This window comes from Buteo buteo, chromosome 8 (assembly GCF_964188355.1).
Source record: "Buteo buteo chromosome 8, bButBut1.hap1.1, whole genome shotgun sequence".
NCBI lineage: Eukaryota > Metazoa > Chordata > Aves > Accipitriformes > Accipitridae > Buteo > Buteo buteo.
In genome coordinates, this window is record NC_134178.1 from 19,121,887 (window position 1) to 19,193,975 (window position 72,089).

The window sequence follows — 72,089 nt, forward strand, 5'->3', positions numbered from 1 at the left end:
TCAAAGGCTGCATAACTTCTTCCAAATGCCGGTATATCTAGTCCTTTCCAGAATGTTAACCAAAAATATTCACCATTAAGAGTTCTTTGCAAAATTACTTATAATGAGTATTTTATTTAATAATGAGCACTTTAGAATTAAATGTCTCAGTGGTTTTAATGCATCACCATAGGAAAGCTTTAAAACCAATAGACTTGAACATTATAGTCATAAAATTGTATTGTTAAAATTGCTGACAAGACCAATAAACTACAGTGGATTTGAAAGGCAGCAAAGTATCACTGATAGATTTCTGGGGAATAAAGATTCAAACAGCCTCCTGTTGCAGGCAAACTTGATCTTGTTGATAAGCATATTAAAAATGTTCCATAATGTTAACAGAGGCTTTCAATTCTCAGGAGGGACAAACCTGTCCCATGTTAAGAAGTGTGTTGCTACATGTAGATTCTTGGATAGGAACTTACCCAAACCTAAGTCCAGTTCCCAGCTATAGGCCTGTGTTGATCACAAGACTATCAAATGTTGTTTGGCTGATATTACTTTAGAACATGTTGAGCAGGCAATTTTCTTGGGTTTGACTGGATCTTCCTATAATTTTATAGAAAAAACTAGTATCTCCCATAGTAATTGCTGTCTCTCCTGTGCAATTACATAGAAATGTCAGACAGTCCTAACACCAGAAAAATAAAAGCTGAACAGAATATTTTTTAATTTCCAAGGAGGATGAGTTAATTTAATGGTGAAAAGACAGGCACTGTTGTGTAGGACATCTATGCTAGGCCTTGACTACTATCAGGGGGCTGTAGGCAGACACAGGACTCATTTGTTGACACCTTGGATTCAAGGTTTTCTACCCCTAGTAATGTGACTGAGAACTGAAAAAGAGGTGATGTAAAACAGGACCCTTCTATAAGACAGTTTGAAGGACACGTGGATAAAATGATTAGCAACTTCGTCGGTATCTCTGTGTCTCTCAAGCTATTCCTTCATATGAGTGTTTATAATGCTTAGAGCAATATTTCTTATGTGGCTAAAATACTATTTAATCAGGAATCCCCAGCTACCGAGGCTGTTACTTGAAGGATCCTAAACGGTTTCAAGGACAAACCCAGGGGGTGAAACACAACCTTAACGAAAGGAGCTTGCAGTCCGCAGAGACTCAAGAGGATTGTGTCTTTTTACATCAGGGCTGAATTTGGTCCTAAGTGTTGCGCCTTAAAGCTAATTGAGGATTTGTGGCTCTCTACCTCTCAGCTGGGAAAGGTCAACTCTGAGATTTCCAGGTCATAACTGTTTGACAAGGATTTAGTGTCATCTACAACTTGGGACATGCTAACAGGCGTTCTTGTTTAAAGGCAATGCTGTTAACTGTAAAAAGAGGCTAAGAGGGCAAAACTGGGAGGAAAAAGATGATTTGTTTAAGTCATTTATCCTTACACTTCAAGACTCTCAGACTAGAAGAGGGTTCCTCTTGTTGCGTGAGGCATGACTTACCTATCTTTCCATTACCACACTGCTGAGCTATTACAGTTTTGATATTTCCTATTTACAACAGGAAAGGCTTCATAATCTATGGGTAATCTGCACGGGCTAATTTGTACCTTCCTGGAAAGCCTAGATCCTTGCTCAGTAAAACAGGGCATTGTGGAAGCTTAGCCAACTTTTCCTGTCATTTGGGAAATCAAAGACAAGACAAGAGACAAGCAGTGAGATGCACCACATAATTACCACTAACCTTTCTAAGCACTCCAGTTTTTCCTAGGCTATATGGCCGGACAGTTGGAATTATATTGTAGCATGGGAGAACATTACACTGGCCTCTTGTGCACCATATGCCTTTTCATTGACTAACACTTTTTTAATGAGACTTTCTGAGGTTGTTATCCAAACTACATTCCTTATCCCAGATCTCATCTTTAGCACCTCTCCCAGCCGTATCTGGGAGTTTGGACCCAGATATATATGCAAATCCAGGGCTTGATCAGGTCACAGTGAAGTCAATAAAAATATTGTTGGTGCTGAACAGACATCTACTAGGCTCAAATGAAAAGTAAAAGCCATCCCAGAAAAAGTGGGAGACAAATTACAGGTTCTTTTTTTAATCAAAATATGCCTTCTTCTTGCCTCTCCCTCCCTTTAAAATTTTGACTGTCTTTTTGACTTTGTAACTAGTTTAAAATAACTGAGAAAGTGTTTAAATTTGAAAATGTTGACTAGTCCTGGACCAATGCCCAAAAAATGTCATGTGACCTTCCTGATACAGAACTCTTAATTTTGGAACTTACTGACTCCAGTCAAGAATTTTTGGTGATGATAACATACCGAAATGTAGAAAAAGAAATACCAGGAGTTTGAGAAATGAACTTTTGTTTGCAGGTATCACCATTTCCGGAAAAATGGAAAAAGAACACCCGCAAAACTTTGGTGCATAAGCATAACCTCAGGGTTATTTACGTTAATGTAATCGTTTACATGGGCATATTAATTTTTGAAACGTTTGTTGCGCTAGTTAACCTGTTCTTTGCAGAAGTGTTAGACTCCGGAAGCAGCTCTGGAAGCTACAGAGGCGGGTGCTGGTGTGCTGTGCTTTGCGCATCCCACCACCACGGTCCCGGTTCTGCCAAGTATTACAGATGTGCACGTCGTTCCCCCGCAGACAGAGCGGTCGGGCTGCGATGCTGTTTGCAGGCTGGGACGGGACCGGGGAGCTGCATCCCCTTTGGAGTCGTGCAGCTAGAGAGCACCTGTTCCCGGCACCCGTCTGGGGACGCGGAGAGGAGACACGAGATCACCAGCAATTTTGTCACCCGTGCGCCCGCGCCCGACCCGACGCGAGGCAGCGCACCCCGCGACGCCGGGTCCGTACCGCAGCAGGGGGGAAGCCGGCGGGGTCGGACTCCTCCGGGGTCCCGCTCCTCTCGCCTTCCCGGACCCCAGGCTGCCTTCCAGCCCTCCACCTCGGCAGAGAGCGAGCTGTTTGCCCATCTCCCCTCACCCTCCGGGCAGTGCTAAGGTGGAAAGGACAGATGAGAAGTCAGCGCAGACATCTGCCCTTTGTGGCGTCCCCGGCGAGGCGCGACGCGGGGGAAGGCAGGCGAGGGGAGAGCGCGAGTGGACGTGCGTGTCAGTCAGCGGGGGGATGATCTAAGTATCTGAAGTCATTCGAAAGGTCAAAGCGAGCATTAACTCTTCCCCGCCCTCCCTCCTCCTCGGGGGCTCGGGGGAAATCGCAGTCCGCCCAAACTGGATGACAGCTTGCCGGCCCTTAATGACAGGCTGGGTGCAGGCGAGTCGCGGCCGCCCAGACAAAGGGAGGAAGTTTGGTGCTGCCGCCGGCCCGAGTCTAGAGGGGCAGGGGCAGGGGACGAGCCGGGACGCGGCGGGGGCGCGCCCCCCCGCCCGGCGCAGCCCCCCCGCCCGCCCCACAGGCGCTGCGCAGCACCGGCGCTCTCGGAAAAGCCCCGGCCGCTTCCCTCCCCTCGGAGAGCCCGGCGTAAACCTGCCTCCCCCGCCGAACGGGGCGAAATGAGCGGCGGCGGCAGGCGGCAGAGAGGGGGAAGCGGGCAGGACGTGAGGTAAGCGCAGCTTCGCCGTCCCCGGCCAGCGGTGACATCTCCAACCCCGGGCGACTCTGTGTCTTTAAGCGATGCGAGGGAAATCTTGCGTTTTTCACACACAAACATTGTTTCTCCCGGCCTCTCTCCCCTCCCCGGCTTCCTCCCGCTCTTCCCCTCTCCTGCCTTCCTCTCTCCCGCTCCCTCTCCCTCCTTTTCTCCTCCCCCCGCAGCCGCCCCCCCCCCTTTCCCCCACCCCTCAAGTTTCTCCCTCTGTCTGATTAAATGAGAAGGAAGTGTGGGAGTGGTGGTTTTGAAGCTCTCCCTTTAAGAGGCAGCCTGCAGTGACGAATTGTTGAAATTGCCATTGCAGGATGGCATTCCGCTATAAATTCATTGTTCCACCTCCTCTCATCTTCACATTTCTCTCCCTTCTCCTCTTGTTCACATCGACAGACTGGGGATAACAACAACAACAACAGAAAAGATACAGGGAGGGGGCTTTGACAAAAATCCGGGACGTTTTCCGCTTCTTGGGCTTTTTTTTTTTTTTCCTTTTTAACCATCTCACCGGAGACGATCGAGGCGGGTTTTGGTGCCTGAATTTCTTCTCTCCCCTTCTCCTCCTTCTCTTCAAAACAAAAGGGGGCAAAAGAAGGAAAGGGAGCCCACCGGAGCCCGAGAAAGTGCCGAGTCGCAGCAGACCTGCCCCCTGCCCCTGCTGTTGCTGCTGCTGCTGCTGCTGCTGCTGCTGCTGGTGGTGATGATCCGGTGACTACAGCAGAGAAGTGGAAGAGGTGTGGGAAGTGCTCAAACTTCTCTACTTGCAGGGTCCGAGCCTCCTCTCCTCCTTTTTCTCTCTCCCCCCCTTGCCTCCCCAGCAGCAGTGATTTGGGATTTTTTTGCCTCTCTCTCCTTCCATGTGCTCCCGGCTCTTCCCTGCAGAGAAACACAAAGTTCACACGCGAGCGGCTGTTGTTGACATTTTTTTCTCTCCCACTCACACTTGACTCGAGTTTGGGAGGGAGAACTTTCTTTTTCTTTGTTTTTCTTTTTTTTTTTGGTTTTGTCCCCCTCCTTCCCCCTTCTCTCCTTCCCTTCACTACGTCGCTGCACTCCGCCGACCGGCTCTTCCCACCCCCCTCCCCAGCTCTCGCTGTTGTTATTATTACTACTATTAATTATCACCACCCCTGTGGCCGCTCCTGACGGCGAGGCAAGCATGCTCCTCAGGCTGCTCTCCCTGCTGCTGGCCGCCGAGCTGCACCTCGCTCTGGCCCAGCCGCCGGCACCTGCCGCCGCCGGAGCGCCGCCGCCGCCGCCCCCCGCCGCCGCCGCCCCGCCGCCGCCCCGGCCCCGGCCCCGGCCCCGGCCCGGCCCTCCCCCCGGGCCGCCCCGCCGCCCCCCGCCGCCCCGCGCGGCCAGCGGCGTCGTGCGGCGCCTCGACCCGACCTACGCGGGGGGCGGCAAGGCGGGCTACGTCCTCTACGCCGGCGGCCAGCGCTTCCTCCTCGACCTGGAGCGCGACGAGGCGGTGGGGGCGCGGGCGCCGCGGGCCGGCGGGCCGCCGCGCTGCTACTACCGCGGCACGGTGGACGGCAGCCCGCGCTCCCTGGCCGTCTTCAACCTCTGCGGCGGCCTCGACGGCTTCTTCGCCGTGGGCCGCTCCCGCTACACCGTCAGGCCGGCGCGGCGCGGCGGGGAGGCGGCCGGCCCGCGGATCTACGGGGAGGGCCCGGCCCGCGCCCCGCACCTCTTCCGCAGGGACCGCTTCAGCTTCGAGACGGTGCCGGCCCGCGCCAGCTGCGAGACCCGCGACCCGGCCGGGGCGGCGGCCGGGGACGGCCGGCGGCGGCGGCGGCGTCGCTCCGTCTCCCGGGCCCGGCAGGTGGAGCTGCTGCTGGTGGCCGACGCCTCCATGGTGCGCAAGTACGGGAAGGGGCTGCAGCACTACCTGCTCACCTTGGCCTCCATCGCCTCCCGGCTCTACGCCCACGCCAGCCTGGAGAACCACGTGCGGCTGGCCGTGGTGAAGGTGGTGGCCCTGGGGGAGAAGGAGAAGGGGCTGGAGGTCAACAGGAACGCCGCCACCACCCTCAAGAACTTCTGCAAGTGGCAGCACCAGCACAACCGCCTCGACGACGACCACGACGAGCACTACGACGCCGCCATCCTCTTCACCCGCGAGGTAGGCATCACCCCGACCGACGGCGACTTCGTGTCCCTCGAACGATGCGCGGCGGGGTGGCTGGGCTGCGGCGAGGCCGGCCCCGCCGCCCTCCAGCCACCTTGCCCCGCTTTGCCTGGCGGTCGCCTCCCCGCTCACGTCTCCGGCCTCTCCGTTGGGCTGCGCTGCGTCTCAGGGACCGGCACGCACGCGCGCAGCTGCTGGGGCTGGAAGAGGGGTTGAAAACCCCTTTGCGTGTGCCCCCTCCCCCGCGAGGTCATCCCCACGGTGGGGACACAGTCATTCGTGCCAGTACCGCGCTGGGACCCCTGCCAGGGTGGAGAGGTGGTAATTCGCCTGATCGGGGGACTCAGCTGGGGCCACCTAACTTAGCTCTGCTTGAGAGATGACGCTGTTCCATCTTTCCCAGTGAGATGTTTCACGCACAGCCCCTCTCTTTCTGGGGAGGTGGTTCAGGCAAAAAAGGGCTGATAGCACTTCCCAGCCTAAATTAGTCCCCAGACAAACCTGCTAGTGGAAATGGTGGAGAACACCTTAAAAGTACACGCGACTTCCTTGTGGAGCGCGTTGAGATGCTATTTCCAGCAAGAATAGCTCCACCACACTGGAAGCCAGCAGCACTTGTGGTTCAAGGGTAGGACGTAAATGCAAACCGCAGGTAAACAGAGCTGCAAATGTTGAGTGAGTTGGGCTGGTGGTAAGGGGATGCAGTCTCTTTCTCGTTCCCCAAGTGAAAAATGGGTGTCCTGATCAACTGTGGGTCAGATCCAGACGGTGTTACCAATGCAGAGCTGTGCCTTGCTCCTTGCCTGGTTGTTAATTAGTTGCATTGCCAGAGGTCATTAAGGGACATTGCTGTAGTAGACATGTGGCCGAGTTTATGCAATGAAGTTCTGTAAGAATATCCCTTCAGCGGCTTGGGTTTGGTGTTTTCTTTTTTTCCCTTCCCCAAGTACGAAAAAAATAACTGCATGACTTTCCGTTCATTTGAGTTCTCCTGCTTTTCTACATCATAGAAGCCTGCCAAAAAGGATGCTTTGGATGGTTTGTGGAAGGAGTTGCTCCAGAAGGGGGAAAAAAAGCGCCTGGCTTGCTTTTATAGCTGTAAATAGTTGAAACATTAGGTTTTATGTCAGTCAGGCATCACTTGTACAGCAGGAGCCTTTTTTTGCAGTTTAAAGCCCATCGGTCCAATTTGCAAGCTTTCATTTTTTTATCATTATAATCTGAATGAAAGCAGGTTACCTAGGCTGGGTCAGAATGCTCTTGCTTTTTGCTATAAACATCCTTTCTAATGGCTTATTAATTAAGCCTGGGCCAGAATCCATCACTTTTCACTAAAGAGTGTTTTTTCTCTGCCAGTATTGCCATGTATTTCCCTGGGATTTATTACAATTCAGAAACTCTTAGGGTGGCAGACTGTGAATCTTAACATCAATTATTAAGTTAATTTGGATTGAGATAGGATGTGAATTTAAAGTGCACTTGCTTCACAGATTCTTATCTGTAATTCTTTGCATGGATGACCTCCTGCCAGAATAAGAGTGTGCTGCTGCTAATCAGTAATCAACTTCCAAAGACTCCTGAGCAGTGCATCTTCCATGCATAGAGTTACTTCTTTTGGATGTAAGTAGTACCTAAACTAAACAAAATGTCACAGTTCCTGTGGTTTCCTTCCACTCTTAAGATGCAAATATTGCTTGCACTGTTACTTAGGGATGTAAATGCTTTGCAAGAAAAAAGCACAGGGTTCCGTTTTCTTGGTTTACATTTCAACACATTTAACTATGGGATTAGCTCCTCAGTGCAGTTCAGTATAACTTAATCTGCTTTAATGATTTGCTGTGTGCACACGCACATTGTTTGGCATTACATTTCAGTATTTGACTCAATAGGAACAAGACTGTAGTTTCTTGCTACATGTGTTAATGATGTTCTTTGCAGGGACTGTGTGTGAGTCCACACGATTTTTATATGCTTACACTTGAAATGTCAACATGAATCTATTTACTCCTCTTGGAATGTAAACACAAAAAGGGTTAAAGGATGAAAAAGCAGTAGAGATGTTTCCTGGAGAAAACAGCCCCACTTTGAACTAAAGAGAGATTTTTTCCAGTTTAGCTTTTCAATGAGAGTGGCAGCAATTGGCAGGAGGATCCAACTTTTACAACTGTGTTTTGAATGTATGAAGTACGTTGCTTAGCTACTAGACGCCAAGCCATGGCTGCATGTTTTGATGGGCTCTGAATACCGTCATGCTAATTTTTGAACATCCAGATGTCTTCTAAATGGCTTGTTTTTTAGGCATGGGGTAAATGTGTGAGGTACATTTTCCATCTTTGTTTACTAACTGAGGCCACCTTGAACTTTGTGTCTCTGCGTCAACAGAATAATATTTGCAAATCATTTGTCAGCTGAATGCATGTCCTCAGCCGTATGTAACTGTTTATGTGTAGTTAGAATCTAAATTATGCATGCCTGATGCCATACAAGTCTCTAATATAATAATTATCTTCGTTCTGGAGCGACATTTACTTGGATGTTATTTTTGACACCAAAAGAGGCTCTCTGAAAACTCAAGCTTTACTTGAGTTCCTTATAAAGGAAGAATCCCATCAGAATTCAGCACCATTGCTTCCTCCTCTAATGTTGTCATTACTTGTTTGAAGATAAATTACTAACCACTGATGGACTAAGAGTGTGCTGGCAGCTCTCCCTTACTATAAAATTAGTACTGGCGGTTCAAATTATGATCATCATCGTCATTCATATTAGCAAGTACTTCCTATGCAAAAAGATTTTTAGAAGGAGATTTACTGATTCTGGATTAAAACATCCACTCACTTTCGGTCATGATCTGTATTTAATTTGATAAGGGCTTTAAGGCAATCATGCTGCAGAGCATAGTAAATAAATATGAACATGAGTTCTGTTTTGGGTGATACAGACAGCATGTTAAAGCTGTTTTAAGGCTCTGTATTGCTTATCAGTGGTGGCAAGGACCATGTAACTATCCATTAGCTGCACTGAACCCTACCTTTACTCTGTAATTGCAAGGAAAACTACAGTAATGTGTCTGATCATTATTATCACCTATGTAGGAGATTGTGAAAACCTTTGGTGACACAGAAATTATCTACCACTAAATATTGCAGAACCTTAGTTGGGTTCCACAGTGATTATTTAAATTCCCAACATCTAATAAGTATATTTTCCCAGTGGTCTCAATCTCTCATTTTGACCCATGATGGCCAGTATCAAGCCTGACAGAGGTCTGACTTGTCAGTACCAAAAGGTGATCATTTTCTAATAAATCCCACGAGAGCTCTCATTAAGACGGTTTGGCCTTAACAACCTTAGAGAATACATGGGTCCCCTGCTGTTCGACTACTTTGTGGTTGAGTCCTTGACAGCAACTGTAAATTTTTGGGCTGCAGGCATCCTTCATGGAATATGGTGATGCAAGGATTCCATTATTTGGTGTCCAGGTGAGTCCTCTGCCCCATGCAGCAGTAGAGAAGTGGCTGTATGGTGGGAAGGAGTGAAGTCAACAGCAAATTTAGAATTTCAGACTTTTTTATTGTGAACAGTTTTTGGAAGCTGGAAACAGGTTATCTTCAGTCTTCAGGTTTTCATGGGTGCAACAAAATACTTGCCAGATTATGCGTCACAGTAGAAAAACATATCAGATGTGACTTGCAAACTGCACTTGAACTCAGGCTGTTCTTTTCCAAGGTCTAGCCTGCTCTGCAATTACCCTCTAGTATTCATCCAATCTATTTCATTAGTGACCCTTAGTTAAATTTCAAGTGAACTATTGAATGCATTTGGACAAAATCCAGTTCTCTTCCTTTCCTTTCCCCCCAATTCTGAATCATGTGAAAATTAAAACAGATGCTTCTCACAGTAGATACAAGCAACAAGAGAAAGAAAAAATACTTTCCTAAGTGCTTGTTAGCATCATCCATGATAGTACCATCATGCCTGGCTCTAACAAAAAGTGCATATTAGAGCCAAAGGCCACTGTCCTGCCTTTTTCCACACAGTAATTATATGGATCTTGTGTGTGTGATTTAGTTAACTGTCAATCTGACAGTGCAGTTGAAATTTAACAGCAAGCTTTGGATTATCTTAGCTCTGTATACGATAATGTCATTGCATGGAGCACATGCTTTCTTTGGCTTTAGTTCCTTCTTTTTTTCTTTTCTGTATTACCATCTTCACACAATTATTATCCCATATTAGTAAAAAAGGTCACTCTACCAATGGTCAATAGAGTATATTTCACCAATGTTGATTAGTATTATTATTATTATTTTGAAGAAATTATAATGTGATGTGTCTGCCAGTTTTGTAGTGTTTTCACCAATTTTGTTGCAAATCTAATACATTTAGATAATGTCCCTGGGGAAAATAAAGTGGGACATAATTTGTGCAGGAGTAGTAGCGTGATTCATGCTAATCTACAGATATGGCGTGGTTTCCCCATAGAGGAGCTATGCGTTAGGCAAGTTAAATCAGACATTTCCCTTGTTCACCTATCACCAGTTTCATGACTGAAACTTTGCCTTCCCCTCCTCATGCAGAATTCAAAAGCTTTATGTGCGTTTTTTCAATATTTTTTAAATAATCTTGGGTTTGCATAATGCTGCTTTTCTTTACGTGCTTTAGGAAAGAAAGAAGTTTTGTTAATATGTACGTTCAGAGTATAAAAGCTTAATCCAGTTTAGGCTCTGTTTCTAATAGTTTGTTGCAGAGTGTCCTGGGATAATGAGCTCCTATGGTCCTCATACCATATAAGGGGAGAATAAGAACATGCCTAAATATCCAGTCTGGTGAGGAGGTGGTTTCTGAAGCCAACAAATGTAGCATGCTGTGCTAAAGTTAGCCCAACAGGACATCACCCATGCATTGGGTTTTCTTGCATTTCACCTTACCTAGAATTCAGAGAGACAGCTCTGTACATTTGAGATTCAAATGCCCAAAACTCAGTCCTGAATTTAGCATATTAACCTGAAAGGAAGATGACCTCAATTTTTAAGTTAAACTACTGGGGTAAAATATGTGACTTTTGTTTTGGTCAGTATGGCAGGTATCACCACTCCTGTTTTCCCAGAAAGATAACCAGGCTTTAGTCTTTTCTCTCAAATTACAGCCATGGGAGGACAAAGCAGTAACCCAGTGAGTCTGATGGGGGTCCTTCCTCGCTTCAGAGCAATGGCAAGGCCCTCTCCCTGGTGCCCTAACCTGGACATCCCCATGAGCGAGACCCACCAGTGTCTCAGGAAGAGGACTTTTCACAGCAGTCTTCCTCCAGGGCAGCCTTCCACCGTTTTGGCTTGTAAAGTCTCTTTTTAAGTGTCGTAGTATCAGTTGAGGGGTAAAGTAGACAATTCTCTAATTACTTTGTTCACCAGTTAGCCCTTATTTTTAATACCTTTTGTGGTCTTTTGTCTTATGTCTTGTGCTCTTTTTGACTTCCAGACATCATGTGCTCTTGGGGTGGTACCCGTAATATTCACTGCTTGCGTCAACCTTACTTTTCTCCACGTGTGCCGTTCGGCGTTGCTGTGACATTAATAAACTTTCACCCACTTTGCAGAGTGGGGTGCGGGAAGGTGGATGTGTGGGTCCCAGATCGCACCTGACCCTGCCTTCCCTTCACAGGGCTGCAGTGGGAACGCTGCTGCAGGAAGTCGGAAAGTCATATTTAATTCCTTCCTCTGCTTGAGGGATTTTAGGTCTGTATCGCCCGCCTCCCAGGAGAGGTCCTTAACCGGTATGTTGTAAGCTGTTCCAGGTGTTAAGGAAACTTTCCACCCCTCTGACCAAAGCTATGTCACTGTTTAGCAAGTAATTTAAGATTCATATGGTGAGAAGGAGAGAAGTCGTGACCTGAAGCCACTGACTGGAGCACACCGCTTAGAGCAAGGCAGGCTGGGTTCCCAAAGCACGGCGAGAAGACTGTTTCTGTAATTTACTAAAGGACTGTTCAGTGTAAAATATGGAAGCAGGCTGAGGAATAGAGACCAAGAATTAGGTCTCTTCATCAAGTGCCGTAAGCACTAACTGCAGCCTGGGCTCGGGAAACCTTTGGCACGTGGGCTGCAACAGGAGGAGCCACAACTGCCTGCGTGCAAGGATACAGGCAGACCTTCATTGTAGACCATAGTCTGGCACAGACCATAGGGAACTCTACTGAGAAACGTGCTTCTAAGTATCCTCATCCCTGAAAGGAATTTGAAGCAGGATCACCTTCTTATTGGGCAAAGGCTTTAACTGATGAGCCATTGTAAAGAAACCAGAAAAGCAAGCGAATAAACACACAGAGATGTAAAAGCTGTTGGCTGTACTTTAAAAAGGTGATGTGCAGCTGAGCCTGATAGAAAACCTATTCCTGTTGGTTTCTCGTACGTGTGATCTGAGAACGTCTGTAGGCTTAGCTTCCCTTAGGGGCAAAGATGGAGAAACATTAAGCATCTCAACCCCAATCAAGCTTTAGTATAAACTAAGTGCTAAGCTGCCTAGGACTGTAAAACTGTGGCACTTTGGAGCCCATAAGGTCACAAACTGCAAGCCCTATGAAGGGTATGTAACTCAGAGACCAGAGGACGTGTGAGCCAATTTTGTTCTTCTGCCCTTACATTCCACCAAACTGTCTGCGCTGGTGCTTAAATGCTGTTTTGGAATCAGTCCACGGGGTCTGGCCTAATATCAGGTTTCACTAAACAGTTTATTGTTGTTTTTAAGCCTACTGCACAAATCAAAGAATTTCAGGTAAAATAAGTTAACTGCTCCAGCAGGGAGCCGCGACAGTTATCTTCATTCACAACAATGCCACGTATACGTGGCAAACAGCCAGCTGCTCTTGATGTACTTATGAATGCCAAGAAAACTTGGCCTTTAATAAGCTGTCTAATTAACTACTAGTCTTATGATGTACAGCTCAGTTTTCCGAAGTCATTCCTTTGCCAAAGCCAAAGGCTTAACATCTATTGCCTCCTGTGTAGCAAATGAATTTCTTATTCGTTCTTCTATTTTGAAACTACTGTAATGCAGATCAAGGGCCAGACTCTGCATTCCTTCTTTAGAAATATCAAGAAACACTTAGCCTTCAAAGCTTCTGTTGCTATTTGGAGGCAATTACATGAGTATACAGATCTGAGTAAGCTATTAACTTTTTAAATAGAAGCCACACACCAGAGCGAAATAATCACTGGAAAGTGATTTTAAGTATCATGTGAGTCCCCGCTTTCTTAGTGCTTTAGTGGGAGTATGAAAAGTTGAGGAGACCCATGCAGATTTTTTAGATTGCATCATTCCATCAGGGCCTGTTTTTTAACAAAAAAAGATGATTTTCAAGGGAAATAAAAACTTTTAATGTATTCCCAGAAACTTTACTTCATAGAAGTCTGAGACTGCTTTCCAAGACTGCCCAGGAAACCTAAAAATATGGCTGTTGATGCTGGTAACAAATAATCCATGGCCAGTACTGCTACAGGAGGTTTAAGTCAAAAGAAATTTTGCCATAAATACTTAAATCAGTGGAAGTGTAAACAGGCATGATGTTCAGTAACGTCACTCAAAATCATGCTGTTGGGAAGGTCCATGTAGCTAGGGAATGGTGAGTTGACCTGATAGCAAACTTTTCAGAATATTTGTCTCAGAGATGCCACTTGATAGGCTTCAATTATGTATATAGTATATACTATGTAATGCTATGAATAGAAATATATTAAAGTTCAAATCATGCAGAGGCAAGAGAATAAAGAATAAATGAGACTGTGAGTTGAGAACATAATGGAGCTGAGTCTTCAAGTAATCTGCTGAATTGACAATGTCAGCAGCTTAAAAAAAGCATCCTCATGCAGTCATGAGGACTGAACTCTGCAAGGAAACCAGAAGGCTCAGCACATGCTCTCTCTTCAAAGCGTAGCCAACGCATGCCCTGCTCTAGCAGCAGATCGGCAACCTGTAGACATCCCTCCCCAATAACAGCTTCGTACAAAGAAGCTAACGCCAGAAAATATTTCCTGTCCTTGTTTCCAAGATCCTTTACAAGCCTGCTCCACCGCTGCCCAGCTGGGATTTGGTAGGTGGCTGCAGGGCTCCCCACATCGCCTTGCGCAGACTGGGGAGGCAGCGCGGATGTGGTCGTGGAGCTGGCTGAAGGGAATGGGGCTTTGCTGCATCACTGTCCACCGCCGTCTGACCACAGTGCGGTCGCTCTCCTCTCTTCTTTACAGGGACGGTTGGTCCCACACCATCTGAGGACAGCTGTTTTCCAGCTGTCCGTGGGGTGTTGGAGGAGCTTGGTAATTTTACAGAAAAGCAATTTTCTGTTTTCTGCTGTGGGATTTCCTAGGAGCAACCTTGAAGTAATACAGCCCTTCAAGAAATTCATTTTATCTGACCCGAAGTTAAGGTATTTCATAAAGAAAGCATAAAGCCTGCTTTGTTTTGTCTAGACAACTGTCATGCAAATGAGCACTGCCTTGATAGTTACTAGCGGGGTGCTGAGATGTGTGGGTATGTGTCATACTCAGGGAAATGAAGGAAGTAGAGGAACAGCAGTTTGATGAAGTGACTGGATTTCTGAGGAAAACCCGGGCGTGCACTGTGGTGCAATGTCAGTAACACGTAACATATGAAAGATAACCAAACATTGCTATGTCCATTAGTGCTTGCATATGTACGTAGCTATTTTTTTGATGTCTAATGAAGGTTGTGTAATGCAGTCCCATGCATAGCTTTCAAAATTTTGAGGGTGGCATTACTAACCAGCCAAGAGTCAGAAGACCTGCTTACAGTTAACATCCCTGTCGTAATTTTCCATACTCGATGCATCCCATCAGAAGTAACTCTAAGGAAGTTTATGAGGTTGCCTGCTTAGGAAGATTGTATTCTTTTAACTATGCTTGCGTCATCAAGTCTGGAGAATCATTGCGAGGTCTGGTTGCATCCGCTGGTATAGCTTCATAGCCATATCACTGGCGTAGCTTCCTCTTGTATGCAAATGGAAATAAATCATGCACTGCCATAAAACATGTGTGTGCTGATATAATTGTGCCCACACTGGGAGCAGTACTGATGTAAGTATCTACGTAATAATGACAACCAAATACAAGAAAAGACCAAACGACACAGAATCTGCATGCAGCAACAAGGCCTGAATTAATGCATTTCATACTACTACTGGCACTGTCAACCTGAGAGTAATTTAGACCTCCTCCAGTAAGCTGCTTTCTGTCTGATTTATGTGCTTTTTGGTACTTGTGTAAGAATTTCAGTTCAACTGCTCGTGTGGATTCAGTTCAAATTGCACTAGTATAAAGGTATCTTACTTCCTACACAGCTTACGATCATTTATTTAGACTGATTATATCACCAAGAAAAGGTATTTTTATTGGTACTACGCACATGCATTTTTTCTGAGTTTTCTTACTCATGCTGCTGTAGGTAAACCACTTACAGTTACATTTACATAGAGTTTATGTAAAATGTACCCTTAGACTGAAAGGGTGAGATACATAAAGGTCTGAATGGATATGAACCCAAGCAAAAGTAATAGGTGTTTAAGGAGTGTATCTTCCTCGTTGAATCTGCCCCAGATGTTGTTTGATGCTATAATAACATGACCTCACTTAGGGCCTCTTCCAACATTGGTCCAGAGATGCTGAAAATGATGTAAAGTTTATTTGCCTAAATACAACTGGAAAAAAAATTCATTTCTTTTAAAGTACTTGAAAATGAACATCCTTATTCTGTACCTTCTTGTAAGCCATGCAGAGCCAGAAGCAAAGTCGGGAGAACTAATTGGATGTCAAGGGTGGGAGCCAGTGGGGTTAGATAGAAAATTGTCTGTATATTATCTGCATTACTACAGAACAGAAGTTTTTCTTAAACCATGGATTATACCTGTGAAAATCTGGGAATCAAAATACTTCTGAACTTTATTCCTTCTCTTCTTGTGAGGCTGTTTTATTCATTGGTACTGCGGCATTTAAATCCTGACATTAAGTAGCACCAAGAGTGAGCTCACCAAAAAGAGTTCGCAGACACCTGGAAACCAGAACTGATCCCGAAATTCTTGCTCCATATATGTAATATTGCTATGTAATTTCAGCTTGAAAATTTCTTTATTTCATCTTGGGGAAAAAAAATTCACTTTTTTTTGTAAAGAGATGCTCTGTCACATTATCTGTGAACTCCGTGTGTTTTTCTTTGACTTCAGTGGGATTTGAATCCTGTGCATTTTCAAGTTTGCCTAAATTTGAAACTATCATAATCAATGAACATTGTTGACCTGAAGCTTCATATGGGATATGTTATTCAGATGGATTAATTATGAAAGGCTTCATAAAAGAAAGTCATTATAAAAGGGGATCTGAAGGGAAGAAAAGTCTTGAAAATGAAAGGAAAAAAGGTACTCTTTGATCATTTTGATAATAACATTTGATAATACTGTCATGCCTTGCAAATGACAATTTCATTCAACCACAATGAAATGTTGAAGTGTTCCAAATAGCATGGTACCTACTTTTCCTTCTCAACCACAAGATCATATATATGCACATTCAGACTAGTATTCTTCCCTCTACTTCAGCAGAAGCACTGAAAAGTTACTGCTGATGATTAAAACACTATGTCTGACCAAAGCTGCCTTCATCATTATCATCATTATCATTATCATTATCATTCTGGAATGGAAAGAAAAAACCTAACGATACCTGCATGGTTTTTGGAGACACCCCATATCTACAAGTAGGAAACATGGTCAAGTTGTTGCACTAGTAAGACTAGGAATCAAGGGATTTTACACTCTGTCATATCACTGACTTTTTAAGCAACCTCTGAGAATTGCTTAAATACTTGGTATATTGGGTAATACATCATTGTACTACTTGACAGATGTGACATGAGGTTTAATATATAACAATCTCATTTCTTTAAGAGCAAGTATAAGACTTGCCTTTGGAAAAGGAAGGTGATCTCTGGTTCAAGGACTGATCAGGAATCTGAAGCTTTCTCTCTGTGCCTTGGTTCACCTGTAAATAAAGACAGTATTCTGTTTTTGTTGTCAGTGAAGAAATGCTTCTACAGCATGTGTTTTGAGTACCTAACTCAATGCAAGTTTGAGCCTCTATGCATTGCAGAAATACAAATTGAAAAATAATTAATTACAGAACATATCCAACTCCTGTTAAAGTCAATGAAAATACTCCCACTGACTTTACCAGGGTGGAATTGGGCCATTGTGCTTTTAAACTGCATTGTCATCTTTAGATGGAAACTTATACTGATGTTTTTATGCAGGTTCTCCTGTTTGTAAAGGGCTGGTGACTTTAACCTGTTGTTACCTATGGGTGTAAAAATTTATTTTAATGATTTTTTTTTTCTTTCCTTCCTGGGCAGGATTTATGTGGGCATCATTCATGTGATACTCTGGGAATGGCAGACGTTGGGACCATATGCTCTCCTGAGCGCAGCTGTGCAGTGATTGAAGATGACGGCCTCCATGCAGCTTTTACAGTGGCTCACGAAATTGGTATGCAGTGCCTTTTCTGTTCCCTTGCCAAATCAAACACTTGTAACAGCTGCATTAGTAACCAAAATACTTTGCAATTAATTCCAGATTTCCCCTGGTCCAGATACTCACTTGGGGATTAAGGCTGTATACATACGCACTTCAGGGTTAACTAATAAGGGATCAGAAGGCAAGTGAAGGCGCACAGTAGGTGTTTCCTTTCTGACAATGTCGTTTCTAAGAAGTAGTTGAAGTGAAAATTCAAAGGCTACTGCTACTGTCCAAAGATGTTAATATGTGTCCCTCCTGAGAAAGCATTTGGCCCATCTATTGTAATTCATATGCATTTAGTGCATACACAGTGGAAAATAACTCACCTTTTTGAACTACTTGCATGCTCTACTTTTACAAAACTTTTTCTTGGGAGAATGTATTACCTGCAGAGGAAGGCTTTTGTGGAAAAAAACAGAATTCTGATCTTTTTCTAAGTATATGGAAATTCCACCTTTATGGTAAAATATTTTACTAATGTGAATCCTGAAATAAGTGAAATAGTATTTAGGTGATAAAGGTTTGATCAAAAAACCCACTAACTGTGTTTCAGTTTCCGCCTCAGTGGACAGCAATTTAATGTAGGACCCTTACATGTACTCTTTTTAAGATTTAAGGATTTAAGGTAGAATTAGTGACAGAAAAAAGTCCATATTCTGGGAGATTACGTCTGTCATGATATATTCCTTCAGAGAGACTGCTGCGATCTTGATTGTTTTTAATTTACTAATGTTTTGTGAGCTGTGTTCACTGGAAATACATTCGATATGAGGGCTATTCACTTTGGTGAGTGAACAGCAATTTAAAAGTGGAGAACGTGCTTTTTTTTTTTTTTCCCTTAACATTCTTGGAAGGCAATAACAAGGAAAGGGGAACATTCAGAGAGAGCCAATTGCTGAATTGCCTTGTATCTCATGCCAAACCAAAGTAAAGTTTGCTTTGGGAGTATCGTTGCAGTAGTTCAATTTTCAAGTAGCTAGCAGGTACAGCCCAAGAGTTGTGTGCCTTATATATACATCTGGCTCAGCAGCCAGAGGTCACCAAGTATGAAAAAGCTGCTGGCATGTCAGTGACCTGACCCTTCAATGATTAGTGAACCTAACCCTACTGCTCTTATGGTGCTACAAATAAATGAAATCAGTAGTGGCTGGAGAGGAATCGTGTTGCATGGAAACATAAAATGTTGTGGCAGAATGAGTCCCCAAAACAGAAATTTTATTTTAATAAACAAGAATATAATTATAAAAGAAAAAGCCCTCTGAAATCACTAATTCAGAGCATTTGGAAATAAGTACAGCAATACATCAAATACAACTTTACATCAGATGAATTTAGTGGCATCAAACCTGGATGCTGTGAAGCTAATGATCCATCACGAACCTAGTCTAGAAATGGTTCAAGCAGATAGATTGGCAAACTTAGCCTGTCACTCAAAGGCCAGTCTGCTAGAGGGTCTGTTTGTCTCTTCTTGCATCCAGAAGTGATGCTTACTGCTGAAGGTTAGTGGGCATTGGTGAGGTTGGATGAGGGAGCTTCTTGTGATGCCAGTGTTAATATATCTAGTGTGTGAAGAGGTAAGTAATGTGTCTTGACTACCATTTATCAGCAATAAATACATGTTTAGATAGGTTAAAAATGGAAGAACATAGATTAGTAAAGATAGGGATGAACAGTAAATATAGATATTATTACCTTAAATTCCACACAAAGAAAATGTAAACAAAAGTGAATTATTTTTAGTGATCTAGAAGCACATTTTTGAAAAAGAGCCATTTTCATACCTAGACGTTTACAGGAATCTGTAAAAGCTATAATTTTCAATGTAAAAAAGGCATGAATTGAAATGAATAAATAAGTACCCTAATGGACAAAAAAACCTCTAGTTTGAGGTTGTTTAAAATAACATCCCTTTTTTTTCTCCTCGCCATAAGATTTTAGGAAAGGAGGGGTGTCAAGTCACAGAATGATCTTTGTGTGTGTGGCCTGAAGTGGGAAAAGTTGAGAAGAAAACACAGCTAAAATTGCTTGAGTACTTACATTAAATTAAAGGTCAAAAAAGGATGAAAAATAAAAGTGTGGCATGGGTACCCTTTAGTTAAGCACTTTGGGGAAAACCTTGCTTTATTTTATTTGGAGACCAGATTTCTTCCTACAATTCAGAAGTCTTAAAGTTCCCCCTGTCCTGTGGGTAGGGTATAGCTTTAATTTTACAGCGGCTTGGTTATTTGGCGGAATTCACCTGGCAACAGAGGAGATGTCCTGCAAGACAGAGGGGATGCTAAGGGCTCTAAGCCTAAGATGCTCCTTTCTGTCAGTAGGAAGAGCAAGGTGAGCCACTAAGTGAATCAGAGTCACCATCTGCAGTTTTTTAAAATAACCCTGCTGCATGTGCATGGGTAGCAGATGCAGCATCATTAACATGGACTTGATCTGGAGAATGGCTGTGTCCTCACTTTGACTTCCAAGGGGATATGAATGCTCTTGTTTCCTCTCTGAAGGATCCAAGAGCATTTTTGAGGATCAGATTCTTTCTCTGGAAGGCAACCAAAGTAAATGGAACTGCAGCTCAACCAAACAGGACAATGCACGACCCAGGGGCTCAGGTTGGATATGTGCATAGGAAGCTAAAAAGCAGCCTGCTACAGAATAAAGCCTGTCACTTCTGTTGCCAGGGTTTCTACTACATTATGTCTTAGATGTTTATTTTATTTCTTTCAGATAAAATAGATGGATTTTGACCAGTGGTTTTTGAGGGGGAGGGTATGAATGAGCAGCAATAACAGGCAAAATCTCCAAAGAGCTGTAAACGAGAGCACAGAAAGAAATAGATGCAACCAAATTCTTAGTACAACTGATGAGCTGACAATAAGAAGTGGAGATCCATATGTAAAGATTGATGAGGTAGGACCTGGATCTTGTCCTACTTGTATGCAGGAAAATCAGGAGTCATTTGTCTCCAATGTCAAATGCAGAAAATTAGGATAAAGCAACAAAAAAACAGGAGGAATCCTTTTAAATCTGAATGTGATAATCCAGTTTCTCCTCAGAATAAAGGGAAGCAGTGCTAATAGCATAAATGTTATTTTTAAATCATAGCCTGTCAAGATATCCAGCCGCTAATGGTAAATCCATATATGGTTATTTTCTAGCAGGGAAATGTTGCTATCAGTTTGGATAGCAGTAGCTTTGCTGTCATAAAAATAGCCTGCTGGATTCTTGCCTGAAATCATCAGTTCAGCTCCATGTTGTGGCATATGGGTGTCTTTTTTGACTTTAAGCAACTCCTTCAGCTATGCCTCCATAGCTTTGCAGGGATATCTGAGCTAGTTTAGGCACAGTATGTAGACATTATCTAAGTCTTTGTTATTATCAGCCTACTGTTGGTAAAAAAATGATGTTTCCTTACTTCATGCACTGCTTCACAGAGATATCTGGAGAAAAGCATTGAAGAACCTATGATTGCTCATAATCTCAACGTTTATTTAATGTTTTTCATAGGTCAGCACTAACATATTGCTTCTCCATATATCTTTATTAAAATAACCATCAGGAAACAAAAATAACTAGATTCTTACTCTGTACTTTTGGGTTGGAGATTTGTTGCTTTTACAGTGTTGAATTATAAGCCAACCTGTGCATCCCATGAAGATAAGCATGATCCAACATCACCAGCAGAGTCAATCAATTTGAGGTTACGTTTAAAATCTCTTGCAATGGGATATATCCAGTACATGACAATTCCTTGGTTAGTAGCCTGCTGTTACATTTTGTGATGCAGTCATGGTCAGAAGTTTCTGCTGTCTTTGGCTCCTCCTATGCTGGAGTCCCGCATGCTTCAGTACAGGCAGCCCACCATCCTAAAGGGTTTGTCATCTACAAAAACAAAATGAGAAGAGTTCAAGAGGAAATAAGTGGAGGTACTACTCGTTTTATCAATAGGTAATTTCCCCAAATCACAAAGGAAGTCTCAGGGAAAGCCAAGGATTAAACTTGTCTCTTGAGTTTTGATCTAGTCCTTAAATACAAAAGCATCCTTCCTGCAGTCTTTAAGCAGTCAAAGCTCCAGTTTAGTTCAGTGAGAGTTACATGGGTCTAATAACTTAAATTATATGTATCTCTATTCTTTCCATCAATCTTGAAGAACTTTTCTTTTTTTTAAGAGGAGGTGCAGAGAACACACTGCCTTTTTGCTCAGTGGTAATGTTCATTTGACCTTTTGCAAAGTTCTTAGTTCTCTGTTATGCAGCCATGCTGGCATGCTATTACTCTTTCTATCCTCCTGAGTAATATGGTTTACTGATGTTCTTTCCAAGTATTTTATTTTTAGAATATAGCTTTAAAATTGCTACATGGAACTAATTAAAACTCTGTTCATTAGTTTTCTTTTATCTTTTACATGTGACTTTAGAGAAGGGAAGGCCAAAGTGGGGCATAAAAGCAGTCTTCAAATATATTAAAAAATCATTGCAAAAATTTACATTATAAATCATTCTCCATGTCCACCTGGGACAGCACAAGGGGTAATGGCCTTATATTGCAGCAAGGGAGATTTACTTTAAGCATTAGCCAAGATCATCTAACCAGAAGGACAGTTAAGGGCAGGAATGAATTGCTTGGGGAGGCTGCGAAATCTCCATTACTGGAGGTTCGCAGGACCTGGCTTGCTAAAACAGCTGTGGCTTAGGGGATGCTGATCCTACCCTAGGGCAGAGGGATGCACAAGATGGCTTTTCAAGGTCTCCTCTCAGCCTCATTTTCTATGGTTATATGAAGTTATCAGAACTTCTTCCACAGCTATACTGTGTAACACCTGAAATCAAGGAACTGTACAGAAAACAAAACTAGAAAATAGCGTGTTTAATACCGAATCTTTTTCAGCATGCCGTCATTCAGTGGCATCTGCCACCACTGAGGACAAAAATATCACATGGGCTGTCAGCAAAGTGTAATGCTTTATTAGAGAGCATAATTTTATGTAAAGCAGCCGTTTTAGAAGTAAGGTACCACTCCTGGGGTCCCTACTCAGGTGGTTCACTGAAATACATCAAAATACAATTTTGCTGAATTCTGAGTGGATTTAAAGTATTTATTCAGAGCCTGAGCCTGTATTTGAATTGTAGACCTCTGTAGAAAGAAGGCCATGTCTACCAGGTCTAACCTGTGTAACCTGTATAGCAAACTGTATGATTCTGACCCTTCTTCAGAAAAAAATGAAACCAAGAGCAGTGTGTATGATATTTAAACGGCAGTCTTGCTTTTGATGTCCATAGAAGAGTAAAAAAATACTCTCATTCCATATTTTACCACATATTCGTTTTGTATATACTCAAAGGTAACTAATAGTCATCTTTTCTTTTCCACTGCTGAACATGTAGCCCTTTGATTTCAAGGCTGTCAAGATAAAGCAGATAAAGACAAGCTTCAGACTTGACAGGTACAAATCTCTTGTAGCCTTTCATTTAAAGGGGGATACATTGCCAAGGGCACAGAATCTCATAGGCACATGAAAAAATGGTGAACGTTGTCTGACTTTCATATTATGTTTCCCTCATGACAAAGTTTAGGCAAATATCCAGGTAATCACAATTAGGCAGATTTGCTTTCTTAAAACAACAAAAAAGAGAGAGAGACAGTACACTCATCCACGTCTTCTCTGATGACATACATTAGCAAAATTGCTTGATTCCTTCTCTTTGAACCTTTTTCAAAGTTCTATCTAAACTTCCGCTTGCAAAAGCTCTTAAATTAAGCCCTCTTGAACGTAATTCCCTTTGGTTAAGAGAAAAGATGGGCAGTCAAAGCTAAGCCTTCACAAGAGGTGAAGAGTGGGGCAGAAAATTTAACTGATGCTTCAAAAAGCAAACGTCAGCTGTACAAAAGGTTGCTGGTTAAAATTTTGGGTAAAAATTCTTGGCTTGCCCAACAATATTTTTATTAATTTATAATGTTATGAGTAATATGTAATTGTTCCACCTGCAGCACAGATGGTGCTTAAAACAAACCTTTTTTATTAAAGCCGAGACAGTTAGTATGGAAGAGTGGAGGGATGGAGGTGGGAAATTGATATGATGTAGAAAAATTGAATCCTCAGTTTCTGAATATGCTTGAGCTTTTCTTTATGTACCACGTACTTTTGAGTATACTGGGCATCTTTGCCTTCTTAACATGAAGTGATTCTGACAGAGCAGTGAGGAGATGGAGGGCTGAATTCTCAACCAGAGAATTCAGGAAGTGACTCAGACACAGCCTGAGTTTTCAGAAGTTTTCTGGAGTTGTGCTGATCTTTGTGTACATGTAACCTCGTGAAGAATTAGATTAAACAAGCGCTATACTTTGAAAAACTGCTATGGATCCTGAAACATCATAACAAAGCCAAATACATAGAGTGAAATATCAATATCTCTGCAACCATAAGGGAATTGAGAATGAAATTGTGTTTTGCCTTTGTTTCAGAACAATCGTTATCAAAAATTATTTTAGGGACATGGTTTAGTGGTGGACTTGGCAATGTTAGGTTTACAGTTGGACTCAATGATCTTTAAGGTCTTTTCCAACCTAAATGATTCCATGATTCTATGATTCTAAAAGAAGTCCACTTCAGCTGTGTGTGCCTGAACCCCCAGTTTTCTAGATCGCAGGGGAAAGTAGGGATTACTTTTCCACCTTGGCAGGTAAATACTACCGATACGATCATGTAGTTTTTGTGTGGAAAGTACTTGCGGTACAGAGAGGAAGGCAGAATTACCCAATAAACAGGCAGCAGGCAATGCAATTTTTCATTCTTGCTCTATCCTCCCAGAGTTCGTTCATTTACCATGAGCTGCCATGAACTCTGTTCTTTGCAAGTTCCTCTGAGTTGGACAGATGTGAAATGGGTGTCACCATCTCCCACTTTTTCATTAAAATTAATATTTATCTTCTACATGCCCCATTAATTAGCACAGCAGATGTAGCGTGGACCTCCAAGACCACATCTTTTTAATGATTATTTGAGTCTATGTAGACATAGTGGTTTCTGATTGCCTAGTCCACATTGCCTGGACAGAATCTTGCCTGCAAATTGTCTGTCTGACGGGGGTTGATGTATCTGTGATCTCCCACAGAAGTCTGTTACAACAAGCCGTTTCAGCAGAAGTTTGTTTTGTGTAAAGTCTGCAGGACTGGTGTATGAATGTCTGATTGTGGCTTTTTTTTATGTCTGCTTCTGAAAAGAAGCTGCACTTCAGACTATTGTTTCATTCAGACTGAAGAACTCTTTTAAGCCAGAAATATTAAAAACAGCCTCTGGGCTGGAGATTGAGAAGAGAGAGTGATATTTTTTTTTTCCTTTTTCTTTCATAAGTGATGGATAGTAGTCAAAGAAAAGAAAATTGGAAGGAAAGTTCAAGTATGAAGAAAGAGGAGTAGCCAGTTTTATATTCTATGCCTATTTTTTGTAAGCTTGTGTGTTTCAAAACACTTCTGTTTTATAAAAAAACAACTTTATTAATCATTATTGCTTAGGTCCATCATTTTTTATGCAAAATTCCCCTGACTTCAAGAGGATTTCTGAGTGATATCAGTATGCAGTTCTTAACGAGGAGTCAGGTACTCTCACAAGTTAGAAAAACAGTACATGCAGAAAGAAACAGTTTTATTTTAAAAGAGTTACTGCATGCGATCTTTGTTTAGCAAAGGAGAGACTGAGAGGCTCATGCAGAAGGTATGGGCTAGTGATTAGACCAAGGAATGTTGAGCCATTCAGGAGCTTTGTGAATCCTGATCCTGTGAGAGCCAGTGACTCACTGGGTAACCTTGGGCAACTCACTTGACCTTCTTTTGTACCCTAGTGATCCCCACTGGAAATTAGGTGAAAAGCATGACCTCACTGAAAAACACATGCTTCATCGGAGCTCAGCTTTTCTAAGAAAACAAATTACAATGCTTGCAGCATTTTTTAGCATGCTGTGTCACTTTGCACGTGTCCTGTGGTCAAATTCAGTGCAAGAGCTGTACTTTGACGTGCTCTTCAGTTCAAGCACTAGACATCTGTGTATGTCCATAAACACGGTTGTTGGGGTTTTTTCCAGAATAGCCACCACGATTTGTGTTTTAGCAAAAGCTGGGTTTTACTTGCTGTACACTGGGGATGCTTTTTGTTTTCTTTATTCCTATGCTTGAGATACCAGTGGAAAATAAATTAGAGTAATTTTTGCATGCTGTTCACTCAGAGAACCTGTACAGATAGTCTGGCAAAATATTTTAAGAAAATCCAGAAATATCCAAACTTTTGTTTTACTTCCCAGCACTCCTGGGGAGAAAATAGCTGCAGTGCAGTATGCTTCCCCGCACATCCAACATAGCTCTGATGCACTCCTGATTTGCCTTCAGATCTCTTTGTGTCCTGATATTTAGAGAGGATGTAAATTTTAGCTGACTTGTCATAACTGCTTTGGAGTATTCCCACCTTGTATTAGGAATATTCACCCCATTTCTACAAGGTGTAGGAATTCTTTTTTAATCCATTTGGGGTATTATTTCCTGTTGGGCTGTAGCAGGTGTTGGCCTTCAGTAGTTGTTGGGGTAGGGAAGCTTGTGCATTGCAAGGTCCACTCTCAGGAATGCAGACAGTGCAGGTGAGCTGGGATCCAGGGGCTGATGACTGCTGTTGACTCCTTCATTTCTTGCTTCAGCATCTAAAGAGACTGAGCTGTGCTGAGAGCCCCTTGTAGATGATGTTCCAAAATATACTAGGGTCCAAAGTCTGCAGGTTGCTTTCATACTGCTTTCAACAGTTTCCTGATGTAATCATGCTTTGTCTCACCTCAAGGGGAGAAGCAAGGCTGTGAGAAAAGGCTGTCAGTCCATTTGGGTGGTTGGTCTTTTTGCTGTTTGGGAAGGAACCAATTTACAAGAAGGCTAGCTCCTCTTCACTTGCATGAGGGTAAACCCTGCCTTCTCGCCATCTGTTTCTTTTACCATTTTGTGCATTCCTACAGCATAACTTAACTAAACACCATCCTGCTGGTAAAATTATATTATGTCATTTTCACTCAGTAGGAACTGTCAACACCAGTAAGATGCTTCATTAAGTAGAAAACATCAGATGATCTACTAACCCATTCTCAATCAGTCATCATTTACACAGCTGCTGGGAGCCTTTTTTTTTTCTTTTTTCAATAGCCTGGTTTGAAGTTCATAGTACTACAAAATGGTGTGGTGCTAAAATTGGCATTATTTCTAAAAGCTTTCTTTATAAGATTTGTGTTCCTTAAGTCTTTGCTTTTGCCCAAAGCTTTCTCTGGAATTACGCTTACATACAGGATGTATGTACATACCCCGCCGGTAAATGCCGGAAACCACCTTAATGTCCTGAGCAATATGTGATAATACCAGCATGTTCATGCATGCGAGGCGGGGAGCAGACTTTTCAAGTAGGAAGGGAAGTGTTTTAATTCTTTAAATTTAATTTTTTTATTAACTCTTTTTATTAACTCTTTAATTCCTTCTTTAATTCTTGATGCAAAAGGACAAAGGCCACAGGTGTAGAAGTACTTTGTTGCTCTCACTTCTGTGCTAAAAAAGAGCATACCTTAGCTAGGCAGTACTTAGAGACTACAGATTGCTGTGATATTTTGAATTTTGATTATTTTTAATGAAATGCAAAACCAGTTGTAAGAGTCATTGGAAGTTTCTCATATGCTTTTATCTGTTTTAAGTCTGGTCAGAATGCCTTAAAAGGCAAAGTTAGGACAGAGAGAGATTTAGGTTGTGATAAGAATTAGGAATTTTAGTTCCATAAAATTCTTTGAAAGTTGTATTCGCAGTGTTTGTAAGCACGCATACAAAGTTAACTGGCAAATCGGTATGGAGAGCTAGAATCCATATATTTAATGCTATAAACAGCTATTATCCCCACTAACGTCACTCGTGGCTAATTTAGAAGCTCAGATACCAACAATCAGAACTATGTGTTTTGGAAATTATTTGCTACTTACTACTTCTTTCCTTGTCATGACTTTTTAAAATTATTTTTGAAAAATTTAAAAATAACGAGAGATTCACGAATACTTGGGAAGCTTCTCCTCAAAAACATGAAGGCTGCCAAGTAAGTGACTTAGTTCTCATCATGCATTAGAACAATGGCCTGATTTAATATGACAAAGTAGACACTGTTAATGAGGTATGTCCTCAGTTCACCCCATTTATCACTGTAAAGTATAGAAGTTATGCTGCACTCTAATTAAAGGTGAAGCCAGTAGCTTGACACTTTCCAGAAGATGACCCTGTTTCAGTTTCCTGTGCTTTTTCCAAAGCATTTGGGATGAAATGTTCTGTGCTGAATAGTTGTCTGAGAAACATTTCATTTATTTACTCTGAAATTCTCCAGAGACTGTCCAGCCATTTCTGAGAGGGAGAGTAATTTGCAATCATCTTATGGAAAAACTTTTCAGTCAGCGTGCTCAAAGTGAAGAGCTTGAAATTTGTCTGCAAGCTTTCTCATATCTGAAGGATTGGGGGTTTTTTTTGGTCTATATGAAGGAGGAAAAAGAAAGGAAGAAGAACAATTTCAGTCCACAGTTCAGCGGCTACATTCTCTGCAGAGTCAGCGTGTCTGTCAGAGTAGAGAGGGAAGGAAACTACACCATCTTTAGGCAGGGAAGCCAGGAGCAAGCTAAAGCACAATATACTCCCTGGACTGCTCCAGGGGCATTCACATTGCTTGGCTGTAGGATTTCCATAGTTTGATGTGGTGCGACCACATTGCTCTGACAGTAGGTAGTCTAAGCTCAGGTTGCTTACAGATTGCACTGCAGGAGGAGCCAGGGCTGAAAAACACACGTAGGAAACGCAGAGAGGTCTTGCCAAATCCAGGGTCGATGAAGTTGGTGCAAGTTGGAACTTAGACACACAAAACCTGTGTTAAAAAAATGTCATAGGTAACAGAGAAACTCAGAAGTGTCCAAGCTGCACATTCAGAAGCATCAGAGTTAACGGGACCTGTACGTATCTACACTATTAAGTCTTTTATTACGTGCTCACATGGGATGTCTGTCAAGTAAGATGAAAAAGTTGCGAAAGGTGAAGTATGGTTATGCAAGAAAGGGATTGTATAGAGAGCAAAGTTGCGTCCTAAATGGGTGAAGTGTTGCAGAGCGGTATCAGAGGGTGTTAAGGTTAAGAAACCTGAATTCAGAACTACAGGACTGAATCCTTCATATGACAAGAGTTTTGGGTAGTTCTGAATGGTGCTATAAAACGTTGACCAGTCTGAAAAATTAAGTTCTCAAATTGCTGGTTTGCTTCCAATGATTATTCATACCCTGCACTGAACATGCATTATGTGCCATGTGATGTTATTCAACCAAACTTTTTGACCAATTCTCCAGCTTTTATTATTTACCCAGAGCTGTTTAGTACCAAGTCCAATGACTTAGAAATGAAACTACTTTTTCACTGACAGAACCTCATTACCTTATTGCACAAGCATGCTGCAGTGAAGTAATTTCTTGCAGTGTTGCAACTATGAGCACTCTTGGGACATTGAATACAAAAGCATTCTTCCTGCAACCCTTAAGCGTACAAGTTGTCTCAGAAAGATTGCTATAGTGAGGCTTAGGCCTAACCAGCATGGTGTTTTCTTGTTTGCTGGGCTAATTTTTTGCAAATATTTCTGTTTGATTGATTGGTAGTATATGCATATTCAAGTGCACAGATACAAGTAAAATAGAAGAAACTGGCTGAAACTCCTGAACAGCTCCGCAAAGCAGAGTGTGTGCAGTCCTGATTTAAATGGGGAGCTGAACCGCATATTGAGGGGTCCATCAACAGAAGCTAGAGGAAAGGCCTTAAGCCCTCTCTAGTAAATGTTTGCTTAAGTTAGCAGAACGCTGGTGAAACATGCTACAATGAGTTATTTAATGTCAGCAGAAAATGACTCTAGTTATATTGCTACTAGGCGTGTGTTGAGGTTCATTAACCTGTCAGCTCTGCTCATAGTTGTCAGACACGAGGTGTGACCTGGTGCCATTCAGTGCTTAGCATGAATACAAGCTTAGCAATAACACTGTATAGAGCGGCAGCCAAAAATAACATCATCTTTGCTTTTCCTGAAGACACTCATCATCGGTGTCTAGGACTTTGGCAAAGTCAGAGGTAGTCCTCATTGGCACAGTAGCTGCTGATTTATTAAACGCTTAGCCTGTGACACTTCCACAGAATTTGCTCTATAGGTTAGAAGTGATGCACTGATTATTTGGTTACTCCGTCAGAGAAATGTGTCTGTTTGAAATAATAATCTTACTAGTGAATTATTTTGCTCAACACCAGCATTTGGCTTAAATAAAACAAAGGTGTTGTCATCTCTTCAGAGCAAGTATTTATGCAGTGCTATATCAGATTGAAACTTGACATGTACCTACTGATACTCAGCCGTGTCTCAGTGCAGAGTAGGAATAACATTACTGGCCCATATATAATAAGTATTGCCAAAGGAAAGTGGTTTTACCTATCAGAAAAAAATAAGCCCGAATCATGAATGTAAAACACACCAGTAATTTAGACATGACTTCAATAAGAAAGTTTGATTCATTATGTTTTTGCATCAATGTACTTTTGATATAGCATTCCAATAGCAATTAGCAACAGTAGTAAGAGGGAAAGGAGTATTAACTCCCATCGCTGTGAAATCAGCTTCCTTGAATAAATTCTTACTAGCATTTATAATACTTATAAATATAAGGCCTTATACAGGGCCTTTTATTCAAATAGTAGCTGTATTTGAATGATGTTGGTAAATGTAAAGAGAGGAAAAAAGAGAAGTGCCCTCTTCCCACCTCCCCTCCCGTGGAGATTCAGTATCTGCAGAGGACAGACTGGCTGTTGTCAGTCATCACTGGTACAACTGGAAGTGACAGATCAAGGTCCCCTTGTCACTTTTACTGTAGCTCCATCCTTACGTCAGGAACCCAGCATGTGAGTAAGGCTGCCAGGTGATACCTTGGCTTCTCTCACGGGACAGAAATCCTGATTTCTGATCTCCTGCAGCCTTAACACAGACTTCTGGTCAGATAGCTACTTTTCTAATCTCAGATGCAGCTCGGCAGTGAGCGCTGCGATGAAAACAACGTACCAGCAAGTTTATATAAAGCAAATAGGTAAAAGCTGCTGATTTTCTTCTTTCCCAGCCTGTATTGTAGGTATTATTATTGTTATTGCTGTTGTTATGCCTATTACTATGGATATCAGACTATGATATCCTGCCATCAGTGTCCCTACTTGTGTCACTTTACACACCTTACTGCTAGTCTACAGCAGTTATACCAAAACGTGAAGCCGATAGTACATAGAAGGCTTTTAGTTATTGCAGAATAATACAATGTGTCTCTTCAGCTGCTATTAGAAGGCATCAGGTTTATTTCTCTGCAGTGGCTTTGATGGGTGGTCTTTGTCCTTATCATTAAAACACTCTTGGTCTAGCCCTGGATGTCTGATTAATCATGTTCTGGCCTAGGATGAAGACAGTGAGTGTTAAGTTCAGGCTTGAGCTCCCTGCAGGTTTGGTTCCCATTCAGTCTTCTACCTCTTGCATAGTAAGTTGGCTGTAAAATAATCGAGCGTGGGCATGGAAATTAAAGTTAAACCTGATGTTTACAGAGGGAACAAAGTGTGTTGCCTGCAATCTATTATTGTTGCCCAGAGACTAGAGAAGATGGGGATCACTGATCTACAGAAAAAGTTGCTGTTGCATTTAAAAGAACTCATCTAGCACCGGACTGAACTCCCCTGGTCATTAAGGATTTTTACAAGTTCCATCATGTGCTGCTTTGTGTGCACATTATTTTGTGTTCTGGAGTATAAATATCCAATACCATATACATTTAAAAATAAAACCCAGGAAAACTAAAATCCTAACCAAAACAATACTAAAAAGCATCCTCCCACAAAACAAGACTCTTTACGTGGAAGAGAAATATTTGAAAACATTATTCAGATTGTTTGATGTATTGTAGAGGGTACTTGCACTTCAGTGAGGAGTGCACCTTAAGAATTTACATACAGTTTGTTTAGTTGCTCCATAAATACTAGCATTTTTGTCCATTTAGAAAGACATTGTAGCACCTTTCTAGACAGTTGCAGAACATCTTTAAAGTATTAGTCTTTCTTGCTGAAGATGATTTGGAAAAACAGTAAGAACTAAATTGTTGACTAACACAAATGAGTACAGTTCACTTTAAACTTCATCAGGTTTCAGTTAGCACATTTCAATGACATGTCAGCTGATGGCATTACTTCCTTCCTATATGTAATGGTGTAAACTGTCACAGCTTTTTTGCCTGCAAGCCGAGATACCATGTTTCAAGTGGCCTGCTTTGGGCTACTGTTCAAAATTTAAGAGTGAATTATACAATTCATTTATCTTGACTGTGAGCTCCAGCTGGTAAACTCTGTGGTGGATAGTCATATAATTTTATTTATTTGTTTCATTTCTATAGGGCACTTGCTTGGGCTTTCCCATGATGACTCCAAATTTTGTGAGGAGAACTTTGGCTCCATGGAAGATAAGCGCCTGATGTCCTCCATTCTGACTAGCATCGATGCTTCAAAACCCTGGTCCAAATGCACTTCAGCAACTATAACAGAATTTTTCGATGATGGTCATGGTATGTATTATCACACCTTGTGTCAGCTACGTGTTAGTTTTTACAGTGATCTGGTTTTTTTAATAAGAACATTTCATACCAGTTTGTTCATTCATTGCTTATCTTCAGGACTATCTTGGAAGTCCTTGCAAAAAAAGGCAAAGGTCTAAAAAGCTGGCAGAGTCTCACCCTCCCTTTGCATGGGTCAGATGCAAGAGAAAAGAAAGAGCTGATGGAGAGTGTGTTGGCATTAATTTGGTTTGGAACACGGAGAGGTTTTTTTAAAAGCATGAAATTAGTCTTGTCTTCCCAAATGTCACAGATATGAGCTCAGAGAGTACTTTAAACAGAGGACACAAGGAAATGGCTTTTTCCTCACAGAAATTAAAATGGATGATATGGTCTACTTAATGTTAGACTACAGATGTAAGCAGAGTATATGTGTTCTTGTTACTATTAATGACATTTATTATGTTTATAATGCCATTATATTTATTACATTTCTAATGCCATTGTATTTATTGTGTTTATGTAGAGGGGCTGTAAGCAAGAATTAAGACTCCTCTGTGCTGTATATAATAAAAGATTACTTCTGCCCCAGGAGCTTATCTTCCAAGTCATGTAATTAATATTTGTTAAATATGTTATTTACCCTTTGGAGAATAAGTGCAAATCTTGCATTTTCCAAAAGTAATAATAAAAAAAACATAGTCTTCACTCTTTAATGAATTTTAAAGTCTTCATTATGCTCCCAAAGCAACTGCGGTTCTTAAACAAACCATTCAAATTCCAAAATGCTGAGATAAAAATGACATAATTGAGTGAATGGATCAAGTTGTTATGGTAACCGAAATGCTTATGGATAAAAAGTATGGTATGTCTGCTGAATGTAAAGGGTTTTTTGCTTTTAAATGTTTTGTTGCCTAATTTCAGTGCGCTCTGAAGTATTTTCTCCTGTTTTCCTCTATTGGAGAATGACTTCATTTTTTCTCTCAACTTTATTAGATCCATTAATCTGTACTGTCGTGTTTTATGGTCCATATTGCTCTGGCATTGACTTAATATTACCAAGTTAGTTTCCACATATGAAGAGAACTTTCCTTTTTGAGTTTAGTTACTTAGGTACAGTACAGTTCACTGGGGTAAAAAAAAGGGACCTCCCTCGCCATCCATGAGTGACCTCTTAGAGAGTGCAAGGAACTCTGAACTATGTTTCTTCTTCTGTTCCTCTCCTGCTGCAGGCAAGTAGAAAGGTCATTCTCATTTTCTCCCTTTTTTGTAACCCGACTTCTACTCTTTACTATGCATCCAGCTAGCTACTTCCTCCAACAATAAAGAAAGCAAAAAGATAATTTCTCCCACCCACCTCACCTTTGGCTTGATTGTACATGGGGGGATGCTTGAAATTTGGACCCTTATCCATGAGCTGGACCCAGTCTCAATGTGGAAGTGATGGGGGGCTGTGACGTTCAGTCCTACAGGTCTAAGAATATAACTCTGCCAGGTTTTTTTCAGTAAAAGTGGGTAGGAGCTTCGCATCACTCAGAGCTGCATTATGGTCTCCTTGTTCATCGTGAGTGCTGACTTCCTATACAAGAAGTCTGGCAATCCTCAACTGCTGACACTTTTCACAAAGTCATGTATTTTTTGCTGCATGTAAAGGGCTTAGGTTCTGTCAATCTGTTAATGCATGGGTTAGGGTACATTGTTCTTTCTGGTACTCATGAGTAGCTATCACTCAGGCATGTAGTCTCAAGGAATTATTGATATGATGAAATAATTCATAGAAAATTTGAACCTCTCATCATAGAGGTCCATAGTCCTCTGGGAATTAATTTTTTACTGGTGCTGTTCGTATGATTTCAAATATACAATGTTTAGGGAATCTCTTTTCCTGATAGATTAGGCCTTCATAGACCTTTTCTAAGTAACAGTCTTCTTTTTGTGTTGAAGTTTATAATTTTTCAGTTATTTATTTTTAATCAAAGATTTCTCTTAACACAAACACTATCTATGAAGTAAAAATGGAAGTGAATGATTTAAACTGCAGTTTCTTCAAATTACTGTGCTGAAAGGACATGTGTTATTTTGGGAAGGGAACTTCTGGTTTTATTTTCTTCTTCCAGCCAGTGAATGAATCCATAGCTCCATAATTCCCATTTGTAATGTACTCTGAGTGTACTAGAAACCACAGGATCCTAGTAGGGCATGATGCTGCTTGTCAGACTGCTTTGGGCTGATGATAAAGCAGTGCAAACATGCCATATTTCTGTGTTTCCTTCAGAATAAGCATGTGTCTGCTTTTTGGGTTGCTCATTTTTTTCCTTAGCTGGGGCAGATGTACTGTCATGCAGTTGTGGTGTTTTCCCTCCCTTTTTGTTTTCAGGAAGGAACTCTCCTGCAATCTTCCCATAGAAAGAAGAAAATCCTCTCTCTCTCAGGTGCTGCTAGGCAGAGGAAAAAAAACCTTAACCATTCAGGTGTAATTTTGAGCAGTGCTGCAGGCATAACGTAGATAAGAAAGGCACAAAATAGCAGTTGCAATGAAAGAATACAGTTATTCAGATATCAGGCTTTCTTTTAGGCTGTTTGTGACCAGGCTTTGCATAGTCACGGGAAGGTTATGTGGGAAACACTGAACAAGAGGACACTCTCCCATTCTCTGATAGGCAGTGTAAGCAGTTTGCACTGGGCTTTTGGTCTGAATGGGCATAAGCATATGAATTCTGCTTTGTGACAAACAGGGCATGGCAGCATTGGTGTGAGGAAATAAATAAAGTGCTTCATCTGCTGCTCCTTATGGGTAAGCATAATGAAATGTGAATGAAGTCCAGAAGTTTGGATCTGTGAGCAGTATTCCATTACAAAAGAACAGTCAATGTCTTATCAAAGCTCTAAGTACCTTTCCCATATACATTTAGATATTCACCCCATGCTGCTGTAATAGAAAACATCCCAGTCTTGACTCTCTAATTCCTTAACATAACTTTGTCAGGTACTAATGTTCCTATTTTCTAAATTTGGAAAGTGATGTTGGGGAGCAGACTCATCTTATAAAATGTGGGTATTTACTATGTAGGTAGTTACTCCTAAACTGGGTATTTAAGTTCCCATCATAGCGCAGAGGGGTCTAATCAATGGCATCAGTGGTTTGACTGATCTCATCGGTCGCATTAGTGGGGCTGAATTAAACCATAAACTCATTTGCCTGAGTAGTGAAACATCTGACAGCTGACTGAATTGCAGATACCAGCATTACATACAGTTAAAGTCAGCTAAATAAATCCCCATATAAATGTCTTGTCCAAGGTCAACCAGGAGGTCTGGGGAGGATCAAGGTGCTGATTCCCTGTCTCCTGAGGCCCATGCTAAGAATTGTAAGCATATATTGTCAGGATATCACCATTCGTTTTACACCCATGAGATGACCCCAGACAGCAGTTTGACATTTAGGAAGAAAAGGCTCAGTTAGTGTCCAGAAGACAGTGACATTTATTTCCATCTGCTTTTAGCCAACCCTCTCCTAAGGTACTAATTGCCTTTATTGTCATGCCAACCACTAGGCTGTGGTATGACTGCTTGCGATTTATTGTGTTTAGTCAGAGTGCTCGGTGCTCTGTGCGACCTGAAAGAAGGACTATTTCTATTTTAATTAATTTATATCCTGGTTATCTGCTTCCTGCACAGATCTTATTCTGCCTTTTTTTCTTCCAAGATAGATTACACATAGCATTGAGGAGAGATAATGAGATGGCTTAATTAACACTGTCACCAGCCAACAATGTTGCTCTGTTCCAGGACACACAGATGTTCTTTGGTACTCAGGACAAAAAATGAGAATAGCAGTATGTAAGTGCTCTGTATGTTGCAATGTAATGTAGTGAATTGAAGCCCTCTTGGCCCTCTCAGCCAGGGGGCCCAGGGCAAACCATTCTCCAACTTCTTAACTCTGTCTTTTCTGACTATCGCAAGTAGGAGATTGGAGCAGCTGGTGCTAAAAACTTCATTGCACTGCACTTCATTGCAACCTGTCTAAACATAGACACTGCTACTATCTATAAATGTAAAGACTTTTTTTTTTTTTCCTGTGGGGAATCCTTAGGGGCCTTTGCTATCTTCAGTTTTGAATATGTCATGTGAGATCTGCTGGAACACCTGGCTTTATAGAAATTTTATGTGTTTCCTCAGAGCAGTATTGGTTAAGGAGAAGTTTGGATCTCATTCCCCTGTGTTCTCAAGAGGAAAAAATGCTATATTTTCTACGTAAGCTTGTGAAACCTGTTTGTTATTCACATGTGAAAGGTATTCAAATGGGTGTTAACTAAAATGATTGACAGATCAAGTATATGCAAGGATATGACTTTTTTTTTTCTTTTTTCTCTAAATTTATATTTCCAGTCATGTCAGTCATGGTAGATCTCAGTGATGGGCAGCAGTGTATGTCATGGTGAAATTAAGTGTTATTACCATGTTTTAAAATACTGAATAACAGTTCTACTTGGGAGTTTGATAAACTGCAGTATATATACAACAGTAGTGCATACTAGTGACTGTTGACATGCTAGTGCCTTCCCATCACTGCCCTAACACTGTACTAGCTTCCTCCCTCATCACAAGGTATATGAAGTAGGGCTTCCACTGTTGTTTCCTTTTACAAAGGGTATTTTTGACAGCAACTTTTGCCAATTATGTCCTTTTCAGAAACTCCAGGAAAAACAATCTGTGCTTCCTCACTCCTCACCATGTCTCTAATATTTTACACTACAACAGGCTTCGAACGCTAGGGTGCTTTTAATTATCTTTATCTCATGGCACTCAGCTCCTCAGTTAGCATTGGCACACCTTGTCTGCATTAAAAAAGTCAGCATAATCCAGATTAAAGATAAGGCTAGGGTAAATCAGGGTCAGCAAAGGACAAATAGAACAGGTTTAATGAGACAGAGAATTTTTTGGTAGTAAGTGATGATGCAGAAAGAATTTTTGGCTGTTTTGGCTAATTGACCTTAGTCTTTAGAGAAAAAAAAGAACAGTTGCAGTAAGTGTGTGTTCTGGAGGGAAAACCCAAGCCATTGAGAGATGGGGTATTTGGTTTGTTTAAATTTACTGCCATAGCTTGAAATTCTATTTCATTTTGTGTAAACAGTGAGCTCTTTATAGATAGCCTTTTTTCACCTGTGATCCAGCTGAAGAATACTGGTGTAGGTTCCAAAGTGAGGTAAATTGTGGTAAGCTATTTTGGCCAAGGATAAGTGAGGCTTGCCCAGACCACATATCCCTTTCATGAAGTGTAAAAGAGGTTACACTGAATAAATAGTTCTGCATGTCAACAAGAGAGGTTTTCAATAGTTAAAAATAAAAACCCATCAGCAGATCCTCTAGGACCTAAATGTGAATTCTCATTTTTTGTGTGCCAGACAAATCTTGACCTCTGCAATATATCTCAAAACACATATACAATTATTTATGTTTATGCTACTTTTTTCTTTTCTTTCTGTGACTTATGTACTTTTCATAAAATGGATAGCCCTCTTCAAACTAATTCCAGAAGCGGCCAAGTGTCATTCCTTACAAGGAAAGCCCAGTCCAGATTTACCACCAACATTAAGTTTGATGTACAGCTTATATTTTTCCCTTGATCTGTTGGGGTTTTTTTTCTTTTTTTTTTTTTCCAAGTGCCTCATTGGCTACATGTCTGGTTATTGTGATTTTTCTGGCACCCCTTTAGAAGCTTTACCATTTCCGACATTCTGTCTCAAAATTCAAGTGACAACTTTGCTTACTTTGCTGAGTGAGTCTTGGTCATTCCTTAAATCACAAACTGATAAATAGAGTGGAATGTGTTCAGAGTCAATTCAAATAAAGGAAACCATTTACACCCTCAGACTGGAAACAGGCAGCTCAACGCCTGGTGCGCTGTGGGGTGAGAACACAGTTGCGATAGTATGACCTTGTCCAAAACCCAATGATGCCTCAGGCAGCCTTTCCATTCACATCAGCATCCTTTGAGGTTCGCTGTCATTATCGGTCTGCCTAACTTGAACGACAGATTTGCAGCACTGCACAGAAAACTAGGAAATGAGTAGTAATAGGTTGGTTTGCTCTTTTAGGTAACTGTTTGCTGGACCAACCGAGAAAGCAGATCCTGGGCCCTGAGGAGCTTCCGGGACAAACCTACGATGCCATTCGTCAGTGCAAACTGGCGTTTGGACCTGAATACACAGTGTGTCCCGGTATGGATGTGTGCTCTCGCCTCTGGTGTGCAGTTGTGCGCCAAGGTCAGATGGTTTGTCTGACTAAGAAGCTGCCTGCTGTGGAGGGAACACCATGTGGGAAAGGGAGGATCTGCCTCCAGGGAAAATGTGTTGACAAAACCAAGAAGAAATACTACTCAGTAAGTTACCAGCTGTGACCCTAGGGAATTTTAGAAGGCATGACCCTCAAAGGCGCTGATTTTTGTGGGAGTGAAAGGGACTTTATGGAAGTCAGACTGAAAGCTGCCTTATTTTTAAGATGTAATTGGAGTGTTATTGGTGAGGGATATAGGAAAAATACTGGTGAGTTTCAGGAAGCATGTTTTCTTCTGAAGTATGAAAGCCTTCATTCCTGGAAAACTGGGAACATCCCTTCGGAGTAGAGGATTTGCCCCTTCAGTAAGTCAGGTCTCAGGACATACGGAAAGATTGTCAAGGACCTATTCTTAGCTTCCTGACTTCTTGGCAATGGACTGTGAGCTAAATTAAATCTGTGAATTTAATTTACAGCCCTCATCTGAAATGCCCCAGGGCCCTAACTCTAGTGAAGAGAAAGGTGGATGAAGTTCATCCAGAATATAATTTCTGGAGCAGAAAGGTTTGTACCTCCAGTGACAGAGTCCCCTTTGTCAACTTTATACATCTGAAGAGTCCCCAGGCTCATGAGACCTGTCAGCTGCACAGTTCAGATACTTCTAAATTTACTGGGTAGACAGTAGCACTGCCCCTTCTGTTATACCCACAGAAGAGATATGGACTTTTAGAGCTTTGTGAAGGTATTTGCAAACTATGAGAGTCATTCAAATCAAGCTGCAGTCCTTATAATGCCCTTTTTTATGGAACTATACACTTCTACATGCTGTTGCAATACTTCTTCTAGGTAGCCAATTTAGCAGAGTTGCACGCTATACCTGACAACTCCATCTCTTGCCAGTAATTCAGAGCAATACCTACACATCACAATATTTGCATTTAATTAACCATAGATTAGCCTTATGAACATATTCTGGGAGCCAAATCCCCTGGAGCTGGTTTAAGGGGCCTTATTGGTAGGAATAGCAAAAAATAAGAGACCAGGACATGAGACTGTGGGTGCTATTTCTGGTGCATGGGTGTCTTCCATGAAACAGGCTGAAGGCGGCTGTGCAGAGCAAGGCCTAGTATTGCCTTTGCATGTGCAGTACCAAATGAGATGACAGCAATGTGCAGATAAAAAACAGAAATTAACTCTGTTGGGAGAAAGAAGGCTCCTAAGACCAGTTACTCCTGATTGAAAGGACCAAGGAATTGCCTTCAATTGAGGAAAACATTAGCAGTGTCTTTGAGACGTAGCACCTTTATTTACAGTTGGATGATGTCCTCACCTCGCACTGTTCCATATATTTCAGGCTTCAAGCCATGGTAACTGGGGGTCCTGGGGTCCTTGGGGACAGTGCTCCCGTACCTGTGGTGGAGGAGTGCAGTTTGCTTATCGTCACTGCAATAACCCAGCTCCTAGAAACAACGGCCGGTACTGCACCGGCAAGAGGGCCATCTACCGCTCCTGCAACGTCGCACCCTGCCCAGCAAATGGTAAGTGCCTTCGTGCCAAAGTGCCTTCATGCTCCAGCCTCTGTGTTCATAGATAGTAAATATTGAACATCTACTGTGAAAGGAAACAACAAAGGTTTCTCCAAAATGTATTTACCAAGGCAAGACATTCATCATTAACACAATACTGTAATTCTTCCCCCATCCCCACCCTGATGCCATACAGGACACTTGAATGAAAAGAAATTTCAGTCCTGGAAAATGAACTGTAATGCAGACTTTAGTCCTTTAATGCTTATTATGTCATGGGAAGATTTCCAAGCTAAAACAGTTGAAGGATTTGAAGGCCAGTTCTAAGTAAAGAGGTGAAGTGATGTAACTTAAAAATTATGTAAAAAAGAAATTGGAATAATAGATGTGCATAATGATATTTGCAGCGTGGTCTGAAATAGTCACTAATGATGTGAATAATTCTACAGCTAAATCTTTTCGACAAGAGCAGTGTGAAGCAAGGAATGGCTATCAGTCCGATGCAAAGGGTGTCAAGACATTTGTTGAATGGGTCCCCAAGTATGCTGGAGTACTTCCTGGAGATGTTTGCAAGCTCACCTGCCGAGCCAAAGGAACTGGCTATTACGTGGTATTTTCACAGAAGGTAATGGCATCTCCAGTCATGATTTCACGCTCCAGTTTGGAAGGGCCCTGTATCTTAGAAATCTTTCCCTACAACAGGGAAAAAGAAGTAAATCATTTGATTCAAAGATTTAACTGTGTGATTACATTTAATGGTTTGATCCACTGGTTAAACATTAGGACCAGAACTGGCCTCTAAAACGTGGTAAGTTTTTCCACATCTCAGTATATGGATTCATTAAAAATATGAGCCTCTTAGTGCACTCTGTACTAGTTTGTTTTCAGTAGTGGATAAAGGGGTTTCTGCCTGGAGAGTTGTCTGTCATTGTGGGGTTTTCTGGAGGAGAAAGAGTACTATGAGTAACAGAATAAGTTTTACCCTGAATTATGTTAAGGGAGTCCAGAGTAATTCTTATGGAGCCAATTAATACAGAATAATTAGACAATTAGTATGGATGTGACTTGTAGTCGGTTTGTTATATCAGATGCAGTTTGAACTGAAACATCTCCCACGCTTATACTTGCAGTTTTCTGCCTCTAAATGTTATGAAGGTAACATTTAGATGTAGATTGCTCAAGTGGAAGGATATCAACAAGTACTGTTATTGATACTATTAATAAGTTGTGAGATCATCATTAAAGCCAGGGTCATTTTAGTGTCTTATGATGGAGTTATCTGTCACTGCTTTCAGCCCTTTGCTGAATTTCATCTGCTTTTGTGCTGGGAATATTAGAGTAACTCAGTCTGGTCTGTCAGGGTAGGCACTCTGTTCTGCGTAGGTGACATAAATAAGTAACTGGGTTTTGCCAGTCAGATTCACAAAAGCACATCTTTTCCCTGGTAGTTTTAACTAATGGTCATTTGATTGCCTAGGTAACTGATGGTACTGAATGTCGACCGTACAGTAATTCAGTCTGTGTCCGGGGAAAATGCATCCGAACTGGTTGTGATGGCATCATCGGTTCAAAGCTCCAGTATGACAAATGTGGGGTGTGTGGAGGAGACAATTCCAGCTGCACAAAAGTCATGGGAACCTTTACCAAAAAGAGGTATTGATCTTGAGTATTAGTAAGTGTATCTTGTTGTGCAAATGGTAACTCTGCTATGTGCTTGCTTTCTTTCCATCTCTAAATGCAATTTACTTTCATATGAAGACTGAGCAAAAAAGTACATTGCTTGTGCTTTATTGCACTTTCCAGATGTTTACAGCTGGCCTTTTAACATTAACCCTAAACTAGCAAATAATCAACTGGCAAAACACTGTACCCAGTTCATTTCTGACACAAAGTGCCAGTGGTACAGGTGAACACCCCATTAATAGGAAGTCTGCCTAGAATAAGGCATAGCATCTTGTGCTACTTGCTAATCTTGCTGTGTCAGATGGCTTGTGATTTCTAGAGGAGAGAGGAAAGGGAAGAGAGGAGTGAATCAGAAAGTTGTTGGGGTCAGAATAATCTGACTATCTCTGAAACTGCATTTCCCAGATGATGCTGTGTTAGCAAGTTACATGCTGAGAATGTGTTTCATCTCATCTAACTTCAAATGACAATGAGGACATCCCACCTGATTTAGTGACACAGATTCCTTGTGTAGTTGGTGGAGAGAAGCAGACAGCATTAGAGCACAGCTGTAAAAGTCTTCCTTAATAGCTGAGAGGGATTGTACCCTAAAAATATCTTTTCACACTGCTGAATATTTGTGGAGCTTAGATGACTAGATGAGATGTTAGAAGTAAACATAGGCTTAAGCATGGCATTTGCTATATCCCTTCATGTCCATTGGCATAGTATCGATCTCCAGATGGATTTTTTTTTAAGTCAGAATATTTATAGCAGTTATCCATAAGACATTTTTCTGTCAGAGTTCAGCTTTTAACTATAATAAAACTTAATACAAGTAAAATAAAAGGAACCGCCCCTGTGGTTTTCCCTGACCACACTGAGAGCAGCAGGAAGCTTTGTACTGAGATACCAATGTCAAGTAAGTCTGCTTTCTGTCTGAATTCATTTGCCTCCCTCTTCAAGTCTTAAGATTCTTAGAAAAACAAGGATTTTTTAATTATCATTTATATATATTCCAAGGTCCCAAAGGACTGCCGTAGTGATCTATGCTTTCAGTTGACAGTTTCTACTCAGTATCTTTGACTGCATTAGTGTACCATCTTTTAAAAAGTTCGTACTTGATTTTGTTTTATATCTTCCAAATTCTTACATAGCATATTGAAAGCTACCAGAAGTTGAAATCTGACTCCTGGAATGACCTTCTATTTCTATACATTTTGACATACTGATTAATAGCAGTCAAAAATGGCTTTGAGAGTGAATTTATTCTAAAAATAAACGTAACTAATGTTCTTCCTGGTAAACCAATGATTACTCACCTAAGGATGCCAAAACACCTCTGTCAAAAAGAATGACTTTCCATCCAAATTAGAAATTATATAAACCAAATCTTTTCCAATTTGTAAATATTGAAATGTCTGGGATGTCTAAATGAAGACGACAGTGTGAGATATAGTTCCTGTGATTCAGTAATGAACCTTGTGCTGTAATCCAGGCTCCAGCAAAAATGTTAAAGGGACTCCATGAATTTCAGCGAGGGCAGATTTGTAGCATAGATATACTTGGAAATTGAGAGATTTTATTACAATTATTCCTATGAAGTTACCATCTTACTCCTCAAATCATGCCTTTAACTGAAATGAGACTGGTTGGAGAGTAAGATATTAATTCAACCTCAATGCATTCAAAAAGTTGCCCCATTTAGAAAGTAATAGTCAACCTGTCAGTAACAAGTATGTTCTAACTTGATTTTGATTGAATTTTTGGATTGGCGAGGATTTATTTTTTACTGGACATATTGTTTAAGACAATTCCCTTATACAAGTAGTTGACTTTAAAATAAACCCCTCATTAAAATGGTGAAATCTAAATTGTCTGTAAACTGTTTTTACATATGAAGGGGCAGTGGCTGTAGTAACATTATCTTTCCTCCACTGAAAAACAGCAGCTCCTGTGTTGCTGTCCATTGTAAGCCAAACAGTAGCAATCTGTACATTGAATGTACAGGGAAACTATTACATGTACAAGGGGAAACTAGTATATCCCATTGCAGACAATTGCCGCAACAACATTTGTTTGTACTTTTTTGTTTTAAGGCAGTCAAAACATGATCTTCTGGAAAACTTGCTTCTTAAGAACTTTTTTTAAAAGGCTGTAAAGCCAAATTGTCAGAAATTGGGAAAGAGGAGAATTAAGGCTGCATGTGCTTCTTTGTGCACATGGAGTGTTACAGCTCTTTGTGCAGGAAGACTTGAATTCTCCAGCATTGCTTTTAGTTTTTGAACAAGTGATTTTGTAACTTTAATAACATGTTTTAACAGAGTTACTTTGGCAACTGTTACGTAAAAATATTTGTGCAGTGCTGTAGAGCAGAGTCCCCCACAGCCTGTTTTTCGCACCATATTCCTTCAGCTTTATGGAGGTGCTAAATCAATAGAGTTTTAGTTGTTGTCCCATAACTGCTGGAAATAGCAGGGGAATAGCACAAGCGTTTAATCTGTAGTCTGTGCAGTCTCTACTTGTGCAGCCAAAAATTCTCAAAATTAGCAGTCTGTTCTTTAAACAATCCCAAAGGAGACCCCTTCACTTTTATATATTTTTAGTATATTTTCTCATTCTTTTTTTTTCTACAAGTTTCAGCACTAAACTTTTCAGATATGAGATACTTGCAGAATGGTTTTGTCAAAGGTTTAGAAATGAAAATACATGTCTCCAAAGTCCAGCTGGTAGCTTATAGCTATGTATAGTCTTTAGATTTTTTCTATATATCAGTAAAGTTAAAATAAATAACATTCTTGAGATAGTGATAAGTTTCAGCACACTTGCAGGTTTTGAATGCTTGTCACTTTCAGTAGAAGACTTAAATATCTTTTACTAAATCTGAATTAAGATACTTTATAAGTAGCAACAGAGAGAACTCTGTGATGGTACAAATTAAAACATTTGGGTGCACCTCGTATTAGACACTTGACAATTAATCTTCAGCTTTGTGAATTTCAAAGTAAACAAATTTTTTCTCGGTGATTAACATTATTTTTAAATGTTCCCAAGGTACCTCTGCCCAGCTGTTACTCCGCTCATGCTTTCCTTAATCATCATTATAGCAAAGACAGCAAGAAACAGCTGTAACCAATGCATATCTCATTATCTTTTCCTTGGCAGGCAAAGCATGCATCATATTTCATATCTCCCACCCTTTGCTGAAAAATATAAGTTATCTGTTATTTTTCATTCCTCTTGTATGTGACTCACGTTAAAGTAATTACTAAAGCTAAAGATTAAGCAATCTGAAATAAGTGCAGTAGAAATTTCTTCAAGAACATAAAGAACAATACAATAGACAAACAGTGGAACCTGGTTAAATTAATCTTAGATGAGCCTTAAGCCAGATGGATTCAGGGCCTGAACAAAAACGGAGCAAGATGTGTCATGCCAGTGACTTCATTAGGCGTTGCTAAGACTTGAGGCTTATTTCATGCTAGCTACTGAGTACTCTGGGGTTTTTTTCCCTTCATTCAGCAAAGGCTACACAGATGTAGTGAAAATCCCAGAAGGGGCAACCCACATCAAAGTTCGGCAGTTCAAGACTAAGGACCAGAGCAGGTTCACTGCCTACCTGGCCCTGAAAAAGAAAAACGGTGAGTACCTTGTCAATGGAAAATACATGATCTCCACTTCAGAAACAATCATTGACATCAATGGGACTGTCATGAACTACAGCGGCTGGAGTCACAAAGATGATTTCTTGCACGCAATGGGACACTCTGCCACAAAAGAGGTTCTTATTGTGCAGATACTTGCGACTGATCCAACTCAACCAGTGGATGTCCGCTATAGTTTCTTTGTCCCAAAGAAGCAAGGGCAAATGACTAACTCTGTCACCAGCAGTGGCAGCAGCAGCAGCAGCAAAGTAACTCCACAGCTCATGCAACCCCGCTGGGTTACGGGGCCGTGGCTTTCTTGTTCTCGAACATGCGACACAGGATGGCACACCAGGACTGTCCAGTGCAAAGATGGGCATGGAAAATTAGCTAAGGGATGTCTTCTCTCTCAGAGACCGTCAGCATTTAAACAGTGCTTGTTGAAAAAGTGTTAACCTGTGGTTGTGATCTTCTTTAAAAGAGGTCGAATAAGCCATTGTTGACATACTGGTATTAGGTCTCCCCAGACAGAGAGAAGCAAAGGCTTCAATGTACTTACATACAGTCTCAAATTATGGGCAGAATCTGCCTATTTGGACCAAATGAAGATGTGCACTGCTTTAAATAATAGTAGGGTGATCTTAATATGTCAAAAAACTAAGCATTAAAGTTGTTATCAGCCCTCTGTGTCTGCAAAAATATAAAATTAAATAATGCAAAAGAAGAAAAACTAGTGAATGGAGGATCCTGGGATATTTGAAGGTTACAGAATCATCTCCCCTTTTTCACCTACCTCTAATACAGTATGTCCTTAGAAAACGTCATGTGTATCCATGATACCACAGTAGCTTATTTTATACTGTTTTGTATATATCTTTCATTTGATATGTCACTTTATATCACTTGGTTCTATTAAAAAATCAAAAGACAAACTACATAAGCAAAGTGATCGACCAAAGTATATCTGCAGCCCTTGTGGACTTGGTCCATTCTTCAGAAAGGGCCGCAGATGTTTTACTGGAAAATGAAGAGCTTGCTGCTGGTTTTAAAAAGTAATACCTTTTGGTTTTGACAAAAGGAAATACATTTTCATGCTAGGAATTTCCTGACAGCAGATCATTATTCTATGACAAATACTGTGTTTCCACCAAGACTTCTCAGGAGCATTGCAGCAGCTTGCAGACCAAGGATCCCCACATGTGCATTGCTCAAATACCAGCACCATCGGCAACTCCTCAACATGTGTATGTCAGACACACACAGAAGGAGGATTTGGCTGCTAGGAGGAATTTGTGTACACTTTGCTTGCAAACCTTCCACAATTTCCAGCTGTGTCACAGCTTGGGGTCCTTGTTTTCGATGGAACAATAGCTGCTAGCTTCTTCCTTCCATAAAACAAAGGCATACTGTATTTTGTAGAAACTAGTTAGAGAACCAAAAATTACAGGTAAGATAATCAAGTGTCTTCTAACTCAGATATTCTGAGGCTGTGTACAACTGCTTTCTCTGTTATTTTCTCTATAGCTTCCACTTTGAATCTAACAATGTGTAATGTACCTACATCTTCTAAAGAGGCTATAAAGGTCAAAAAACACAGCAAGCAGTTAATATTTTATCACTGTTTTGTCCATCATGCCTAACTCTGGTTTTCATCTTACCAGCAAAAGTTTGTAACTATTTGTCTTTTTTGATTGTTTTGTGTGTGTTTTGGGGTTTTTTTAAAGCTATAGAAGGCATTCATGTTTTGTGTATCTACCACATTTGGGAGGAAGAGGGGTCACTAGGAAGTCAAACCACATCAGGATGTGGAGGACTTGCCCAATATCAATAAGACTGTTTCCACAGTACAGGCAGTAGCTGCTAATAGTTTTCATTGGCAGCAACTTCTGAATCCCGTTTTTGTCTGGTAGAAGTTCTGTGACCGAGGATGGGCATTTCACCTTATGCAGGTAACAGGTGGAGGCCTGATAGCAACCCTGTTAAAATTGCTTCCTTTCATATCAGCAAACTTTGAATTAAGCCCTAGGAAAACAGGTACCGAAAGAAATGGTTAAAATACACTGATGAAAATAGAATCCCAGCTGTCTTTTATTCCCTCGTTCATCCACACAGGAGAGTATGAGACTGCAGGAGGATTTTCAGACAAGCCTTACAGCTGTAAGTCAGTGGTACTCAAGCACTGAAATACCCCAGGCCCTTCTGAAAATCCCAATGATGAAATCAGTAGAGAAAACTTGTTGGCATGTGTCGCAAGAAGGGCAGGTCTCACTCCCGGCTGACACAAACATGTTTTTGCAACTGTGGCATGTTTGTGTGTACTCTTAGAAAGCATGTGATGATTTCAAAACAGCATAGAATTGCTACATCTACAAGTGTGAAACCTGGAGAAGTACCTGGGTTTGTACCCTGTTCTAAATAAACAGTAAGAGGGGCAGGGCCTCCTCCTCTGTCAAAATGAATTACCAATGAATGTTACTAGTCATCTTCAGCTTTCAAAAATGGTGTGGCCTTCTTATTAGGAGTAGTCCTATGCAAAACTGTGGATCTTGAGCAAAATTCCCCACTTAATCTGTGATCCCACTCTAAGAACTGAGATCAAGGCTCTGAATATTTGCAGAATTCTGGAAAGTTACAACGTATGCCTTCTCTGCCTATTAACATAAGATCACTTTGAAGTGTCTTAATTTTTATACTTATATATGTATTGCAGGTGTTCTAGAACCTCTCAAAAAAGTTCATAACATAGAACACTTCATGAGAGGAAAAATAAGGAGACTTAACAATTGTCTCAGCATACAGTTGCTGTATTAAGTGGCATTTGTTTTTCCTGTGTTTTATCATAATAGAGACAGAATGTGCGAGTATTTGTGTTTGCATCATAGTAATAATTTATTATATATTCAGCAGGATGAGTAAGGCTTTTGGATGCTATTCAGGCTCCAGAAGAGCAATACATACGCGGGTATAAATTTAAAGCTTCCTTAGATCAAAAGTGTCTTTTTAATAGAAAAAGTTTATTTATAAAAAGTAAATAAATATGAGAACAAACCACTATAGTGATTTTTCCCTTTTCACTAGCGTAGTAATGGAGCAAATTAACATGTGAAAAAAGCAGTTGCCTTTATATGGTGAGAGAGCAAAGGAAGGTGTAAGATAAACTAGGTCAGCCTGATCTAGTTAACACTTGCTTTTTAGCTGCTTTTTGTAATCAGACTCCAATTGCAAACCTTACTTTTGTCAGTCGTAGCTATTTCATGTAGCTGCTGAATGAAAAGTTGGTGCAAGGTATGTGACTGCATCATTTCAACTTCTGTTCTCAACTAAATTCCTTGTCTCTCACACTGTTATGTCATTGTTTACATTACCACCAATCGTTGGCAAACAGGATTCATAAAACGCATCTAGGGGATAGAAACCTGGAGTATTGCTCTTTTGATAGAAATCAGCAATCCTCAGTGTTAAATTCACTGATGACTTTTTGGGACACATCTCCAGTGCCATTAGGTGGAGTTGCACCCCTAAGCGTTAGTGGTTTTTAGAGCATCTGCTTCTCAAATAAGACAGTCTCACTAGGAAAAAGCCTGTCGTCATTGGTTTGACTGTGTACAAGAAATTAAATTTAGCTGCCCTCCTGTGGAAACAGTTTTATCACAAGGGGGAGAGGGAATAATCTTGTGGATTAATCACAATGGTAAAAAAAAAAAAAGCAACACAGCACTGAAAAAATAAAATAATTTATTGTTTTTACAACTGGTATGTGAACGGATGTAATGAATTTATTTATTCTTATTTAACAAAAATACCAATTGTGCAAATTCTATATTTAAAATGTTTTGCTATCGTCTCTGTCTCTCTCTTTCTCGCTCTCTTAATTTATGCTTCAAATTTATGTTGAAAGTACGCCTTGTGAGTTTACATAATGTATGGCACTGGTTATTTTATAGATGTATATCCTTTTTCTGCTCCTATCTTTTTCTTAGAGAAGTTGTAGATTTTTAATTTTGTGACACCTCATGCTCAAAGCTCCTTGTTATGCTTTACTTCTAAAATCTCTCAACTAGCAAGTCATAAAGGTCTCTGGACCAAAAAAACCCATACCAGCTCCTAAAGAACTCAGACAACAGACTCGCTTCGCACAGGTGCATGCAGTTCATGGTGCATGCCTCAGTGATTTACCACCAAAGCTGGTAGGAGTCTTACCCTTTGCTTCAATGGGAGCAAGTTCAGGCTTCTAGTAAATGGGAGTCCTCTCTATGCAAATGAAGTTTCTCTGAGTTGTCAGGGTGGCAAATGAGTCTTCTGTCATGCAGCTTCTTGTATTTAGGTGAAATCACTACAGAGAAACTCTTGTATGCCTCTTTAAAACATAGCTGAAACAATGTATGATTTGGTTTCTGAAGACCGAAACATTAAAAAAGCTACTTTTTCATTCTTTCCACCATTTATATACATATATAAATATGTATATATGGCTATAAAAAGTCAAAAGCCCAATTTGGAAGGCTTAGCAATATTTTACTTCATTGTATTTTAGCTCTTTGCACCACATCAGGCAAAGTTAGACACAGAAAAGACAGCAAAGCATGCGTTCCCAGTGTTCCCTTGAAAATAACAATACCTGTTTGCTTCTGCTTTTCATCCAGTCCAACTACTGCTGAATTCAAGGGAACTTGTATTGGGCCCAGTGTAAGGAAAAAAATGCAATATAGACAAACCTACAACTTTTCTACAGTCAGTTTATTTAACAATTCTGTACACTTCAGCATAAGGGCAGTACTACAGACCACAAATAATCTATGTCCAACTGTTGAGTTATCTTGCTTATCAGGGCCCACATTCACACAAGTTAAATTCCAGCTCAGCCTCTCTGCTCAGTGCTTGCTGCCATCCAGGCACTCCTGAAGACCCAGAGCCAGCCACAAGGCTTTAGATGAAATTGTGATGGCCCGTGGGTGATGTTTGCTCACTTAAGACCCACTCCAAAATGCCAGGAAATTGCTATAAGCCTTGACTTTGACAATCTTTAGGGCAGGCTTTATACAGGATTTGTAAGGATGAAGCATTAATAATTATGGGGTTTCAGCAAGGTGTTCAGGTGAGTGTTTCTCCTCACACTCATGAATGGTGTGGCATTCTTTGTCACTGAGGAAGACGGAGCCTCTCTCAAGAGCCAAAATTAGATTCTCTGAGCATAGGCTGCAATTTTCAGAAAAAATGTTGCTGGCTTGTAGGGGTTTGTTCCTCTTTTTAATTAACTGATTAGTTTTTATAGAGTGGCCAGAGTGCATCATTGCAGTCATACTCGTCATAGGTAACATTTTCAAGAGGGTTTTTTTACTGTGGGTACACTGCTACTAGTTTGTATAGTAAAGCTAGTTCAACATTCTTGTTTCGAATAACGTTGCAAATGCAGATATTTCTGGTTTATCATGTGTACTGGTAATGACTCTTAATGTAAGAGAAATTGTCAGGACCTCAGCTGGCACTACAAAATGTAGCTTTGGGGTTTAGAAGGTTCTATTACATGTGCAAGTTTTCAGTGATAGTGTACAAAATTTGGAATGCCCAAACATATTCTTAGTCTTCCCAGTGAGTGGTGTAAGAACTTCTCTGCAGACACACTGTACCAAACATCTTGATACTGTCCTGCTGCTCTGCACACTGCAGAGCTGCAAGCCAAAAACAAAACTCACAATGTCATTTGCCGTGGAAGTTGTCTGTTATCTGTCAGAGGCTCACGGTCACTGTAAGGACACTAAAGTCATTTCCATGTACATCAGCCTTGCATAGTCCATGTTGAAACACGTACATGGACACATGTATAATTTAACTGTTGCTAAATGCAAATGCATATTTTTCGTGTGTGCATGTGTATACTTGTGTATATATGAACACATACTTGTACATATATACACAAATGAGTATTTGGGTCTCCATTACTCCCACTCACAGGGTGAAATAGTTACAGTGATTTTAGTTATACCTATGTAAATTCAGAGTAACTTCATTACATCATTTGGCTTTGCAGGAGCTGCTTCAGCCTTATACCACTTTAAGTGACAGCACAATTTGTCTTTTAATTTATAGGAACTGGTTTATACAATTTATCATATGAACTGTGAAATTTTCAGATAGTTTATCATATGAAACATACTCATAGACAGTCAAGTCTATATGCGTTGTTAAAACCCCATCAGATACAGGAAATAATATAATGAATTCAAATAAGTTGGAGACAGCGTAATACTCCTGTGTAGCAGTAAATCCATTTAATTTTTATGGTCAGGTCATCTGCCTAACAGATAAAGTAAAATGAGAGGCATTGTAGGGAAGACTAACAGGAAAATGCAGTGTTTGGTTTTGCTTAGTTTATGTCATTGTGCCACTTTATATCCTCTGTTGGTGTCAGCATATTCTGGAAAGTGTCACTTTGTGCATTACAGATAACTCAGCTGAAATACCAGTACCCTTTGAAAAACCAAGATGTGTCACAAAATTTTTTTCATCCTAGTATGTGTCTAATCGAACAGAGTTAACATTTTTAGAGCACTACTATGTCAGCCAGTTTACATCATAATGTTATGCGAAATATAAATTCATTTGAACAGAATTGTACAAGGTCTACACTGTACTATGACACATTGAAGGCCAATATTTTGTTTTGTAAACCATTACATATGTATAATTTACCAGTTGTAATCTTAAAACATTTGATTCTGTGATTTCAGTAAAAGTAATAAATATAAACTGTATCATAGGTCCAAAATATTTGTTCTTTATGGTATATTTGTGGGCTACTGTTTGCCATTTGTGCCCTGCTAGAGACAGGTGAGCAAAAGAGATTGAGCTGATCCCTACATTAAGACATCAATATTCTTGCTATATGTAAACACTGCACTTCAATTGTGGTGGGGTGGAGTTCTGTCAACGTGGTTTTGAGAGTCATGAAATATAACAGGGAAGTGCAGAAAGCAGCATTCAGTGCCTCTCCAGAGCCTTAGACAAAGTTCCTGTTTGCCCCTGTGAAGTCCATGGGTTCTGTCCAAAAGCCACATCTTGCAGAATTAGTGGATTAAGATATTCAGAATGAGATTCATAATTAGCCATAGAAACCAATGTAAAAGTAGTAAAAACCTGCCAGAATGGGTAATGGCAGCGTACGATGTGTGCAGAAGTGGTGGTACAGCTTGTATGTCAAAGGAACAATAAGAGCAGTAACTAGGGATTGGGCTGGTGAGACAGTTGTATACACACTCCAACTGAAGTGTGGCTCTTAAGATGAGTTACTGCCAAGATTTACTTTTCTAACAAACAGAACTGTATTATTATGCATTATAATTCAATTTTCATGCTGATTTCTTGCTTATCCTTTCTGATTCCACAACACTAAGTTGGAGTTTTTCTTGTTCCTGAAAATGATGCTTTCTTTCCAAAAGTGAAAGCAAACTCATCCTGTCTAAATCTTACCCCATGTGCCTGTCTAATCTATTGATCGCTGGCATTTTTATGAAATTTGAATTTTGCCTTTTTTTAATGTGGAGGTTTTGTCTTATTTTGGTTTACAAATTGTAAATTAAATTGATTCTTACTTACAGAAGCTTTATATGCCTAGGAATAACTTTTCTTCCTAGGCTGTTCAGAGAACGGCAGCGAAGCTTTACAGAGCTGCCAGTACCTATAGAGAGGCCCAAGGTCTTCAGAAAAATGTGTCTAGTAATCTGTTACACTGCATATAAATCAGCTTGAACCACATTACAAGAGAGCTGTCCTGCTAGTGCTTGGTACAGTATATGTGGTACAGTATATGTCTATATATGTGCAATATTACATATTTGTAATATTACTATTACCTAGTCTGTATGTATATAAAGATGTTTCAGAGTCTTGCTTATACATTTACACTAGATGGTTATAAGACAGGTCACTGCCCAGCAGAAAGAATGCAGTGGTCAACATCAGTGAAGGGTGCAGTGAAAAACCTGTGCTAGAAGGCATTTTTACCATTTACCCTGCCTAAGGGGTTTAGGGAGATGAGTCATCTGCTACACTCTTCAGTAAAAATTGACTAATAGGTTTTCATCCCTCTCTGCATCTTTCCTTAGCCAGGATGCTGGGGCAGAGCAAAATTTCCACCAACTCCTTGTCTCCTGCCCACCTGCAGGTAGAAATGGCAGATATGCAAACTATGCCACAACTTTGTCCTCTACTGTTAGATAGTTTTTGTCTCTTAGAGAACTCCACAAGTGTTACCATCCTCTGTATTTTTGTCTGCATAGCAAGCTGCAATGTCACCGAGTGATTATGGCAGTTCCTATCTTCCCCAAATTCCATTTTTATTTCCCATTTTAGAGTTTGCAGTAGCTCAGAAAAAGCCATTACTGGGAACGGAAATCCATTCGTATACAAATCAACTAGAGCAGAGACAGCAGTATAGATGTTCTCAAATGTCCAACGCTGTCATAATCCCATTACCGTGCAGGGACTGTTCTGTATCAGGAACATGAACTCATTCTCTCTTAATGTATTTTCCATCTCTTCATAATGTGACATTTCACCTCTTCAGAAACTATATGTAATTATGTATGAGGAGGGAGACTTCTATCCCCAGGACTCTGAACTTGTAGACCCAATTCTCATTTTTAGGTGGGGATGCAAGATGGATTTGATCCAATTTCAGTCCTCTAGCCAAACTGATCCTTTTTAAAAAAACATAAGTTTTGGAAACCTCAAAATATATCCAATAATTAAACTAGAAAATGTTCAAGTCTTTCCACATTGCTTACACCATTACCTCACTCTCCTTATGCTGTGCTCTGCAAAGTTTAAAGTAATAAATTCATCATACTTAGACCACTCGACATTCTAAGCTGACCCAAGGATAGGGTTGAAGAGTAAATGCATGGGAAAAGTAATTTAACAAAAGCCAAGGAAAAATTATTATTTTCCATGCTTGGAGGACCAGGGTGGCAATCTCTTTGCTTTCCCTTGATTATTCTGGGAAAGTATGCACGGACATTTTCTTGAGCAGTTCCTCAAGAAAGCTTTTTTATTGCAGCAATCATGTGCAACCTAAGAATGAGCTTATTAAAGCAGCCATTGTGGCCATTACTACCATAGCCTCACTGCTCCAAGTGTTGCTAAACAAATGCAGTATGACAGGATGGTTGGATGAAATTCTGGGGGACGCATGTGTATATAGGTATGGGGGAGAGGGGTGCCTCAGAAGGCAGAAGGGGTAAGAAGTGTTGCATTCTGTAATCTTTATCAGCTTTAATGCATTTTGCCACAGGAAGCTCATAAGCATGTGTTTTTGCCTGCCTGTAGTTTGGTTCCCTGGTGTGTCTTTATTTTACTTCTTCCATCTGTTCTTCTGTCTCATAAGACTTTATCTAAAGGACCCAAATCTGCCAAACCCTCCCGCACATCTCTGACTGCATAAGCCTGAGTTCTGCTAAACAGACTCATGTTAGCAGCAACGCTTCCCAGTAAGTCGTGACTGCGGCCAGATGGGCACTAAAGGAATGGTCCCCTGCCCTTGCAGCTGCCAGGAGAAGAGGAGGGCAGGGGCGTGAGCCCAGCAGCGCCGCAGGGGAGCCCTGCTGGCACCAATTCATCTGGACTGTCTGGAGCCAGCCGAACCTCAGATCCTGTGTATGCGCAAGGACATGCCTATCTCTAGCTCATCTGAGTGCTTCGCACAGGTTCGCATCATAAATTAATTCTTTTTGTAGCGCCGGCTCTGCTAGTCACCTTCTATCCCCCTTACACATTTGTGGTGTTATTTTGAGAGAGCATAGTGAAAATGGATTTTAGATCTTTTTGCTCTGGAGGCACTCACTCCTTTTAAGCTGCTGCGGTAGCAGGTGGTGTGCCCAGGCCCTCTGCTGATGGGAGCTGGGTGTCGATAATTTTGCTTATCATCTGCTGTAATGATCGAAGGCCATACACCCTGGTGAGGTTTGCAGATGTAAATTCTGCCCTCACTGTGCCGGTAACCACAGAAGGGCCGTACGCATGTGTTAGTGCACATCCTTACCAAAAAAAAATAGGCAAATTGCACTCCACTGGCAATCCAGCAGAGAGGCCCGTTGGAAACCGACCCTGTGCAGCCATAAAGCCGTGAAGGTACCACAGAGAAACATCTGCTTGGTAAGCAGGAAGGCACCAGTGCAGTGAACATTGCTATGGTCCTGTAGTGCCTGAGAGCATCAGGTAACTCACATCTTGAAATAGTTGAAAGCTGGCAGGAGGCCACCTCGGCAATTGCTTAGATGGCAGCTGCCCAACGGGTTGGCAAACAAGCTTAGTTACCTAGTAAAGGTGGTCTGTAACTAAAGGGTAACGAAAATGATACTGGAAACTTTGAGAGCACTTTAAAGTGGTCAATTTAAGACAGGGCTCTGCCCACTGGAAGTGGTCCTTTGCTGAAGGCCTTGCTGTACTAGGGCTGGTTTTGTCCAGAAAAAACAGTGTTGCATGCTGTGTGGTCTGGGAGGAATGTTTTCACACTGATATTTATGTGGCATGCTAAGATCTGACAGCCATCCAGAGGGGTTTCAGCCAATATTTCATTTTAAATATATGCTGCCCACAACTGAAGAAAAGCACGTGAAATGGCATTGCTTCTGAGGGGTAAACCAAATGGCAGAGTTGCCGCAGATAGCGGAGACAGACTCCGGATGGTAAACCAGCGGCTACAGAGATATAGGTTCTTTTGACAGGAATTTGAGCTATGAAAGGATTTAAGGGGAAATTACCAACCAGTCTGGTATTCAAATGCCAAAATACACAGTCAGACTCTTGGCCATACAGGCACACTGTAATGCTCTTCAGCTTCACTTCAAAGAGAGAAGGAAAGTTGCAGGACTTCTCTGTGTAAACCTCAGCCTCTTCATGTATGCAGGAAATCACCACCAAAATGCTAGCCCTTCATCAGGTTAAAATGAAACGGTGAACTGAAGTATTATATACGAAGAACTTTTCCTCCAGAGGAGAGGAGAAAGAAGCAAAGGATGTTTTGTTTCCCTCTCCATCAAAATAATTATTATTTTGGGATGAGTTCATTGTGTATTTTTAGCTATTTTTTTCCCCCAAGATAGTTTCTTAAGGCAAGGCAGAGACAGAGTCAGTACCTAAGACAAGTTGGGAGGTTACTGTGGAACAACTTTGCCTCCAAAAGGTCTCTGCCTGCCTCAGCCTGCTGAAGGCCTTTCCAGTATGGCTCCAGTCTTGGGCTCCTGTTCCCCAGAGTCCTCACCTTCTACACCAGGAGCCATTCTCTTTGGCTGCATTCGTAATGTTTATTTAAATCATCACCTGGTTTGTTTTCAGAGCTAGTCAAGTTTCTAGAAATATGTAAAAGAGGATGTTAAAGACCTAGCAGATTAAGAACAAAAAAAAAGACATTGGCAAAAAAAATTAGGAGACGTGGTTACTTTTCATTTACAACTACAAAAGAAAAAAGAAGGGGAAAAGCTCCAGGAAGGAAGATTATCTATGAACAGTGTGTCTTCTATCTTGAATCTGGATGTAAGCTATAACCAAGCAGCATCCAAAAACTCTCGAAAACTCGGGGAGTTAATTTAGATGTCATAGCAATCCATATATTGGGGTAAACTTTAAAATACGAAGCAGAACAGCTAAAATAAGAGAATGGAGTAGCGATAGAGGAAAAAATGCTTTACTCTTCCTACCTAACTCTAGTTAGGTACAGCGAGGGACAAGAAGTAACTAAGAAGGGAGCTTTGACAGTTTAAGATAATTTCATACGAGATTAAATTTATCAGATAAATGTAAGGAACAAAAAATTTTTATTCTATAAGGATAAATATGGCTTTCCATTAGAAGTAGTAGCTGAAGACTTCATAGTCCAATTATTTATGAGAATGTGGATATTATTACTAAAAAACCTGAAGACTACAGCCCAGATGGGTTTATCATTTTAAGCCTTTTTAAAGCTTGAAATAAAGTCTTAGTTGATTTATTTAATATGCCAGGAAGTTACTACTCTTGCATGGAAGCAATTGTAGCTATAATATACATTACAACTCACAAAGGGGTGGGAGTGAATCAGTCATTCCTAATGTACTTCCTAATGTAACACTCGCTTTTAAAGCAAAGGGTTAGTAGGTAGACTAGAAAGTTTCTTCAATATACATGCTCAGACCATTAAAATGTACCATAGGAAAAGCATCTCACAGACAAGGGATTTGGACTTAATCTTGATTAAGGAATACTGCAAGGGCTCTTGGTGTCATTGCACAAGAGAAAGCCGCTAGCTGAATGAAATGGGAACATGGGAGCACGTCTCCTTTCCGTGGGACCAGAGTAACGGTCCTGGCTGAAGGTGCACCATGAACATGGGTTGTAAAGGGTCGTTGAGGGATAGTCTCATAGGTGCTGACCCCAGAAATTTGTGAGAATGGGAGCCAGTGTCTAAGCAGGGGTATGAGTCCAATTCACCTGACTAGTTCAGTAAATGTCCCGTGAGTAAATAAATAGCTTGGTCATTTGGAACATATCTCAAAGCACTGCAGGAAAGTAGCTAGAGGACCACAAAAACTATGTTGGTATCCATATGGCAATAGACAGAGGTTATTTTAGCAGTGTGAAATGTTTTCTGATTCCAACAGCACACAAAAAAAGTGCCAAAGCAATTTGCCAGTGACAATAATGTGTGGTGTAATGTTGAGGATGAAAAACCTTCAGCTGGGCTTGACCCAGTATAAACCATCCCTGGGTCTACTCCAGTAATATTCAGTGTTAACCAACTATATCTGGGCTTTCTGAGTAGTATCTGTCACTTGAATATAGATAAATATTAAATTATGTCTACACTTAAGGCAGAGTCCTTAGTGTTGACTTAAAATGTAACTCATGTTTCTAAATCATTTCAGTGAATTTGTAAATCCCATCCTTAAAGTTTTTGAAAACCATATATATTTTTTTTTTAGTCTGCTATTTAACACCATAGTGTGATTCTAGCCAAGCCCTGAAATCCCACGCAAGGCAGATTATGTTCGGTTCTCTGGCTGTCTACATATTTTCCTCCCCTGTGTGCCTTACGAGCCAATGCCTGAATATAGCCCTAAAAGCATATCCTTAGCATACACCCAAGAGACCACATTCAGTATCCTGTCACCCATCATATTGAACTGATTGATTCTACCGGGATTGTTAATAAAAGCATAATTTCAAAAATGTCTCTTTACTTAAAGCCTTTTTTTTTTTAATAGTATAGTAGTTATGGCAACTGCTTCCTGCCACCTCTGCTGCCAAAAGCCACAATCCATCCATGAAAAAGAGCTCCTCCATCCAAACACATTTTTCAGTGGACAGCAGCATTCCCTGGCTGGAGCACACTCTTCCCTTCCCTTCTGGCAAATTGGAAGCCAAACAAAATCTGTAATAAATGTGAGCTGAGAGTGAGGAATTAAGTGAACTTCTTACAAATGACTTTATTTTTACACGTACATGCAAGAAAAAAGGGAAAAAAAAATCTCTCGGGGAGGGGTGGAGGGGAGAAAAAGCCAGCCACCCCCCAAGGCTGTTCAATGAAAGAAAATGTTTTCCTTTCTTAGAATGCACGTTTGGGATTCAGACTCTCTTAAAAGTCTTGGTATAATAGTAATTAAAAAATTGGTGAGTTATTTCCCCTTCTCTCTGAGTTTTATTCTACCATAGAGGTCAGTGGCATGTTTTCTTAAGTCTAGTGTATTTCCTGCATGATGATCAAAGTTTGCTTTATGAATTTGAAAATAAACTGTTCATATTCTTTGTTAGTACCAAAATTCTGCTTCTATGAGCAGGCCTTTCTGGTCTTGACACAAAATAATTCTTAAATTTTCTGTTTGACAACATGATAAAGCTTTTAGAAAAGCTTTACAATTATTTTTATAGACTGTATTTATAAATATTATTTTCCCTCCCTAGGCATAATTCCAATGCACAGTTATGTGGAGCTTGCTTTTCTTTCTCTTGCCCTGTTGGCTGTGACCTTTTACTCACTCAGAAAACAATTAGTACGTTTTCCAGCAGATAGTTGGATGATTTCATGCTCTCTTATTATAAGAAAACATTGTAACAGACCACTTGAGCAAACAGTTTAATGTGCTTTCTTTGAAGCCCCTGTATAGTGAACAAATACAAATGTACAAGAATGTCAAAAAATTGAATGAATCAAGAATAATGATAACAATGAGATAAACGGCCACTTATAAAGCAGGAATTCTCTTATAGACTGAATTTGAAAGTTTTATTAAAATACACCACCACCATGATACAAGTCACTTTGAGATTTTTGGCTGTGTGTGAGAAGAAGATAAGGCTTGAGTTCCAGTTCTAATTAGGCATTGCACACATTGTGATCATTAATAATTTCCACCACAGTAGCTTCAGCTTACAAGATATTTTGCAAACAAATTGCAGAAACACAGTGTAGACAGTGTAAGCACTCAAAAGCACATACAGTACACAAGCCTGAAATTATGAAAAAAGGAGGGGAAGGAAAAGTAACAGCAGAGACACAGGTCCAATCCAAAATTGTGAGGCCAGCATTGCTACAATTTTGTTTCCAAGCTCAGCAACAGGATGGCATTGCCTGGTGTTCTGTGTTAATGAAGTGCTCACTGATTAAAACCCTTTTTCCCCCCATGAAGTACCAACCTTACTGAGATTTTTGCCTTCAAAATTATTTTCACTGCCTCCATGCAATTGATGTATTCTATAGCTACGTTGGGCATTTTAGCCTCTTTTATATAATAAACATACAGAACTATTGCAGTAGGACTTCAAAGTATTTAGAAATCCCTCCCCACTGGTCAGCTTAATGGCAGGACTCATGGAGTGGCCCCCTCATGCATGTTCTTAGTGTGCAAGTAATGGTGGAGTTACATGAGCCCTCTCTGTGGAGTAGTTCCAAAAAAGAAGGCGGCTGTACACCAACAGGGATGTCTACTCCCTGCTTTGTCTCCAGTTCCCAAACTTGAGCCAGCATGCATTGCAGCAACAGGAGAATGAAAACAAATGAGAAGAAAAGGCAAAGCATATCCATACGATGCCACAAAATAAAAGGAAGTTTGTTATCTTCAAGGATTCACTAATTCATTGCTTGGATTTTCTCCCAAATAAATTATGCTGGATTAATCCAGGACTAAGATAGCTAACAGGAAGTGTCACCATTTGAAGCACAATCCTAATCAAATATCCCCAAGTTTCGCTTAACACGAAGTTGAGCTGCAAAATTTCAGAATTTGCCTATGCTTACACAGGTCAAATGAAGTGGTGACAAACAAAGAGGCACCAGAAGATATCCTTACCCCTGTTTTCCCAGCTGAAGCAACTGGAAGACATAAAAGGCATAATTATCCTGGTTTAAGTCACACAGTGAGCAGAAGCACAGCCAGGAATGTACTGTGGGCTTCTAGGCTGCAAAATAGCGATATAAAACAACCGTTCCTCTTTTACCAGGATTTTTTACAGCTGCTTTCGGCATCAGGTTGATGTTCTCAGTTATTTTTTTCACTCAAGTCCCATCTTGCAGCTGCATCCACAGAAGCAGTTCTCCACTGAAGACAGGAGCACTGGTCTTGCCTACAGCAACTCTTGAAGCACCTTTAGTGAGTCAACCCAGGCACCTTTGCTAGTTGACAAAGTAGGCACCCGAAAGGTACAAGACTTGTGGCTTTTGCCACTGACCTTAGGATAAGACGAATGCCGCCCCCCAGGCTCTCGTTTCTCTCCATTGGTCTGGGTTATTAGATGTGGAGAAGGCTTCCACCTTTCACCAGGCAAATCCACGCCTGGCCTCAGACTGCTCTACAGTCTGCTATAGGGTACAATGGTTGACTTCTATGCAAGTTGGTCTATGAAGAGAAACACTGCTGTCATAAATTATTCCAGTGGCATGTTGTCTGCCAAGACTGTATTACACTATTCCTCTTATTAATTTTTTTTAAGTCTAAATACATAAAACTGTAGCAACTGTTACATAGTCTTTCAAAAATTTTAAAAAAATATTTTGACACTGGGGAGGGGCTTCCTCTCATGGACTTTCGAATCTCCATCTGAAAGACTCTTTAAGGGTGCCTTTTAGATTCAACAGAGAAAAAAATGGGCACTTCACACATGCTATTCATTTCACCCAACAGCAGACGTCCATAATAGGTTAGATGAATTGCACATTACAAATGTGTATTTCTTTCCAGTGACAAAGGGACATAGGGTTCAGATGTAGACAGCTACAGTGCAGATGTCTGAAGCTGAGTGAGATGAATCTCATTCCAGGTCTCAAAAAGGCTAAAAGAGCTTGGGAGCAGTATCCTGTTTCCAAAGAGTTTTCAAGTAAAAACTGAGTTCCAAATGGCTATAATTCTTTCCAAAAATTGACTGGATGAAGGCAGGTTTGTTCTGCACCATTTTTTTCACTGAGCTACCACTGGGAGAATTAGTAATGTTCCAGTTCAGACTCTCTCCCTCCCTATCATCCCTCCCCCTTATGTCCTCCAGCTCTTACTTCATTGCAAAGCTCTCTTTAAGCTTGTGTAAGAAACTACACATCCTCTTTGATATAGAAAAATATCTGCAGTGAATTCAAAACCCCTCAGAATGTGAAGGTTATACGTATTGCAATGATTGTCAGAAAAATGCTTTTCTCCTCTCCCCCTGCCTAAAATATATTCGTGTGGAGCAATCTAATTTTTATGCTAAGACTTATTTGCAGATTTTTTTATTGATATGAAGTTGTTCAAAATCAAATTATGAAGGCCTTGGAGAGATGCAAAAGTATTTGTTTCACTTAGCCTTGATATACAATATTAAAATTGTATGTTACTACAGAGCTTTTAAAGTCAATTATTGAATTATCTATTGGTACTGGTTATTACAGCTCAGTATCCCTATTACACATCTAATATTGGTAAGCCTTTAGCTTCAACAAGCTGTGATGATGAGATCCAAAATGTAACCAGGAAATATATGATGGCTTTGAATGCTATGTGTTGTGCAGAATCTCTCAATGAGTAGATCTCGTTGCTGTGCTACAAGCACAAAAGAGAACCAAGCTCCTCGCCCATTCATTGTGTGTATACTTCCACTATCTCTTTTTGCTTCTTTACCCCATGGTGAATAAATGTAATCAAACCAGCTGCTGCTTCCATGTCTGTGCGCGGTTTTTCCACAAGTGCCACTAAATTCTCTTGAATATGCTCCAGCTTATTCCCTGAAGAAAACCCTGACATTCAAGTTTCTCTTTTTTTATTATAACCAAATAGTGGTTCTAATTTAACCATATTAGAAACAAATTATTAATGAGCCAAATGCCTCACCTGAGCTATCAAAAAAAAAAAAAAAAAATCCAAAAAGCCCTCCCCAAATGTAAAACCTTGACTCCCTTATCTGAGCTGATACAGTTGATTTCAATGCCTTTAATTTCATGACTGCACAGAGCTATGGAGAGCTCAACACTCCCGCCTGCATTCATGCTGACTGTGGCAGTAAGAAAGGCAGAAGTGAGCAAAATACTAGACTCGTTGGGGGGGGCGAGTTTTGGAGAAAGTGGTTGTCCTGGTTTCAGCTGGGATAGAGTTAATTGTCTTCCAGGTAGCTGGTATGGTGCTATGTTTTGAGTTCAGTATGTGAAGAATGTTGATAACACTGATGTTTTCAGTTGTTGCTAAGTAGTGTTTAGACTAAAGTCAAGGATTTTTCAGCTTCTCATCCCCAGCCAGCGAGAAAGATGGAGGGGCACAAGAAGTTGGCACAGGACACAGCTGACCCAAACTGGCCAACAGGTTATTCCATACCATGGGACATCACATCTAGTATAGGAACTGGGGGGAGTGGGAGCGGGGAATCGCTGCTCGGGGACTAGCTGGGTGTTGCTCGGCGGGTGGTGAGCAATTACACTGTGCATCATTTGTACATTCCAATCCTTTTATTATTGCTGCTGTCATTTTATTAGTGTTATCATTATCATTATTAGTTTCTTCTTCTCTGTTTTATTAAACCATTCTTATCTCAACCCATGAGTTTTACTTCTTTTCCCGATTTTCTCCCCCATCACACTGGGGGGGGGGGGGGGAGCGAGTGAGCAGCTGCGTGGTGTTTAGTTGCTGGCTGGGGTTAAACCATGACAGTCCATTTTGGCACCCAACATGGGATTCAGAGGGTTGAGATAATGACAAACCTGACCAGAGCTTGTTAAATTTGTTATAAGCATTCATTATATTGGTCTAATAGTCGCTGGACACTATGTTGATTTATGTGTTCTTAGAGTTGTTACTCTGGTTTTTAAAGTTCTGTTATGTATCACCTTGCTTGCTGTATGTAGTCTTTCTTCTGCTGCTTATCATCCGTGGGAGGTGGACTAAGGTTTTCACTTCGATGTATTGTATAACACTGGTTTATGGTATGATAAAGTCATTGGTTGTGGGATTAATCCGGTATTTGCACTCAGCATTGTCACCTTTATACTTCAGGAGCCATCTGTGGGAAACTATTAATAATTACACCATTTACCTTTCCTCCTTGGAAAGCCAGTCTATGGGTGGGGTACCTTTCTTCCCCTCTCCTTTCTCCTTCAGTCCAGTTACAATGGTGTTTGAGAATTTTGAGAAATTTGAATACTTTTGGGATGTTGAGACCAGCTCGGTCCTAGCCCTACTGCTAGGAATTAGCATGCTTCTGAATGTGGTTCAGCTCTCGTTTAAGGTTAAACAACTGTTTAAGAAGATCACCCAGAGATCTGCCCTGAGGCTGGATAATTATGGGTGGCAGGGTGTGTGGGGTAGTATGGGCAAGTACCTAGAAAAATGGGCACCTCCAGTGTTTTGGAAATTCACCCCTGAACAAGTGCAGGATCCAGAAGAACTAGTAAAATATTTGGAAATAGTTTGCTGCCACCCTGGCAACTCCAGAGAGATACAAATCACTGCAATGTGCTGGAGCCTGGCCCATGCCTATCGAGCCCTGTTCGACACCACTCAGTACCCTCAAGGGGAAGAGAAAGTCTCTGGATCTAACAACAGAACGACGAGCACAGCAGCTACCCAAACCTTGGTGATGGGCACTGAGGTCCCTCCAGCCCCAGCAATGAGCACTGCTGCTACCCAAACCTCAGCAACAGACACTGCGGTTATCCAAAACCCAGCAAGTGGTACTGCAACTGAACCAGCGGACCAACCTGCACCAGTATCAGTTGCCCCCATACAGAAGAAATATACAAAAAAATCAGTTCACTTAGCGAAGGAGGGAGATGAGCCAGGGTCATCACGGGAACAGGAGGAAGAGGCAGAACCAGAGGTAATAACCCCATCCCTATCCTTGAGTGAGCTACGGGATATGCGAAAAGATTTCGGCTGCCGTATAGGTGAGCATATTATCACCTGGCTCCTCCGATGCTGAGACAATGGGGCTAATAGCTTGGAATTAGAAGGTAGGGAAGCCAAGCAGCTGGGATCACTTGCCAGGGAAGGTGGCATTGACAAGACAATTGGAAAAGGGACACAAGCCATCAGCCTCTGGAGGCAACTCCTATCAAGTGTGAAGGAAAGGTACCCCTTTAAGGAAGATGTTATATGTCAATCAAGCAAGTGGACCATCATGGAAAGAGGTATCCAATATCTGAGGGAATTAGCTGTGCTAGAGACAATTCATCATGACCCGGACAACCCACAATTACCCAAAGATCCAGATGAAGTCCAATGCACACGACCCATGTGGTAGAAGTTTGTACGGAGCGCACCATCGTCCTATGCCAACACATTGGCAATAATGTCCTGGAAAGACGAAGAGGCACTGACAGTGGATGAAGTGGCTCACCAACTCCGTCAATACGAAGAAAATCTCTCCTCCTCCCTAGAAGCCTGCATTTCGGCTGTGGAGAAGCTGTCCAAGGATTTCCAGCAATTCAAAGAGGATATGTCCTATTCCCCACCTGTAAGGACCAATGTCTCAGCTATTAGGAGTGAGCGCTCCTCTTCGCAAGAGAGAATATAGAAGGTACACACCGCGAGGTGCCCTGTAGTTTTACCTATGTGATCATGGAGAGGACATGAGGAAATGGGATGGAAAACCTACCTCGGTCCTAAATGCACGGGTACATGAGTTGTGAGGAAAAACCACCACAAAAGGGGATTCTACCAGGAAAAATGCCACTTCAGTTTCCAAACAGAGTAGTAGGGCTGATCTTATTTCTGATCCTTTTGAAGGGACTTCTGAGCCAATTTTACGAGAAGTGAGTACTGGATACTCTGACTAGAATTAGAGGGGCCCTGCCTCCAGCCAGATGGAGGAAAGGGATAACTGGGTCTATTGGACTGTGTGGATTCGATGGCCTGGCACGTTAAACCCACAGGAGTATAAGGCTCTAGTAGACACCGGCGCACAGTGCACTCTAATGCCATCAAGTTATAAAGGGGCAGAACCCATCTGTATTTCTGGTGTGAAAGGGGGATCCCAAGAGTTAACTATATTGGAAGCTGAAGTAAGCCTAACTGGGAATGAATGGCAGAAACACCCCGTTGTGACTGGTCCAGAGGCTCCGTGTATCCTTGGCATAGACTATCTCAGGAGGGGGTATTTTAAGGACCCAAAGGGTTATCAATGGGCTTTTGGTATAGCTGCCTTGGAGGCGGAGGGCACTGAACAGCTGTCTACCCTGCCTGGTCTCTCTCAAGACCCTTCGACTGTGGGGTTGCTGAGGGTTGAAGGACAAAAAGTGCCAATTGCTACCACAACGGTGCACCGGTGGCAATATCGCACCAACTGAGACTCTCTGATTCCCATCCACAAGTTGATTCGTCAACTGGAGAGCCAAGGAGTGATCAGCAAAACTCACTCACCCTTTAATAGTCCCATATGGCCATTGCGAAAGTCTAATAGGGAGTGGAGACTAGCAGTTGACTATCATGGCCTGAATGAAATTATGCCACCGCTGAGTGCTGCCGTTCCAGATATGCTAGAACTTCAATACGAACTAGAGTCAAAGGCAGCCAAGTGGTATGCCACAATTGACATTGCTAATGCGTTTTTCTCAATCCCTCTGGCAGCAGAGTGTCGTCCATAATTTGCCTTTACTTGGAGGGGCATCCAGTACACTTGGAATCGATTGCCCCAGGGGTGGAAACACAGCCCCACCATTTGCCATGGACTAATCCAGACTGCACTGGAAAAAGGTGAAGCTCTGGAACACCTGCAATACATTGATGACATCATCGTATGGGGACTTTTAAAGACTACATTGAGAGCAATGGGGGGTGGAACTTTCTAACATTGGGATATACATTTAGCAAAAGCCACCCAGTTAGTCAACACCAGAGGATCTGTCAATCAGGGTGGCCCCGCCCAGTCAGAATTTTTACGTACTGTAGAAGGGGATAAAGTCCCTGTAGTGCACATAAAAAATATGTTAGGGAAGACAGTCTGGGTTACTCCTGCCTCAGGCAAAAGTAAACCCATTCGTGGGATTGCTTTTGCTCAAGGGCCTGGGTGCACTTGGTGGGTGATACGAAAAGATGGGGAAGTCCGATGTGTGCCTCAAGGGGATTTTATTTTAGGTGAGAATAGCCAGAATTAAACTGTATATTAGTTGCTATATAACCCTGCTACTGTATGTTATCATTACTATAATTGTTATATGCTATATCCATAGTACTATAGTAAGAATCACTTAGATCAAGCAAGAAAGAACTATGATAAAACTGAGCAAAGCGCAGTAGTGATGGAACCAGAACTGACTCCAGCATGTAACAATCCAACGGTGCACACCATCCTCCTGCTGTGTCAAATGTCATCTGCTCCTCACACTGCACTGAAGCCCAATCCTGCTCTACCGACTGAGAGGACTTTGCACCACCCCTTCTGCCCAGACAGACTGGTATGACAGATGGAGGCCAGAGTCGGGAACTAAATGAACTCAACGCACATTTTATAAATATAACCCATAAACTAAAGGAATGATATCTCTGTGTGTGTATACATATATACATATATATATATATCATTGTTCATATGTCTCAAAGGGACGGAAAAGTTGATGGTGATTGACCAGGATGTAACTAAAGGTAGGGGAACTGAGTATGACGTCAATGGTGTAGAATAAGGGGTGGACACTGTCCTGGTTTCAGCTGGGATAGAGTTAATTGTCTTCCTCGTAGCTGGTACGGTGCTATGTTTTGAGTTCAGTATGTGAAGAATGTTGATAACACACTGATGTTTGCAGTTGTTGCTAAGTAGTGTTTAGACTAAAGTCAAGGATTTTTCAGCTTCTCATCCCCAGCCAGCGAGAAAGCTGGAGGGGCACAAGAAGTTGGCACAGGACAGAGCCAGAGCACCTGACCCAAACTGGCCAACGGTGTATTCCATACCATGGGACATCACATCTAGTATAGGGACTGGGGGGAGTGGGGGCGGGGAATCGCTGCTTGGGGACTAACTGGGTGTCGATCGGCAGGTGGTGAGCAATTACACTGTGCATCATTTGTACATTCCAATCCTTTTATTATTGCTGCTGTCATTTTATTAGTGTTATCATTATTAGTTTCTTCTTCTCTGTTCTATTAAACTGTTCTTATCTCAACCCATGAGTTTTACTTCTTTTCCCAATTTTCTCCCCCATCCCACTGGGGGGGGGGGGGGGTGAGTGAGCAGCTGCGTGGTGTTTAGTTGCTGGCTGGGGTTAAACCATGACAGTGGTGGAAGAAGTGTTTGTATCTGTGCAGACTTTACACTGCTCAATTCCCACTACATCTCTCCTGGTTCCTGGGAAGTTTCTTTTTATCGTTCTAATTTAGCTGTAGATTTACAGGCAACCACATTCAAAAGAGAAGCCTCATAATACAGGAGAATCAAACATTTGTGGATGGCATCGGATCTCTCAACTTTTTTTGCTACCCAAATGATTTCTGCTCTAAGCAAAGGTGGTGTTCTTTCATTGGTATCATTTATTATTAATGTGGTACTTGATTAAAATCATGAAACTGAAGTCATAGTAAAATAGTACTCCTACAGGATGTGAGGATTCCTCCTCCAGCACTTTTTGTGAATACTCTCATCTTTAGGGTTTATTATAAATTAGATCCCATTACCGAGTTTTCAGAGGTTATAAATATGAAAGGGAATTTTTTTCCTCCTTCAACTATTCCATCACAAAATGTCAGGTGACTAGTGGAAACATGTCTTGTTCTTCCCATCACAGACAACTAAGCTAATTTAAAAGTCAAAATAATCAGTCCTACCTATTAAAAAAGGTAGTGTCAATAGGCTGGAGGTTCCCCATGCTAATACTTGTCATTCCATGTAGCTCTGTGGGCATTAGTGGAATGACTCCACATTGCACCCACATAAATAAAAGCACTTTTGGCCCAATAACCACAGATTTACAAAGGTCAATGTACAGCAACGGCATCAGTAGCTTCTAAAGAAACAAATATTTTAAGTGCAGTGCCTAACTCCTGAGTAATTTTAACACAGTTGCGCTGTCCACCAAATGTCACATTGTCATGTTTACAAAAATATGAATGCTTTCATGTGGGTCTAGAAAAGTAATATTTACAGTACAAAGTTTATCTGCTTATATAAAAGTGTTTGTCCTCAATTTTCCTTTTGGTCTAACACAGAATTATCTAAGATGACTTCTACTTTTGCACACAACATTACAGAATTAAGTGAATAGTGAGCTATTTCTTTGAGTGTTATTAGCAAATTTCATGTGTGTGTGACTAAAGGTTGTTTAGTGCCATCTTTTGGGTGGTCCTAATACTACAGAACAGCTTCATCAAATCAATTACACATTTGCCATCATTCACATGGCTAGGAAGCCATGTGTTACTAGTTCCCTAAACTTGCTTCTAGAGAGTTTGGGGGTTTTATCCTAGATTACAGCTCTCTGTAAGATTTTGCTTTCTAATGTGTATGAGCTCTCTAAAGAACAAATGGGCAGAGATGAAGAAGCCTGCACTGGTTTCAGGCAGTGCTAGTGGGGGCTGCAGGAGCAGGGGCACTATTTGCCACCATGGGACCAACCTGGCAGAATCAGTGAAATGAAGGCAAGGAGGTACAACCCGTCACAGCAGGTGTAATTACACCATAGACGCAGACGGATGCTCAACAGCTGGGTGAGAAAATAGATGTTTAGGCCTCTTGCTTGGCGCAAGGCTGTTGTGGAGCTGCAGGGGTTAAGAAGTGCCTGTAGCAATCTCACACCTGCTTTGAGAATTGAAGAGAAAATGGGTCAGAGAAGCCTCCCCTGCAGTAGGTCTTTGAAACAGGGCAGACACTGCAGTTTCTACAAGCTTCTTTAGGGCACTCCTATGGTGTGGGAGTTCTATGCACCCTTGTAAAATCAAATTTCACTCTCTGCTTACACTGTTCGGTTCATGATAAATGCAAATTACCTTGATTGATAGGCAGGAGATACCTATGTAACAGCTCAAGTCTGCTGCATGTTTTTTAATTACTTGGGGGGTGGGGGGGAGTGGGGGGGAAGTATGTGCCTTTAATTATGAAATTTCAGTCTTCTTCCAGCATCAGAATACCTCCAGCCCTCCCCACAGCCACAGTTACATGAAGACCATACACGGCTGAGTGGCAGTAGTCAGATGACAAAGAAACTCAATGTGAGGATGAATTGCTGGGAGTGTTTCCATGCTGCATAAAGAAATCCCCCAGCCCTTTCTTAGCACACAAATCCCCAAATCCCCAGCAGCAAAATATTTTCCTATTTAGAAACACTGGTTTTTTCCAACTTTGGCTGATGTTCATGCTATTTTATAAGATAATTATCTATGTATCCCAGTCACACCCTATATCACCAAATTTCTTTCTTCTGACTCCTAACATAAGACCAACAGTAAACTCATTAAATTAATTGGTTTTATTCTGTCTTTATTCCGTATTCCCTGCTAGCTCTAAAAACAGATCATATGTCAAAAATAAAAAAACCACACAAGCATCCAAAAATCTACCTTAACATCTACAGTGATGCCATAGAATTAAAAGCATACATGAACTATTATGCCCACGGTACTTGGTATGTGGTAACTAATAACCAAATCTAGCCATAAAACACCGCCTTTTCCACAGATGGTCTAAAATAGGATTAGATGACAATGTCCCTTTGAAAAGGTCAGCGGTCAACTGGTTTCCTCTTAGGCAAGAACAAATTCAGGGTAGTGAAATAGATAACGCTTTCAGCGGGGTTTCCTTTTCCCTTAATAAGATGAGAGGCCTTTCTACCTTATCACATTCTACCCCAGGACAAACGAGCTATTTCCCATAGCAAAGCCTAATGTCACATGCGATAGGGAGAGTACAGGGCTTGGAGGTAGCTGGGCTTTGGATATCCCCTTGCCAGCAATATAGGCCCACAAAGAGCAGGTCAAGGTTCATACTGTGCTCCCTGACTCATGGTCCCAGAGACAGCACAGATAGAGCCAAAGGAATTACTCATGTGTGGAACAGCATTTATTGTAGATATTTACAGCATTTGGCCTTGGAGTCTAGAGCACCAGCTGATCCCTTTTTGCTAGCTGTTAGGATTGAAATGACATATGCACACAAAGCAAAATTTTGGACAAGGCAGCCTCCCCAACACAAAATGCTGATGTTTGCAGTTAAACTTATCTCTGTGTGGAAATGTTCCCCAGGCACCACTTCCTAGTCCAAGTGCTTGTTGGAGGCTTTTTGGAGGTGTCAAAATGTTTGCATTCTCCTACTTTTGGATAATCAAACACTGCTCACAAGCTTGTTTGGATGTTGAAATAAGCCCAAACTTAGGGAGTTTATGCACATATGGTTAGTAGCATTTTAGGGACATGAGTCTGGAAGGTACTTCTTTCATCGGTGTGTCCCTTGCTCTGCTGTGGTAGGAGATAGATAGATATGTGTAATTCAGTTCAGAAATTCATCAAGTTCAATTTTACAGCCATTGTGCCCTTTGTCTCCATCCCTCCTGTTGGAAGGCAGGTCTACCCATGGGCATCTACAGCAGGCCTTATCATGAAACTGCACCCATGAAAGGCCACATAAACTACGGATGGAGCAGTCTCCAACATCAATAATCTGGTGTCTTTTCACTGGCACTAATAATTAAATGTCTGTCTTGTGGACAACCACCACTTATATTGCTCACAGCTAGAGCTTTTGGTATTTCTCACATCATAACTGTATAATCAAATGATTTAATGGAAGTTAAAATAACGCACAACGTATTTCCATAGTTCTTTGCAGAGTTGCAGTAGACAAGAAGAATTTCACTGTGCTAAGAAAGTGGTGGGTGTGTGCTGGGACACTGCTGTAGATGGAAGCTAAGAAGAGACTTCCAACCACACAGGTCAAAGCCCTCGAACATAAAAGAGATGCTCAAATGACATGAAGTCAATGGGCCTCTGTTCAAGTGCAGCTGTCCACTAATATTTGAAAAATACTGTGGGATTGGGGCCACAGAGATTAACATAAAGCAACAAATGCTGGCAGTTTTAGCAGTGGATGCCCTCACCTTAATTGACTTTTGCTTTTCTGCCCTCCCTGAAGCAAACAGCACGAGTCAATGTTGTCACTTCTTACAGCTGCCGAGCTTTTTAGTGTCTTATGTCATAGCTTGAGTGTTTATAGTTTTTCAGCTTGTTTCCGATACTATGTTTGAGTTTGAACTCTTTTGAAAAGGTAAAAAAAGAACATTTTTCTTGGACAGCTTTGAAATCCGAATCAATAAAGCTGGCAGGACCCTCTCAGTTAAATTTGGTTTCGCCTTTTTGTCTTATTAGCAATTTCTTTACACAACCTATTTTAGCTCATGTATTTACCATATAAAGCAATGACAGCTCAGTTGGCATCACTAGAATTACATAAATGTATGGTTTTATAAAGTGGAAATTTTTTACCTCTCTGCTAAAATACCTGATGATGCTTTGGTTTTAAAAGGTGTATTACATGTGACAGCTGTGCATATTTGCACTGTAGCTCGGATTTTTGTACTACACCCAGTTCATAAATGTTATTGAGCAACAACCTGTGAGATTTTAAGATAGTTAAG

At 41.2% G+C, this 72,089-nt stretch overlaps 1 protein-coding gene across 1 annotated transcript; it reads left to right on the forward strand.

Annotated features, from left to right (window-relative positions):
* The first annotated feature begins 3,916 nt into the window (after positions 1–3,916).
* Positions 3,917–51,659, forward strand: ADAMTS5 (ADAM metallopeptidase with thrombospondin type 1 motif 5). Its single transcript, XM_075033878.1, has 8 exons — positions 3,917–5,742; positions 17,158–17,290; positions 31,795–31,962; positions 38,049–38,332; positions 39,581–39,764; positions 40,202–40,377; positions 41,230–41,405; positions 44,937–51,659. Exons 1-8 carry the CDS (start codon positions 4,777–4,779, stop codon positions 45,511–45,513), a joined length of 2,664 nt encoding a protein of 887 aa, XP_074889979.1. The 5' UTR covers positions 3,917–4,776; the 3' UTR covers positions 45,514–51,659.
* Positions 51,660–72,089: the final 20,430 nt, after the last annotated feature.

What these genes read in the sequence shown, in the direction of transcription:
- ADAMTS5 (XM_075033878.1), top strand. Translation starts at nt 4,777, where the DNA reads ATGCTCCTCAGGCTGCTCTCCCTGCTGCTGGCCGCCGAGCTGCACCTC. An exon ending in CCAAGAAGAAATACTACTCA is followed by an intron (nt 38,333 to 39,580) that starts GTAAGTTACCAG and finishes CATATATTTCAG; the next exon opens with GCTTCAAGCCATGGTAACTG. An exon ending in ACGTGGTATTTTCACAGAAG is followed by an intron (nt 40,378 to 41,229) that starts GTAATGGCATCT and finishes TTGATTGCCTAG; the next exon opens with GTAACTGATGGTACTGAATG.